Here is a 70363-nt window from a genome sequence, read left to right as displayed (position 1 = left end):
GAATGTGAGTGTGGGGGAGGGGCCGGGGCCAGCGGAGGAAGCCAGTACTGAGTGTGATGGCCGAGTGTCCACCAGACCCGATGGAAGAAGCGAATCTCTGGGCAGGACGAACCTCTGAACACACAGCCGTAGGGACACATTGCGTTAGTGTTTGGTGACTGCAACACAAAGAGAAAAATCTTGGCTGCCGTGGGAAAGAAACACGGGCATTTTCGCACACGGCTGGGGGAGTGTGGGTTGGTGAATCCTTTCTGTGGGAGGTAATTTGCTGGAACAGGTATGAGTTAAAAAAAAATCCACAAACCCACGTAGGAGTCATGTTCGCTTCCAGAAATTTGCTCTAAGAAAATAGTACCTGATATGCACAAGGGTTCGAATTCAGCAAAAACAAGAACCAGAAGAATCTAAATTATTTCTGAACCAACAGATACATATAAAGCATGCTGCTGCCCGTGCAGTGAGATGGGACCCAGCCATAAAAATTATGTTTAAAAGAGTATCTCGTGATGTGGAAGGGTGATTCGTTCGCGTGAGTCGCGTGGTTATTAACCTAAACGGAAAGCAGATGACAAACAGCGCGTTCTTACTTTGGCTCTGCACGTGCTCGCGTGTGCCCGTGCACCCGTGAGTGCATGGAATTGGAGAGATTTCACGATCGCGGCAATCGTCTCCGGGTCGTGGGCACAGCAGGACTTCGTTCTGTGTATCTGTATTTTTACATGCACGTCTTGCCTGTGCCACTGGTAATAGCCGGGTATTAATATGGTTGTCATAGACGTATTACCTCCAAGCCCCTTGGAGGCGCCTCATTGGCCAGACCACCAGCAGCCCAGGGGTGAACGCTCCAGAGCCCCACGGCCTGGCTCGAATCCCCGCTCAGCCACTGGCCCGTTGCAGACTGGGGCAAGTCACTTAGCCAATCCGAAACATCACGTCCATACCTGTGACGAGGGGCTGATGACCCCTGCCCGTGTCTCCAGGCTGGGGAGCATGAAACGCTGTAACCTGTAATGCGCTTACGATGGAACCAGGCACAGTGTGGGTACGAACGAATGAGTTGATTAAATAAACAACACTGTTTCTGAGTATGATACTTCAGCAGCTACGCTTCTATGGCTTATAGTCTTGCCAAGCCTCTGCTGCAGAAAGAAGTCAGACAGGCAAACGGAAGAGGAGAGAAGCCTGATAAGAATGCTAAGAAAGGGGGTGCCCCGGTGGCTCGGTGGGTTGAGCCTCCAACTCTTGGTTTCCACTCAGGTCGCCATCTCATGGTTCGTGGGTTGGAGCCCCACGTCAGGCCCAGCACTGACAGCGCAGAGCCCGCTTCGAATCCTCTCTCTCCCTCTCTCTCTGCCCCTCCCCTGCTCATGTTCTCTGTGTCAAAATAAACTTTGGGAACAAAAAAGGATGCTAAGAAGGGTTCAGCATATACATGGGGAGTAGACACCTGAATTGTGGATGGAGTTCAGGTTTGGTGTGCTCTGGCCATGCTCCTAGAGGACAAATTGGTAAGAGGTCTTGGAGCAGATCATCTTCTGAGGATGTAAGCGTGCATGGCAGTGCTATCACGCATGAGTCCTGCGCCATTCAGTGACTCAGAGTCCTGTCCAGAGCAGCCATGGGAAGTGCAGGTGACTGAGGGCTCCTGACAGCCGGGTGGGCAAGCCTGGGGAGCAGGGGAGGGCTCCCAAGCCTAGGAGGGCTGCTGAAGCTTCTGGAGAAGCACAGTGGCCTCTCTGGAGGACCAGGACGTTCCAGCTCAGGGCTGTGGCGTATGGCACACCACAGGCTAGCCACGGCTGCCCAAACAACGGCCCAGGTCACGGTGAAGGGCGTGGGATTCAAGCAGGTCCTTGCTGAGAAGAGCGGCCCTGGCCCCAGCCACCACTGCTCCCCGACACTCTAGTCCTGATCCCCTTTCCTCCAAGGGCCTGAGTCAGACAGAATGACTTTGGGCTGAAAGTCACAGAAAATCGCGCCGAGCCGTGGATTAAACAGAATAGAGATTTCTTTCTTTCTCCCACAATATAAAATTACTGTCTGATTTAGGCTAGAAGAAGGGAGAAGGACAAAGAACAAAAGGTATTGTCACCTGAGTCGGCCCCCTTTGAAGAACTGTAGTTGGTGAATCAAGGCCCCCAGTTATGGCCCCTAAGGTGTCAGGTCCTCACTCCTGGAACCCATAAATGTTACCTCATGTGGACATAGGACCTTCGCAGATGCTAGGGATCCTGGGATGGCTGATTGACTGGCCTGTCAGGTGGGTCCTGAATCCACCACAAGTGTTTGCATGAGAGCAGGGGAGGGGGGACTCGACTCATACAGAGGGGAAGGGGCTGTGACCACAGAGGCAGAGATGAGAGCATCGCAGCCCCCTGCCCAGGGATGCAGGTGACCACCAGCCGCAGGGAGAGGCAGGGAGCGGATTCCTCCCTGGAGCCTTGAGTGGATCGTGACTGGGAGGGAGAACGCCAGGCTGCCGATCCCCGGTCGGGTCGTCATTCCGCCAGCAGGGAGGGGAAGCGAGACGAGGGTCCAGGGTGAGGATCTTTGAGCTGTGTGGACCTATCGTGCTAAAATCCCACTGGCCTGAGCTTAAGCACGCGGCCACCCTCACCTCCGAGATGGGCCCAGCTCGGGCTGCTAAAACGAAATACCACGGTCCGGGCAGTGTATACAGCAGGCATCTATCGGTCACAGTTCTGGAGGCCGGAGGTCCAAGATCAAGGTGCCGACAGCTTGGGTGTCTGGGGAGGGAACTGCTTCCTTCACGTGGGGCACAGTCAGCGGGGGAATGAGCAGTGGTTTCTTCCTCTTCTTATGAGTGAACGGATCCCACCGCAGATCGCTTGGTGTAGTGTTGAAAGGCGTCTGTGGGCTGTGCCCTCAGTACCAGCTCCCGCACGTGGTCTCCACGGGCACGTGCCTCCCGTCTTGGCACACGCTTGCTCCCCCCGTCCCCCACCGGGGACACCCACCATCCCTGCCTCCTGAGGGACTAGGGTAAGGCCTCCACGTGAACTTCTGGGGGGACGCGACGCAGCCCACGTCAGGTTCCTTCTTTGCAGCTCCTGTGCCCTCGTGCCCGGCACAGAGCCCCCCCACCTCGCGGGCACGCGCCGACCCACGGCCGGGGAAGTGAGCGAGTGTTTAGAACACAAAGGGAGGACCTCACGATGTGCCCGCTCTGGTGCTAACTTGTTGCGCAGCCTCGGGAGCCCAGCGTGGGAGCGCCCTTCCTGGACAGAAGCGCTTCGGAGGTGGGGGCAGACAGCCGGGATCGGGGGGCAGGCCCAGCTCTGGAGGGGCTGCGGACTCCACGTCTGACCACACAGTGTTCGCGGGGAATGACTGGAACCAGCCTGGTGCACCCGAGAGCTGCGGAGAACCCCCCCAGGGTGGGCTTTTCCAGAAGCAGCCGCCGGTAGGTGGGTGCCCGGCTGACGATGTGAGTCTCTCCCAGGAAAGTCACACCAGGCACCCAGTCTGGACGACGCGGGGACACAGATTGCCCAGATTCAATTCCTCGGCGTCCTCAGGACACTGGAAGGGACAGCACAGCCCTTCTCGCTGCTGCCTTTGCTGGGAAGCGGGGAGAGGCCTCGCGGTGCATGTGAGAGCGTCACTCACCATGGCTCCCTTCTTCCTCTCTTGGTGACGAGCCAGGAGCGGACACATGCCGGCAGCCCGGGCTTCTGCCTGAAATATTTAAACCCCGAACTCCACTGGCCCAAAATGTAATCACATGTTAAATTATGGAAGGTCTCTGGGTTTGGCTCAGCCGCTGTCGAAAACGAAAGAGCTGCCGTAATTCATGAAGCAGGCTCATCACTAACTGCCCATCCAGAGAGCGATTTTGCATAACAGGTGAATGGCTTCACCGTCAGAGGGGGACCGAAACTCCGTCTAGCGCTCAGGGAGAAGTCAAGCCTCCAGAGCCGGGCCTTGTCTGTCAGCCCAGGACGGTGATCTCAGCTGGTGGCACAGCCGTGAGCACCGAGAGGTTGGTGTCCATGATGACCAGAACCGGGCCGGTCGGTGTGGAAGGGCCACACACACCTCTTGCCTTGGTCAGTGGGGTGGGGTCGACACCGGCACCGTGGTGAGCCCTCTTGTCTGGGGCCTACCTACTTCCAATGATGTCGAGGGGTGCCTGGGTGGCTCAGTGGGTTGAGCGTCTGACTTTGGCTCAGGTCACGATCTCACGGTTTGTGGGTTTCAGCCCCACGTCAGGCTCTGTGCTGACAACTCAGAGCCTGGAGCCTGTTTCCGATTTTGTGTCTCCCCCCTTCTCTCTGCCCCTCCCCTGCTCACGCTCCCTTTCTCTCTCTCTGTCTCTCAAAAATGAGTAAACATTAAAAACAGTTTAAAAAAATGATGTCGACATTGGACACAACCCCTGCCTTACCCATTGCTAACTCCTTGTTTTAGTCGGCTCAGCCTCCTAACCAAACACTGCAGGCTGAGGATGCTTAAACCACAGATGCTAATTTCTCACAGTTCTGGGGGCTGGACCTCCAAGACCAAGGTGCTGGCTGGGTGCATCTTCCTGGTGAAAACCGTCTTCCTGGCATATAGATGATGCCTCTTGCTGTGTCCTTGCGTGGTGGGAAGGGAAGGGGGTGGTGGTCTTTGTTCCTCATCTCACAAGGGCACCGATGCCATCAGGGGCCCCACCCATGACCTCATCCAACACTAACCACCTCCCCAAGGCCCCATCTCCTGACACCATCACACTGGGGGTCAGGTTTCCGCCCATGAGTTTCGAGGGGACGCAAACATGTAGACACAGGCCTCCCTCTTCCTGGGCATCCCCTGTGAGCGGTCATTCCTCTGAGCCTCCTGGCGGGCACTCATCCTGTAACGCCCCACCCCTCCCCACCCCAGCTGGGAACCAGATGCAGGTGACGGGAAGGTGGGACTAAACATGTCTCCTACTAAGGAAGCTGGGGCCCCAGGGGGCGGTCTGTTCCCTGGTTCCTTCCAGAGGCTGTCTGCATCACTACCAGCCCCGCCGACCCCTCTTTTCCCTTAAGCGCCCCTGTGATGACATGTGATGGCATGGGCCCCCCGGACCATCCAAGACGCTCAAAATCCCTGACGTAACCACGTCTGCAGCGGCCATTTTGCCAGGAAACATCGCAGCTCCATAGGCCCCTTGATACGGACGTGCACGTCTCTGGGGCCCTCATTCTGCCCCTGGGGCAGGTCCTGTCCTGAGACTGGGGTGCAGAGTCGTGGATGGGCGCACACGACTCCGGCCCCCGCGGGCTCACATTTTAGTGCGAAACACATTTCTCTCCACACCATGTTCTCTGCAGCGGTGGGTGTGGAGGGACAGAGCCCAGAGCAGCGCTTTCGCGTGACAACTTCCGTGAGGGTAGAAATGTTCTCTACCCACGTCCCGCACAGTGAGCAGCGGAACCTGGAATGTGGCCGGGCAGACAGAGGACTGGAGGCAAGTTGTCCCTTGTCTTAATGAGTGAGAAGGGCCGTGGCCGCAGCAGGCCGGTGGCCCCCGCACTGGGGGGCGTCCCTGCAGACGTCCTCCCCCGGGGAGGCCCGGGAGTGCCTCCGGTCACATCCGCCCGCTGCCTGGTGCGGTCTGTGTCCCCTCGGACACGGACACGCATGCGGCAGGCTGTGCTCGCTGGCTCGCGGCCCCTCTCCTTTTATTTTCCTTTTGTTTGCTGAACCAGGCATCCGTGTTCTGACATTTTCCTCTGGATTCTTTCCTGTGGTTAGGAATATGAAATCAATAAGTCCTAAGTCTGCCAAAACCACTGTTTAAACAAATCTTTTCCTCATTACCTTCCTGATTCAGAAAATCCCGCTCTGGTGTCTGATCCTGCCAGAAAAACCTGCCCGGGCCTGGCCTCTGTACACGGACGGCCACCTTGCTCACCCCCGTCCCCCAGATACAGGACTGTTTGGTGGCCCTCTTGCATCACGGCACTGTGTGCCAGGCACTTCCTGCACGCTTTGAAGATTCTGGTTCTTAGTTATTTGTTGTAAAACACATTTACTTATTTATTTATTTAGAGAGAGAAAGAGAGAGGGAGGGGCAGAGAGAGAAGGAGACAGAGAATCCCAGGCAGGCTGTCAGCACAGAGCCCGGTGCGGGGCTCGAACTCACGAGCTGCGAGGTCATGACCTGAGCCAAAACCAAGAGTCGGACGCCTAACCGACTGAGCCACGCAGGCGCCCCGCTAATTGTTAATTCTTTTTTTTTTTTTTAATTTTTTTTTTCAACGTTTATTTATTTTTGGGACAGAGAGAGACAGAGCATGAACGGGGGAGGGGCAGAGAGAGAGGGAGACACAGAATCGGAAACAGGCTCCAGGCTCTGAGCCATCAGCCCATAGCCTGACGCGGGGCTCGAACTCACGGACCGCGAGATCGTGACCTGGCTGAAGTCGGACGCTTAACCGACTGCGCCACCCAGGCGCCCCAATTGTTAATTCTTTATCAGTGTTGCGACGTAGGTCACTCGCCCCATTTTTGCGGGTGAAGAAACTGAGTTACAGGGTTCAAACAGCGAGGTCTCCTCCGGAGGAAGGCAGAGACCTTAGGAACCGTGCTGGGCAGATGCGAAGGGGGAGCGGGGGCTTCCTGGGCTCGCTGTTTGCACAGGAGCGAGGAAAGAGAAACTTCCAGCAGGTTAGACCAGCCCAGAAGAGGAAAGAAGCTGTTTCCAGGTGAACGGCTCCTAAGGCGGGGGAGGGGGGTACAGTGTCTCAGCTTCTACCCCAGAGGGTGAGGGATGGGGGTCCCCGGAAGGAGCAGATGAAGGGTAAGGCCAGAGTCACGGGCGTCTCCTCTTTTGAGGGCAATGACAGCCGCAGGAGACAGGACAGGAACGCTGGACAGCTCCCAGGCAGAAATGGGGACCTAACCTTCCGGGGGCGCCCTCGCCATAGGTGCTGACAGAGAAATTTAGGGGGTCAGGACTCGTGGAGAAGCCAGCAATGCAAGCAGTGTGGCAGGGCGGGCCCAAGCACACCTCTGTCATGGCCTCGGGTTGAGTCCTGGCTCTGTCCCCAGTGCATAGGCAACTGACCTGGAATGTCCTGTCCACCACCCACCCTCCCCCAGGCAATTCCAGATTCAGGGATCACCTGGGAGTCACCTCTACCTGGAAGACTGCCCTGATTTCCCTGGGATAGATCCGGTGTCCTTCCTCCATGCTCAGTGGCGCATTTGTTATCACCCCCGCCCACGACTGGGCTCCCACAGGTGCCTCATGAGGGTCTGTATCCTTAGCACCTGGCTCAGCACCTGGCACTTAGGGAATGCTCCTTAGTGAAGCATGAGTGAAGGAATGAATTTCCCCGATGAACTCAGTCTAGGGGAGTAGAGAAGCAGGGGAAGAAACCGAGGTGACAGGCAGAACTGGGGCCCCTGATACTTTTGGGGTTCATTAAGCAGCCCCCAGAAGAGAAGAAGCAGATACCGTCTCTGTTTCATCTCTAGGTTTAAGGGAGAGGCATCAAAGAGATATTGTTTCTTTCTAGTTTGACCTACTTGCTTCCCTAGGGCCAGGCCACACCAGGACTTATCTGGAAATAGGGACCGAATTTTATCCATAATATCTTCTGTGCTGGCTGAGGGGAATCCAAACTTTTCAGGCATCAGAAAACGAACGTGGCATCCTTTAATCCCTCCCAACACTATGAGGAAGGACACTTTCCCTGGCAACCTCCTATTCATCCTTCAAGACCCAACTCAAATTGCCCCTTCCCTCCACCCGATATATAAGACCCTCGGCATTCCCCAGTCCACTCAGGCCAAGTTCAGGGCCTGTGTGCCCACGATCCCCACTATATTGGAAGCCCCTGGAGAACAGACACTACTGGGTCATTTGTCTTGAATCTCTAGGTCTTTCCTAGGGCTTGGCATACAATAATTGCTCAACAAAAAAATGTCGGAATACACGGATGTTACTTTGTGCCTTTCACATTGTACCTGACGGGCACCAAACAAATCCCCTTCTCTTTATGTGGCTTCTGCTGGTTAGATTGTCAAAAGCCCCCAGCCCGTCCCCACACTTTCGGCTCCTGGGGGTGCAGGGCTGGGCCCTTCCAGAACCAGCCCCTGGCGTCGCTCCGATGTGCTCAGGCAAAGAGAGGTTTGGAACTCGTAGTCGGGATTGATTTTCGTCTTTATGATTTAGGCTGCGATTGATTTTCTCAGGTGGAGGCTTTGCACTTAATGAAGTGTGTGCCACCCAGCTCCATCCAGACAGGATTACGTGCATGGACAATTACCCTTCTGGTGACAGCTCCTCTCTTTTTAAAATGTATATAACACAATGAAAATAACTCAGCCGATGAGGCGCGGTGTGATACGAAGCGGGGGGGGGGGTGACATTAGAGTGGTCTGCGTGCCATTTTCCCACCGCTGGGGGAAGACATTGTTAGGAGGATTGTATTACTACAGTGTGTGCGTTTTGTAAACTTGGGAGAAGTGCGTGGTGTTGATTTAGAATAAAGCGATGAACTATTTAGGTTAGCAGGAGGATGTTTTAGATTTGCTTTCCTTTGGCAGAGACCGAGATCCCTCCACAGGGTCTGAGCGAGGCTCCTCGGAAAGGACTCGGCTTCTGCAGGGCTGTGTGCTTCAGAGACAAGAGAGCCAGAGAGCCGGCAGAAGCTCGTCCAAAGCTGTGGTCTGTGCAGCAGCCAGGTGTCCTGAGGAGCTCCCGCCAGGTGTGATCACAGGAGCTGCTGAATCCCGGTCCCGGGGCTCCTGCACGGCTGTCATCCGCGTCCTCCGGAGACGGGAGGCCGTCCCCAGGGCTGCGATGACTGACCCTGGGCCGTGTGCGACCAGCTGTCTCCCCACCCCCACGGTCTTTGTTGTCCTGAAGCGTTAAGCAGACCTACCTGCACGCTAAGTGAGCGGCTTCAAAGATGATCCCAAGTCACGGCGCAAACCCTGCACCAGGAAGCGAGGGGGGAGGTGACCCTTCTGTCCAGTGCTTCCCAGTGTCACACAAGCAGCCCTGGTGTGCCGGGGACCCCGGACATGCAGGGGTCGTTCCTGCCCTGAGCCTCCGTGTGGGAGGAGAGTCGGGGGGGAGGGTGCTGGGAAGGAGGGGCCAGGCGCCCCGTGTTAGGCGCTGGGGGTGGGGGAGAGCAGATAGGAGCATCCTGGGCGAGGAACCTCAGGGGGTCTCAGGGGTCAGCTAGCAGACCAGTTTGGAGGAAGGTGAGTTGGAGGGGTGGGTGGTGTGATGTGCACCCCGACACTTACAGGGTAGATACGGAAATCAGGGTGACCTGCGGCTGGAGAATTCCCAGAAAGTGAACACGATATCGGGGCCAAAGCCATGGTTTCAGGCAAGTGGGGCCATGCTGGTTCACCCCTTGTGTTCATCCTGATGGCTCTTCAGAAAAAGAAACAGACGGTCAGAGAAGTCCTCAGGCACCTGACATCCAAACTTGTGTTCCTTCCAGTGTCTCTCCGTGAAGGCACCGGGCAGTGGTTGTGGGGACACGGACGGGGTTCCCAGGCCGGGTGCGGGCAAGGCCCTGGGCGTGTTGCTGACTGTGCAGGGTGGTCACGGGCCCCTGGTGGGGTTGCCCTTCTCCACCACCCCTCCTGGCTCACGGTCTCCATTCCACCAAAGACATTGGGCGGGGGGGGGGGGGGGGCAACATTCACCTTCTGTGTTTGAGATATTGGCTCTGGCTGTCACCAACTTTCTTAGAATGAGAGTCCCGAGGGTAGGACGGTCGGTGGTATGGTTGAGGGCTTTTAAGGAGATTGCACCGCTTGGAGCCCTAATTAATGTTTGTTTTATGACGTTCCGGGGAATGATCGCTCGATAAGATAATGCAAATGGAATTTAAAAACAGCGTATGTTCAATTTAAACAGTGGGTATAAACAGACGCATTGCAAAGTAGCCTGTTGGAAGATGTTGTTATAAGAAGGGACATACTTCCTTCTGCAATCTGTGCTTGGTAATCATTTCACTAACTGTCAACAGACGCGACTGGGTGCCCGGTCCCCTGCCCACCGCAAGAACAGGGGTCAGAGAGGAGAAAGCCCTTCAGGCACCGATGCTCTGCTGACCTGGCTTCCTGGTATCGGGCGGCCGGAGCGTGGGGTGCGGCGGGTGGGTGGGGAGGCTCTGGGCTCGGGTCTGGGAAGTCAGGGTCTCTGGCTCGGCGGGGATCAGGGCATCCCAGGGGGAGCAGCCCAGGGACCCCCTATCGTGGAGACAGACGTGTTCAAGGCTCCACAGCTGCAGTCACCAATATGCCGCAGAGCCAGTTCTCAGATTAACACACGCCGAGTTGCTGCCTTACCGTTTCGGAGGTCCGAAGTCCCAAACGGGTGTCACTGGGCGGCAGTCAAGGGGCGGGGCGGGGCTGCGTCCCTTCTGAAAGCCCTAGGGGAGAACTATTTCCTTGCCTTCCCAGCTCCTGGAGGCTACCCACATCCTTGGCTCTGGGACCTTCCCCCGGACTGAAAGACGGCAGCGGTTGGTGGGAACCCTCTCAAGCTGCCATCGCTCTGTTCGGACCCCTCAGCACCCCTCTTCTCAGTGAAGGGCCCTCGTGATGACACTGGGCCCTCCCAGGCTTCCCCATCTCACGGTCATCTGACTAGCATCTGCCTCAGCTCCCCCTTACCTGACTGGCATCTTCACAGGTTCTGGGGGACAGGATGTGGACTGATCCATCTCTGTGCCTCCCGCGGGCGGCAGACACATTTTGCTTCAGGTCACACCGAGCGTGCTTTCATTTACTTAGTTTTTTCTTATTAGGAAAAGAGGCACGGAGGGTTCTGGAAGGGGGGCCGTGAGGTTCTGTCTCAGCGATGTCACTAACTCGGTGTTCAGCCCTGGGCTGCAGGTGTCTGTCCTTCTGAGGAGCATGAAGCTACGTGTCCTGACTGTGTCCCCCTGGGGACACACAGAAAAGGAGGTAGACTCAGAAATGCTCCAGAAAAGGTATAAACGCTATAAAATGAACCGTGATTGTACCGCCAGCGTTTCTGGCATTTTCTCCGAAGCCCAGGCTCCAACTGGTCCTCCGCAGGAACACCCCCCATGGGTCTCCAGAATATTCTATCTACCAGGTCCAGTCCCACCCCAGGGCGGACACAGGAGAGCTTAGAATGATGACCCTTTTAGGGAGAGCTCACCCCCGCTTGTGCCTTGGGGTGGATGGTGAGACTTTCATTCATGTTCTCAGCCCTTTGGCCATGGGCTGCTGCCTGAGTGTGGCACCAAAATGTTTATTTATTATTTGTGAGAGAGAGAGAGAGAGAGTGCAAGCAGGGAAGGGGCAGAGAGAGAGGGGAGCAGAAGATCTGAAGCAGACTCTGTGCTGAGAGCAGAGAGTCAGATTTGGGGCTCGAACCCATGGAGTGTGAGATCATGACCTGAGCCCAAGTCCAGTCTTAACAGACTGAGCTCCCCAGGTGCCCTCCGAGTGGGGCGGCTTCTAGGAGCAAGGCCACCGCAGTCCCTGTCCCGTCGGCCTAGTGGCTACGGGAGTCCCCATCTGAGTTTTGGCAAACACACACATGTCACTCTAACCCTACCAAGATACAGAACCACACAATGTCCCTCCCGCCTCTGCCTCGTCTGTCCAATGGGCCCGGCGGCCAGAGCTTTTAAGGTCACTCGTGAGGTTCGCTTGTTCTGGAACATCACCGGACTGGAACCGGCCAGTCTGTGTTCCAGCGTGACGTGGAACATGTTGGCCAGCGTGACGTGTGGTCTCGTGGATCAGCACGTCCTTCCTGTTTGCGGCCAACTAGCATCCCATTGGGATTAGGTCACTGTTTCCACCTGCTCTCCCCCTGATGGGCCCCTGGCCTGTTGCCAGTCTTTTATTTTAATTATTTTATTTATTTATTTTTTTGAGTGAGAGAGAGAGAGTGCCAGCAAGCCCGCGCAGGGGAGGGCCAGAGAGAGAGGGAGAGAGAGAGGATCCCAAGCAGGCTCCACGGCCTCAGCGCAGAGCCCGACGCGGGGCTCCAACTCACGAGCTGTCAGATCACGACCTGAGCCGAGGCCAAGAGTCGGACGCTTAACCGACTGAGCCACCCAGGCGCCCCAAGTCTTCCGTCCTTCCGAGGACACCCGCCAGGCGCCCGCTGGTGGAAAACAGAGCCACGAGCTTGCCACGTTCCCCGTGTTTCAGCCACGTGCTCCCTGGCTTGTGAACAGAGCCCCAGCAGGACCCGTCAGAGTGACAGCGCCCCACGGCCACAGGGTCTGGTGGGAGGTGGCTCGTGCTGGGATGGGAAGGGGGAACAAGGCCTCATCTGTGGGGCCCACGGGTGAGTCCTCTGACTGTCATGTTCCCACACGGGGACTGTCACCACCTGTGCTCCTCCTGTCCTGCCTCCTTCGCTCAGCTCCTGGGCCTCGCTCTGTGTTTGCCCCAATATTTATGAGCCCTGGGATTGTGTCTTCTGGCACACTATTTACTTAACAATATAACAGTAATTGTAGGATAATTGGGCTGCAGTGAAGGAACAGCCAGGGTCTGAACAGTAAGTGGGTGATAAAAACCAGGGTTTATGGGTTCCATTCCGGGGAAGATTTATGGCCTTAGTATTACATTATGTAACCAATCGTTTCCAGTTTGGCCGGGGCTGGGATTGCAGCGAGACCCTCGGCCAGCCGAGGGGTAATCAGGGGGCAGGGAAAAGCAAAAGCCACGTGGCCTCTCCCTTCACGGCTAAGATCCGTGGACTCACATCTCCTTCATCGCGGCCAGGATGAGGCAGGACCTCGCTGCACCGTCCCTGCCTTCTGGCCTCTGCCGCTCCCTTCATAGCAGACAGCAGGGCATCGAGGGCCCTTTCTGGTGACAGCGTGCAGGGGCCCTGGTGCTCCCAGCCCCCACACCACGCCCTGGGCATCTGCGAGGAGGCCAGGCTGCTAAGGCTGAGGAGCTGACTCAACCTCCGGCTGGTTTCCAGGTGCAAAGTGTCGGAGCTGGAAGGCCTGGGAGGCTACCGAGCGCCCCCTGCCCGCCCCCAGCCATGCTAAGCCAGCACTCAGCTCCAGAGGTGGACGGGGCTGCAGCTTCTTTACCAGGAGCTTCCCGAGGGGTCACACGGGGCCCGCCGAGGGCATCCGTCCTCTCTGCTCCCAACCCACCTGGAGGGGAAGGCCAGAGACAGAGGGCGGGCACGGGGGCTGGAGCGCCTGCACCAAGAAAGGACATTGCGGGTGGTGCATGGATGCCAGCCCAGGGGAAGACAAGCCTGCCGGTTCTGAAGGAGAAAGTGCTCAGGTGGGAAGAGGTGGCCTCTGCTCTGGGGGGTGACCAAGGGCTCGGTGGAGAAGCCTTGTCCTGGGAGTCTCCACGACCAGGTTCTTCCTGCCTTTGGAGCTGCCAGGGCTGTGTCCGTCAGCAAAGGGTGAGCAACCCTGGTGAGGCTCAAAGAATCATGCCTTTTACCTCTGTCGCCTCTTGCTTTTCCCAGCGCAGGGGACAGGAAGCCAAGACCCGTGCCCCGTGCACCCCAGGCATTGCCTCAATGCTGGGGAGAAGGGGACCCAGGGGCCCAGGGAGGCCTGGGAGTCGTCTGGGTAGGAAACTCCAGCCCACATTTTGTCCCACAGGCAGAGCTGACCACTGTGGATACTGGTCTGTCCACAGCCTTTGGCTCCTGGTCAGTGACTCGGGCGCGTGCTCTTTTTGAGCGTTATCAGTGTGCACGTTGATTTGAACACGTTCTTTTTTTTTTTCAACGTTTATTTATTTTTGGGACAGAGAGAGACAGAGCATGAACGGGGGAGGGGCAGAGAGAGAGGGAGACACAGAATCGGAAACAGGCTCCAGGCTCTGAGCCATCAGCCCAGAGCCCGACGCGGGGCTCGAACTCACGGACCGCGAGATCGTGACCTGGCTGAAGTCGGACGCTTAACCGACTGCGCCACCCAGGCGCCCCTGAACACGTTCTTAATGGCACATTAGACCGCATTAGCATAGTTTCGAGGCTGGCCACGCTTTTTTGTTACGTGACCACACTGAGTCCTGGTAAAACTCGGGGTGACGGGCAATCCTGACTGACGCACTCCTAGCGGGAGCGTAAAGTTGGCAATTGAAGGTGATTTCTGAAAGTTCATAATTTTTGAGCAATTCACGTTACTTCTGGGAGTCCGCCCTGAGGAGATAGTAAACTCTCAGGCAAAATGTGTGTGCTGGGACGTCCGTCGTTGCGATTTCAAATAAAGGTTTTCAAAGCCTCAACGATGTGTTCTGTATCTTGGAAGGGGGTGCTGCACGGCCACGTGCATTTGCCCAAACGCGTGAAATGGCACAGGTGAGATCTGTGTGACTCATGCTTGTTACAGTGGTGTGGGTTAGCAGCTGTACGAGTATTTTCTCCTTATCCTAATCGTGAGCAAATGAGTAAGCCTCTCAGGGAGAATGAGAGCTCCGGCTCTCGCTGGTGGGAAAGGGAGTCACAAATGCAGACAGGAGGAGGATTAAAAAGTACCTTGTGGATTGGGATTGGAGAAATCAGTGGGCGTCCACTTCTGTGGGTATGTGTGCGCGCGTGTGTTAATAGAAACAAACATACATACATATAAGATATGTACATATGTATATATGCACATGCATAAACATACATATATCTCTACGTACTAATATCATATAGTTTTTATGAGTATATTTACATTCATTCCATTATCTATCTATCTATCTATCTATCTATCATCATCATCTGTCTGTAATCTCTCAGCTCTGTCCCTCACGGGGGCTTTGAGGTAATGACACCCCAATTTCAGTGATCACACCATCCCCAGCACCCAGATCTCGTTTCTAGCACTATTCTCCATCTAAAGGAACCAGGACTCCTTAGAGAAAAGCCTGATTTCGGGTCTGAGGCAGAGAAAGCACAAGGTGAACCGTTGCTCAGAGAGGGGTGGGTTGAGGAAAGGACCCCGGGGCCGGCTCGTGGGGGCTGCCGCTGGACCGATCTGGGGCAACCTGCACATCAGAATAACGGTAGGGATGGATTATCGTCCATTGAACGAAGCAAAACCAAAGAGTCCTTATTGATACAGTAAAAAAAAAAAAAAAAAAAAAAAAAAAAAAAACCGAGGAGAAGAGAAAGGTCTCTGACATCAGAATCCTCCTTGGGAAAGGATTCAGAAAGCCAGTGGTTGGTGTTGAAACTGGGGTTTGAAAATCTGGCAGCAAACAGGTAGTCATGGAACCAAAGTGTCTCCACACAAATTACTTATTAATTGTGGAAAGAAAAGGGAATTTGACAGTGGAGAGACCGGCTGGACACGTCTCACCCGGGAGGTCAAGGATTCCTCCCAACGTGGGACGTCACCAGCCTCCGGCCGCAGGGCGCCTGTGCATCGCTGACGTAAAGGGACTTGATCGTGAGAAGGCACCGACGCAGAGAGGCTTCCAGAAGTAACCAGCCTTCCCTCTCCAGAAACGTCAAGGTCAAGGAGAAGGAAGTGGAAGGAGCCGTGGAGTCTGAAGAAGGCTGAGAGGCTTGGTCCCGGGAAAGGCGGAGGGGGAGGGGCGGTGGCAAAGCAAATCGGGCAAAATGTAGGCATTGGTGAATCCGGTGAAAGTTCCTGACACCCTCTTTGTGACTTTTCCGCAGGGTTGAAATCACAACCACATCAAAGCCTTGGACGGACGAAGCTGGCCGAGTGCATTTCTCCATGTGTCAACCTCGGCACCAGACGAGTGTGCCCCAGGGACCGCTGGTATCAGAAGGACAGAAGCACGTGGGATGCAGCCAAACCAAATGCAGGGGGGATGTGGCTGCGGTGAGCCGAAGAAACCTGTCCAGATGCGCCCGGGTCCCTGCAGGCTGACGGCAGGTGTGGGTCCTGCCTCTGGCACATCAGAGCCATGGAGAAGGCTTTGTGGAGCAGGTGACCTTGAGAACTGTCAGAGACCAGGATGCCAGGAGGGGCTGGCCGAGTGCCAAGGGGCCGGCAGGCTCCTCGAGCGACTGAGCTGTCCTCCCGAGCCCACATTGTCCCTCCTACGTGGAAAAGGAAGCAGGAGAACTGCAGGTCTGTGGGCGCCCCTGGGCAGGCGGCAGCCGGCTGTGCTCTGTGCCATTTCCCTAGTTGTGTTAATGCACATTTGTGGGACATCCCCCTCCCCACGGGCCAGGGGGGCAACTGCAAATGCTCCTCCTTTTCTTGTTTTTTTTTTTCCTTTCTTTTAAGGACACCCTAGGTTACTGTCCTGGCAGAGATTCGAGAGGCTCCTGGGAGGACGGGAAAGAAAATTTCTGGAAGGGAGGTGGCAGATGGGCATAGGTGTGCGAGCAGTGGTGCTGTCCAGCCTGGATGCCATCACGGGTCGGTCGGGGCAGGGAAATACTGGGACAAAACTTAGATGACCTCGTTCATCAGAGAGAGAGCCCACGAAGCTGAAGGGGGACATTGATGTGAGCCCAAGTGGGGGGCGTTCGGCGAGGAAGGAAGCCTGGCTGCCCAGCCTGGACCCCCACCAGCACTGACATCTACCACGTCAGGGCCCATGGGAGCACCCACCCTGCTCAGGCATCCAGAGCACGGCACCACTCACCGGTGCTGTGACTGAGTCCTGAAAGCTCCCAAGCTTGTGGCTGCCACACATGATGTCACAGGGGCCCACGTCCCGTGGTCGTGTGGGGTCCCAGAGCCCCTCAGAGACCGCCCTCTCGCTGCAACGTCTTTTCTTCTGCATCAGTTACTCCCGAAAAGTCTTGGAAGGCCTGGGTCTTGCTGGCCCACCATGCAACCCTGGGGACAGAAGGCTCACCCGTCTCCTGGGCAGAGGGGGTCCCCTTGGACAGGACGCTCAGGCAGGGACCTGCAGAGTTGAGAGGCCTCCTGCTCATAACACTCCCGGCTGCAGCAAGCAAGCGCCCCGTGGGGGCAGAGAAATTCGGGACAGTTTGGTGAGCTGATCACTGGGGGGCTTGAACCCAAGCCGTGCTCCTCTCCTCCAGGCCATTTCTAGCCCCGTCCACCGGAAAACGCTCCCTCCCTATCCCCAGGGAATAGGAAAGCTAACAGTGGTGCCAGCTTCGGAGCCTCTGGCCTAAAGGAATTACCGCAGGGAGGATAAAGCATTCTCCCGGAGGGGACCCCGCAGAGCTGGGGTGTGTGGCTGGCCTTGCAGTGGGGCAGCCTTGCCAAGCAGGTGGGTCTCTGACCTCCCAGTGAATCAGCTGGGGGATGTGGGTCCGCAGGGTGGCCTGCCTGTCTCGAACCCCTCTCTGCCTGATGCCCCAGATGGCCCTGTCCCCTCATGCAAAGTGCTGCCAACTCATGAAGGCAAACCTGCCCAGAGAGGCAGGTGTCGGGATCCAGCTGGGGGCACCTCATCACCGCCACGTTAGCAGAACAGGGAGCAGAGACAGGACATCAGCAGACCCGCTGTTCCCCAGGGGACACCGCTGCCACAGCATAAAGAGCAGCCATCGGTGTGTGTGAGTGTTCTGGGGCCACCCTAACACACGACCGCAGATTGGAGGCTTAAAGTACAGAAATTTGTTCTTTCACAGTCTCGGGGCCAGAAGTCCAGAATCACGGTGTCAGGACCACACTCCCTCTGGAGGCTCTAGGGGAGAACTTCCTGCCTCTTCCAGCTTCTTCTGGGGGCCCCTGGCGTCCCTTGGCTTGAAGACACATCGTTCCAACCTCTGCTCTGTCTTCATATGAACTCTCCCTTGTGTCTCTGTCTCCTCTGTCTCTTATACGGCACTTTCCAGTGAATTTAGAAATTGGAATTCAGAATTTAGAAAATTGAGGGTGATCGCATATGAAGATACTTAATCACATTTGCAAAGACTCTTTTTCTTTCTTTTTTTTTTTTTTAATTTTTTTTCAACGTTTATTTATTTTTGGTACAGAGAGAGACAGAGCATGAACGGGGGAGGGGCAGAGAGAGAGGGAGACACAGAATCGGAAACAGGCTCCAGGCTCTGAGCCATCAGCCCAGAGCCCGACGCGGGGCTCGAACTCACGGACCGCGAGATCGTGACCTGGCTGAAGTCGGACGCTTAACTGACTGCGCCACCCAGGCGCCCCATCAAAGACTCTTTTTCTAAATAAGGTCACGGTAACAGGTTCTGGGGATTAGGACAGGAACATATTTTGGGAACCACCATTTAATGCATTAGAAAGTAGATGTGGTCCTTCAAGGGTGGAACTGGGGTGGTTGATGAAACTGAGGGGGCACTCAGGCAGCAGGTGGGGGCACTCCAAGAGCACGGAAGGAACACTAGGAAAGCAGGTGGGAGCACTCAGGGAGCAGAGAGGGAGCACTAGGAGAGCAGGTGGGAGCATTCAGGGAGCAGGGAGGGAGCATTCAGAGCAAGGAGGGAGCATTAGGAGAGCAGGGCTACCTGCCTATGCTTAACAATGGCCACAGAGCTGAGACACCTGAACATCTTACCTGGTGTCCACTCGCCCAAGGTGGGTGTCCTGCCTGTGTCCAGGCCAGGAAGGAAGGACTTTTTCATGCCCTTGGGATCTGCAAACAGGAAGGTTCTGGGAGTTTGATGGAGGGAGGAGATCTGGGCTGACCGGTCGGGCTCTTCCTGCTGGGATGGGCACAGATCTTGGGCAGGGGATCCACAGCCATCACACTCCATGGGGGAGACGAGGGAGGGAAGGGGAAAACGGTGAAAACTGCAGGGACCTTGACTGTTACTGGAACGTCTTCCATGTTGCACACATACCCAGGTTGCTCTTTCTAAAAGGCAGGGCGCGGACGAATGTCTGCTGGCTCTTTATACAAGATTGAGTTGTTTGTGAGGCAAACAGATTCTTGGGGATCAGGGATGGAGTTAAAGTCTATAAAAGCATGAGCCGTGGGGAAAAGCTGGCTGACTTCCAGTCGGATGTGTCTGTGTCTGCTCGGTTCCACCCGGGGTCTCATTTTCAGGATTTACTGTTGATTGTGACCGAGGTGCGGCAGAAGGGAGAGGATCATTTTCTTTGCAGCAGGAGGCTGGGGCTCGCAGCAACGACCCTGCGCGGCCTCCTCGCTTGGTGAGAACTGCGGTTGCTGAGTCAGACACCTCACTGGTTGGATTTCTGTCCTCTGAGACAGGCGCGCGTTTCCTGGGGATTTTGCTGGGTGACTGTCCCAAAACGGGGACCACGAGATAGGTTGCAGGCATCCAGTATCCACAGGCTGCACCCCTCTGCAGCCTGGTCCTTCCCCTCCTCCTTCTCCCCTGCCACCACTCCCCCACTCCCCCCCGGGATGTGCTCCTGGGGGTGTCTCTTCATCACCTTCTTCGAGGGCTGACACACACCGGAGATCGTCCTTCAGGACGTCCATCCGGCGGCCGGCTCTTTTGGGGTCATGTGGGGAGGGGGAGGATTCAGTAATTGATGCCAAGGGAGGAAGAACACAAGGGTGACCATCACTCTGAGCTGAGGAACAGCACGTTGGCAGCCTCTCTGGGGCTCTGCTTTCTTCTCTGTGGACTGGGGCTGTATGAACGATCTCTGGCCCTTTCAGCAGGAAGTGTCTGCATGGCTCTCGCTCAATGGCCACCTTGCCGAGCCCAGTAGAAGCAGCCTTCCGCAGTAGGCTGCATTATCAATTGCTTTTCTTAGATGTCACCGTTAGGCTGCCGTCTACCTGGGATGCCCTGTCACCTGCCCTCCGCCCAGTCCTGCCTACATGCTCTAAGAGGCCACCGCTTACGTGAAGCCTCCCTTGGTTGTGCAGCCTACAACTCTACCCTCAGCCGTCTGCAACAAGGACACCGTCTAGCCTGCAGCAGGCACTCTGCGAGTCTGGGCTGAATAAGCAAAGGGGTGGATGGGTGGGAGAACAAAGAGATGAATTCACTAAAGGGTTTTCACTCGCCCAAGCTTGATTTATTGAGCGCCTGTCATGTGCCACACAAAAATCCTGTCACATCAGGGATTAAAATCCTAAAATCCCTGCCCTCCTGGAACTTACATTTGGGGACAGAAGACATTCGATCAATAATCTAAGCAAGAAGGCAATGAAGGATGGGCCAGGGGATAAGCCCTTTTTAGAGTCTCGAGAAAAATAAAGCTGGTCCCCGGGAAGACTTAATACAGGAAACTTGTTTCTGCCTCTAGCGATTTGTTTGGCGGATTTAAAATGCTACTTGTTTGAAAGAGAGATGGTGGTTGTTAGAGGAATTTGGGGGGATTAGGGAATGGTTGGGGCAATCTGGGGCGACAGTCTGGAAGAGGTGGGCTTTTAGTCTGGACTCAAGAGAAGGAATGTTGTCCACTCAAGCTGAAAGTCCCTGCACGGACACACGGCTGGACACTGCCCGCTGCTCTGTAGCCCCCGAGCCCTGCGTCCATCTCATTAACCCCCCACGTGCCTTGCAAGGGAGAGAACACCCAGCAATGTGGCAGGACTGTGCCCAGCCCCCCGGGACAGTGGGCGTCCTCGGCGAGCTGCGCTGGGAGAGCGCCAGATTGTTCTGGAAGTTCTCTTCCTGACAGCTGCACGCAACAGACCTGTCGGAAGTCTTCTTAATCTTTTTCTCCAGGTCAGAACGTTCCCAAAGAGTAGTCGATTTTTTAAACCTTCTTTTTTTAATTACCCAGTCACAGACAATGGGGAGCTCTGGAATGTTCTGGCGACACTTACAGTCCCTTGATTAATTGGACGTTTTTAACCACCCCGAGTCTCTGCTGATCGGCAGATAGCGGAGCCTGAGAATTTAACAGGAGAGGAAAATGTAATAGGACTAATTTCATTCCTGGAGAGCAGGGGAGGCAGAAGTCAGTTTTTATTATAGCAGCTATTAAAGGGCCTGTTTTCTTAAGACCGAAGAGCACTGCACACTTTATATAAAAGTGAACTGAAGTCAGGTACACAGAGTTTATGGGCTGGGAGCCGATGGAGACGGGGTCCAGCGGGGCTTACTGTTCAGCTGTGCTGGGTCTCAAAGATGTTACATTTCTTGGTCTCCACTCGAGTTCATTGGAGCCCAGGAGTACAGAGCTCTGGGTTCTCGCTCTGGCCAGCCACCTGGCCCCGAGGGGCACTGTCACCTGAGAGGTGGCCCTGCCAGGAGCACTTTCGAGAAGGATTCCTTATACACCTACACAGACATGCTTATTTGTATACACTCATGCACACTCATGCACACACTCCAGGCACTTTCCTGGCACAAAATCAAGCACTGTGGACAAAAGTCCAACTCTCTATCCACATTGGTGCCTGAATGCAGAGGGTAGTCCTCCGAGGTCGCTCTCCCCACCTTATGACGAGTGTTCTTACTGCCCTGTACCCCATGGCACCCCCTCCCCCTCCATGTCCAGCTTTGCCTCTCCGCTCTTCACCCCTGATGGGGGCCCGGGGAGCAGAGGAGACTCTCACTGTTGGAAATCACGTGTTCTCTACGCTCCCCGCGGATGCACCACTCCTTTTCCTAGGGTCCCCAGAGCTGACGCCCAGTGCAGGTTCTCCTATAACCTGCAGACACCTTGGGAAGAGCATGAACTCAGAGTCTTGAAGCCTGGATTCAGGCCTGGGTTCAAGCCTCTTGCTAAACATGTAGGGTTGCATGAACAAATCAGGAGACTATAGATGCTGGAGAGGATGTGGAGAAACGGGAACCCTCTTGCACTGTTGGTGGGAATGCAAACTGGTGCAGCCGCTCTGGAAAACAGTGTGGAGGTTCCTCAAAAAACTATAGATAGATCTACCCTATGACCCAGCAATAGCACTGCTAGGAATTTATCCAAGGGATACAGGAGTACTGCCGCATAGGGGCACTTGTACCCCAATGTTTATAGCGGCACTTTCAACAATAGCCAAATTCTGGAAAGAGCCTAAATGTCCATCAACTGATGAATGGGTAAAGAAATTGTGGTTTAAATACACAATGGAATACTACGTGGCAATGAGAAAGAATGAAATCTGGCCTTTTGTAGCAACGTGGATGGAACTGGAGAGTGTGATGCTAAGTGAAATATGCCATACAGAGAAAGACAGACACCATATGTTTTCACTCTTATGTGGATCCTGAGAAACTTAACAGAAACCCATGGGGGAGGGGAAGGAAAAAAAAAGAGGTTAGAGTGGGAGAGAGCCAAAACATAAGAGACTGTTAAAAACTGAGAACAAACTGAGGGTTGATGGGGATGGGGGGTGAGAGGGAGGGGAGGGTGGGTGATGGGTATTGAGGAGGGCACCTGTTGGGATGAGCACTGGGTGTTGTATGGAAACCAATTTGACAATAAATTTCATATTAAAAAAAAAATTTAAAAAGGCATTGACTATTAAAAAAATCCTCCCTCAAAAAAAAAAAAAACACAAAACATGTAGGGTTGCTAGATAATAGACAGGAAGCCTAGTTAACCGGTAATTTCAGATAAATAACAGGTAATGTGCTAGTGTAAGTATATCCCATGCAGCATTTGGGACATACTTACACTAACAAAAATATTCATTTGTCTGAAATTCCAATTTAACTGGGCTTCCTGTGTTTTTATCTGTTAAATCTGCCAATCCTATCCCTATGAACCTTCAGCATGTTTCTCTTTTCTTTTTTTCCTTTCCTTTCCTTTCCTTTCCTTTCCTTTCCTTTCCTTTCCTTTCCTTTCCCTTCCCTTCCCTTCCCTTCCCTTCCCTTCCTTTCCCCTCCCTTCCCTTCCCTTCCCTTCCCTTCCTTTCCTTTCCTTTCCTTTCCTTTCCTTTCCTTTCCTTTCCTTTCCTGTTATTTTCTGTTATTTTTCTTTTTCATTTTAGAGAGAGAGAGTAAGCCAGTGTGAGTGGGGGAGGGACAGAGAGAAGGAGAGACAGAATCTTAAGCAGGCTCCTCACTCAGCGTGGAGACTGACTTGGGGCTCGATCCCATGACAGCCATGAGATCATGACCTGAGCTGAAATCAAGAGCCGGATGCTTAACTGACTGAGCTACCCAGGTGCCCCAGGGAATGTTTCTTAATATTTCTGTTCCCTCATCTTTTCAAGGGGGTTGATAACAGAGCTGACCTCATGGGGGTTAGTGTGGGGAGTCAACGGTACAATCTTCGCACAAAACAAACTCAGTGGGGCACCTTGGTTCAATCAGTTAAGCATCCAACTCTTGATTGATTGCGGCTCAGTTCATGATCTCATGGTCTTGAGTTCAAGCCCTGCATCAGGCTCTGCACTGACAGTGTGGAGCCTGCTTGGGATCCTCTCTCCCTCTCTCTCTGCCTCTCCCCAGCTTATGTGCACTCTCTCTCTCTCAAAACAAATAAACATTAAAAAAAAACTCAGCATATGTGTAGTCTGGTGGGTCACTCATTCATTCGGTCAACAGCCCTGATCCCAGCTGGCGGTAGGGAAGAAACATCCCGAGCATCACAGACAGACTCTGCCTTTTGGCCTTTTGTTGCAACATAGAGTCCAAGAAGGGGCCCCTGCAGACAGTGGAAGGGCCATCTGCTCCCCCACGATGGTTTCTTGTTTGTTGGTGTGAGAGAACTGCATTTGGAGGTGCGTTGTCGTGGGAACACTCAGCATCAGGTCCCTGTAGATTGTATCAGCACCCTGGGGCTGATGAGCCAACCCCTTACAGCACAGGACACCTCATCGGAGTGTTCTGCTGAACCCTGGCTGCTGCTGAGACTGTCTGTCCCCAGGAATGGTGGCAGGACTCACGGCTGCCCCGGCTGAGCCCTCCTGGCTAGGGAAGGAGACAGAGGGAAGGCTCCTCTGGGGAAACAGGGCTGCTTGCCTTCCTTCTAGCAGTGAGCAGCTTGACCAAGCCCTGGGCAGCCCTGCCTGTCCTCCTGCTCATCCCATGAATGGGAGCCAGGTTTTAGCTCAGATTCTGGTGTGGGCGGACTGACAGACACATGGCATTTTGGAGGAGGGACTCTGGTTCTGGAGAAATGGCAGACCAAGGCTGTCCGGCCCCCATCTGGGCTTACAGTTGTTGACCGAATGAGTGACCCATCAGACCTCGCGTGAGGAGGGCTTGCAATGTGTACTTACAGTTCACCCGGGGCGTGTGGGTGCCTGGTCAGCTGCCTGCGGGCCAAGAGGGCGGTTTCTGAGTTCATGTACGCAGGGATCCGAGCGAGGGCAGAAGCCAGTGCGGGAGCCAGAGAGAGCTGGGCTGATCTCTGTGGATTTGGTTCTGCCTCCCGGGGCCCCTGGCTCCCTGGGAACCTGGAGGCTCTGACTTCCCTTCCTTGGAGAAGACCAACATGTAGAGGGCTTCATCCAATATCAGGGTTGCATGGACCCCCACGCCCACCCAGGGATCATGGGCCGCTTGGCAGTAATTGAGTGGAGGAAGCCACATCCAGGCAATGTGCCCAGAGTGCAGAAGCAGGGTTGAAACGGTGGAGTGCAATAATAAACAGTGCAAATTGTGGAGGTAGGGCAGAGGTGGACGGGGTGCGGCTTGCTCTCAGGGGACCAGGACCTCAGGCGGTGAGGGTGGGTTAGGAGACCTCACAAGGGCAAGGTGGACAAGTGGAGATGCCCAGGGAGGTGGTGTGGCCTGGGTGTGGGTGGGGGTGGGCTCTTGCCCAGGGCTGGACCAGGCTGTGGGCTGGGTGACCTGGTTTGGTGACTTCCCAGGCAGATGACAGTGACATCATCATGTAGCTGGGAGGGCTGAGGCGTCCACAGTTCATGCCCGCACATCAGTTTGCAAAGATGCCCGTGGGTGGGGGGTTGGGGCTAGACCAGGCTCAGTTTTTCCCGACAGCCACTTTTTGTTCTGTTTTCAAAATATTTTCCTCTCCTCCAGACTCTTTTTTTTTTTTTTTTTTTTTTCAACGTTTATTTATTTTTGGGACAGAGAGAGACAGAGCATGAACGGGGGAGGGGCAGAGAGAGAGGGAGACACAGAATCGGAAGCAGGCTCCAGGCTCTGAGCCATCAGCCCAGAGCCCGACGCGGGGCTCGAACTCACGGACCGCGAGATTGTGACCTGGCTGAAGTCGGACGCTTAACCGACTGCGCCACCCAGGCGCCCCATCCTCCAGACTCTTTAATGAGCTCCCGGGGAGCACTGGCCATTGTGTGGAATCCCAGCCACTCTGGGAGTCCCCCTCTGCCGCTCCAAAGGGATCACAAAAGGGGCTGCGGCCGGTTTGGATGGGCTCGTATTTGACATGTTGCTGTGTTAATGCCGAGAAGCTCTCCTGGGGGGTCCCCGTGGCGCTCACTCAGGAGCCGCGTTGCTGACGGGGACACTGGGGTGTCAGGATCTGCCGTGGAAAACGTGGAAAACGTAATCCCCGAGTTGCATACTGAATTGCAAAATCAGAATGAAAAGTCCCCCTGTAATTGTCTGATGGGAAATGCATTGTGTCAATATCACCTCGGCGATTCTCCTTCCTATTTGTATTACAAATGATGGGCTGACAATAGCCGCGGCCCGCGCAGGCAATGTGGGTCTGGGGGCTGCAGGCGTGTGGGGGGCAGAGGCAAGTGCAGGAGGACTTCTCAGGTGACCCGAGCCTTGTCTCCCTTGGCACAGAACAGCCAGTGACGGCAGCTTTGCAAAAGGGTCACGGCACTGAATTATCACTGAATTATCACAGCATTATCTTCGCGCCTGCTTTCTTTGTGTTGGGTAAACAATGTTCCAGTGTGAGGACAGCCTGTGACCTTGAGCGTGTCAGCAAGATCTCTGCTCGCTGCTGCCTACGTGAGTCTGCACGGTGCTTTGGAGGACGGGTGGGGGTGGGTGGGTGGAGGGGCAAGGACTGGTGCCCCAACACCCCGCGATAACATCTCAACATTGTTGAGAACGCGCCCCAGGCCCGGAAAACCCCCGGTGATGTTTGCTCACGCGGACCCGAAACTCTGCCCAGTATTCCAAACAGCGTTCGCTGGACCCCCCTTGAACTATGACCTCCGACTGGGCACCAAGTTCAGAATGAGGATGCCTTTGCTGCTTCAGAGCCATGCTCGGCAGGAGAGGGGCCCCACTCACTAACCCCTACCCTGAGAGTCGGGACCTCGCCCCCGGTACCCGCATCCTGTGTGCAGCACAATTGGTTTGCATGCCAGTGGCACTTGGCAGAACCTTCTGGAACTTGGTTCTAAAACCCGGTGCTTCTGTCTTGGGTGCCTCTTGCCTCCTGCCTCTTTCTCTCTCTTGGAGCCCAGCAGCCACGTGAAGAGGCCCCACATGGAGGAGCGAGACCCTGGAGGACAAGAGGTCACCCGGAGCAGAACTGAAGCCCCAACTAGGGCTTCCGACCATGGAGCCTGGCAGGGACCGCAGGAGGGAGCCCCGAACCAGAACTGCCCAGGTAAGTTCCTCCAGGCTTCCTCAGATTTGGGAAAAGCATGAGCTAATGAATGCTTGTTCTGAGCGAAGTTTTGGGGCGAGTTTTGCACAGCGACAGGTTAACTGATATCAGTCAGCATGTACGTGCTGGGAGCTGAGGTCAAGAGATGGAATGTTCTGGAGGTGGAAGGGGAGATTCGTGGGGGAGGGGGCTCTGAGACAGCTGGAGCTGGGGCAGAAGGTGAAACGCGGCTCGTGTGAACAGGAAGGAACTGGTGCCATGACAGGAAATGGAAGCTTCCAGAGCAGGCGTGGCAGGGGGAGGAGCCGGCACATCTAGAGATTTTGGATCAGAGCTGGTTGCAGGCATGTTGGGACTGGGTTAGCTGGTCCCTTTTCTCCGTCTTGACCTGCGCGGCCGTCTGCCGTCCCAGGGAGGGGTGGAGGCGTGGGCGAGGCCTGGAGCTGGCCCCCTCCTGTCACCAATGCCGGCTCTGACCCGGTGGGCCCAGAGCCGGGTTCTCCCTTGGCACAGAACAGCCAGTGACGCACAGAGCCTGCGACAGAAAGGACTGTGAAACGTCAGACAGGCTTCTCACCGGCCTGTCTCATATGCAGCCTCGGCTTTCCACCTCCTCCCAGCCACCCCACTGTCCACCCTGCGGACACGCCCACGGTGTGCTTTCCTGTCCCAGCTTCCTGCGTGGGGCTCACAGCTGGCCCTCTCTAGAAAGTTCTCTACCTCACTGGCACCTCCTCTCCTTCCCCGGCTGGCTTTTCCTCCTTCCTTCCCAGGCTCGTCTCTGTATTTGCATTCAGATAATTTAGACACCATCAGGTGAAGGGGACCAAGGCGGGATGCTTATTTTGTGGGAACATTTCAGAGGGAGTTCACCTAAAGGCCGAGGAGTTGGACTACGGCAATTTCATTTGGCTCCCGACCAGGAGGTGACAGGAGGCCAGCTCCTGTCTTTACAGCCCGGCGTGACCAGCCACGGGGACTCAGTTCTGCACGAATCCCTGAGCCTACCACGAGGCAGGTGCCCGTTCAGGGAGGTCGCCCCCAGCATCCGCCGAGGTAGTCACCGTCTGGCCTGATGTCAGCTGCTCCCCAGAATCGCACGCGGTTCCCATGCGCCCCTCGTGGCTCCTGCCTTCCTCCTCTCTGGTTCAAGATCGTTTCCCCCTTTCTCAAACTAGCGCCTCAAGCCACGGACTGAACGTATCAGTATGAGTCAGGTCTTCCCGTGATCAGAGGCCGTCCTGCTCGAGAAGCTGAACTTGCGGACTTGACCACCTATTTGGCTGCCAGGGTCCCTGCTGCATTCCCGGGGATCTCGCTGCTTCTGGAGGCAGCCCTTTCCTACCCCCATCCCCTTTCCAGGCCAGCCCACCTGCTCCCTGCCTCCCCGCCTCCCTCCACTCCTCCCCCGCCCGACTCTGTGTCAATGACAGCTTTGCTCTCTCTCTTTTGCTTTCTCTCTTGCCCTCTCTCCCTCTGCTTTTTTTGTCTGTCCGTCTGTCTCTTTTCCTTCCTCTGTCTCTCTGTTTCTCTCTCTCTCTCCCTCCCTCCTCCTCCTCCTCCGTCTCAGTTAACGAGAGTGATGGGTCTGGCAGACGGAGGCTGATGCTCCCCACGTCGGCCCTCGGGCGCAGAGCAGGGGGGCCGCCCCGTCTCTCCCGGGCCCACCAGGCAGCACACTCCTCCACCCTGTGGACAAGTGCTAAACACGTCTGGTTGTTTCGGAGTCTGTACGGCATTCTATTATGACACACTGGGAACCTGGTTACTTATAAAGCAATTTGCTCCTACAGGCTGGTTTGAGATTAAAATGGTAATTATCTTGCAAATGACTGTAACTGTCTTTCATAAATGTGGCAATGTTTGAGATGTGACTGACTGCGGCCGGCAGCATAATGGGCTTAATAAACGATATCTTCAGTGTATTGTCAGGGAACAGAGCCTATTAGTTTGGGACGGGACAATACTGCAATTTCGAGTGAGAGAGACGCCGTTGTCTCTCCAGCCCCACTGCTTTCAATCACATGTGCCCATCATTTTTTTCTTAATAGGACATTTTTCCTTGGGATAATTTGCAAATTGTTAATCTGTTTTTATTCTCTTCCATTCCCCGCCCCCCCCCCCCCCCCGAAAAGTTTTTCTTTTCCTGCTATCTCTGTGAGGAGCCCAGCAGCCCAGCAGGAATGCGGGGAAACAGCCCCGCTTGTCGGGAAGGGGAGGGGGTGTGCGGGGGCTGGGATGGCCACCCGTTCCGGTGTGTTCCAGTGTGGGCGGGGCCACGCCATCAAGCAGTTCTCAGACACCAGCTGGGGCTCCTACAGCTCAACTCAACCCGGGCACCGTGTCCCTGGAGACAGTGGCAGACCCCACACAGGGACCCGTCCCTGGGCCAGGCTGTTGCTCGCCTGAGCTTCTGGCCCACTGGCCACAAATCAGAAGCCCCACGCCGTCCTCCTTTGCTAGAACAACTCGAAAGACTCAGAAAACCGGTTTACTTGCTAGATTGCTGGTTTACGACAGAGGCTATTACAGGATAGGAACGAACAGACCCACGAAGGGACACTGGGGGCAAAGTCCTGAACAAAGAGGATTGTGTCCGTGTGGACTGTGGGTCCCTGCTTGGTGGCACATGGCAGTGTTCTGTCTCCCCAACCCGGAAGCTCTCGGAACCCCCTCCTTCCGGGTTTGTATGGAGGCCTCGTGACGTCCGCACCATCCATGGTGTTGGGAAGGTGGGCACAGCTGTGGGGGAGGCGGAAGAGACGTGGACAAGGGTGTGGTCTGAAACGTCCACTCAGACTCTCCATCCCGAGGCCGTGGAGGGGGCAGCGCAGAGCACCCAGCTTCCTTCAAAGCGCCCGGCCCTGTTCATTTTGCAAAGCAGAAGCCTACTCTGGTCCAGAAGCTGAGGGCCTCGCCCTTTGCGGGGGGACCCCGGGCAGCTCGGAGCCGTATTTGGGATTCTCCTGGGCCCAGTGTCGTGTGGCCTCGACCGTTCCCGGGCGCGTGGATTCGTGCCTGGCGTGCTTCAAGTGCCGAATTCCAGAGGGCGTCTCCACCTTTGGTGGAAGCAGTTAGGTGTGTCGAAGCCTTTGTGTCTCTTGAATCCTTTGTGGCCCCAAATCAAACAGAAGCTTTTTTACATCCACGCTTGAAACATTCTTGTTCCCGTCTCCTTTCACCTGCAGGATTTCTCCCCCGTGTGATGATCACAAATCACTTCTGAATGGCGCTTTGCCATCCGGCACTCGGGCATTCATTAAAAAGGCAGACGCACACATACCCACTCACCTACAGCCGATTTTAAACGCCAGACGTGTGTCCGTGGATATTTATATATACGCGCACCGTATTCCCTGCCACGGACTCTGTCTCCCGCTTCCATTAATGAAATTATCCTTACAGAATTGTCGTCACTAAACAGTTGCCTCCCCACCACCCTGTGACTCATTGCGATTTTGCCATTTTCCATCACAATGGCTGTGCGCAATTACTCAAGCTTCGTAATTCAATGCCCAGCTTCCTGCCTACGGAGAGTGCTGGAATAAAATACATTTTTTTTTCTAGCCGGGAGAATGTTAATGGATGTCAGTAGGTTGAGCGTGCACGGGAGAGCCAGGGCCCGGGAGAGGCGGCCGTGTGGATCTCTATCTGTCCCTGCAGCACCAGCAGTAAAAGCCTTCTCAACTTTTCTGTTGCTTGAACAGCAATTACTAAAGCATTCTACTTGGGAGAAATGCATTAATTAGATGCTTTCTAGAGATTTCTCAGGTTTACCAACCCGATGTCTGTATACGCCCCTCAGAGGAAGCGTGGAGATGCTGAGGGAGAGCGCGTTTCTGGTGCGGCCTGGACGCCAGCTTCCTCTGGGTCTGCAGCCTGGCCTCAGGGCTTGTCCTGCTCCTGGGCTGCCTGCCGTCCTCCCTTGCGAGGGGCTGTGTGGCCCCTGGGCCCTGGAGCCGAACTGTGGCCAGAGTGACGGCTGCCGGTTACCCCGTAATGCGCCCAAGGTGCCTCTCTGAACACCCGGGACAGGCCACAGGGAGAAAGATGTGACCCCTCCTCTGAACATTACCCGTGGTGCCAGCTGGCCCTAGCTGGCCCTGCGGCACACGACCTTGGGCAGATGTCCTAACCTTTCTGTCAGCGTTCTCACTGGCAGCTCTCACGGCCACCCTAGGGAGGTTAACAGAGCTAACGCACATACGCTACTTACAGAGATGATGCCCAGCGCCTGGTGAAAGGTCCCTAAGTGCCAGCCGCTGTGACTGTGCCTTCCCTACTGCAGCGTCAGCTGCCGTCCACTGCCACATCCCTGGGCTCACGGGGAGCCCTGCGTTAACCAGGCCGGGAGCTGAGATTCGTTGATGAACTGAATATAGTTATTACTGTCATGGTTGTAGTCATCATACTGTTGCCCGGGTCCAATGGTGGAGTTGGAGAAGGGGGGATTGCAGGGCAGATAGAGGTGGGGGCGGGACGAGGAGAGTGGACACTGCAGGCGGCCGGGGGGGTCCGCACTCGGTGGCACTCAGGCTACCAGCAACGTCACGTTGCACTCAGCCGTGTTAGCAGCGCTCTGTGTCCACTTGGCACAATTTTAGTGCTGCCCATGGTTAAACTCATTCGTATTTCCTGATCTTTGGCCCATGTGGGAAGCTGGTTTCACATGGAGGGATTAATGGCCAAGGGCTCGGGACCTCCAGTGACACCTGGTCATCCTGTCCAGACTGTCGTCTCTGAGCAGGACTCTGTCCAACCCTCTTGGAGAAGAGATTCACAGCCTCCGGCCGTGGCTGCCCCGCCCAGCCCTCCAGCTGGGGAACCCCTGCTTCATGCTGTGTCCAAGCCTCATGGCACTGAGGGCCCCCATTTCTTCTCACCCCGACCTCCCCGACCCCCCACTTAGAAACGTGACACTGTGGGTTGGAATGAGGCTCTGCCCTGGAGAGAAGCCCCAGCGGAACGAGATGCTCACATCCAGCAAGGATGAAGCCCGCATCCGTGAGGCAGCAGCCTCGTATGCACCAGGGATGCGGCGGGTGGGAGCAGCTGAGGCCGTTTGCGTGGGAGGTGGGCAAGGTCACAGGAGCCAGCAGCTTGTGTCCGAGGCTCGGGAGGCTGCCCCGTGTCTGTACAACAGAGATAATGTGGACCAATGGAAATGTCCGGGGCCCTGGCACGAATGCCCAGGCAGGACCCCTGGGCAAGCGCTGCCTCCCTGCAGTGGCCAAGCCCCTACCCTGTGGCTCACCTTACTTTAGAGCAGTGCACGAGCCGCTTTGCTGGAGTGGCAGCGGGAGGCACCCAGCGGTGAAGACAGTTTCTGGAGGAGGCAGAGGGTGGGGGAGGGGGCTGCATCATCGACAGCAAGGGACCCTGGCCTCCTCAGGGCCCTGGTGGGACGCATGGGCCGGTCCTGTCTGTGGGCCCGGAGCGGAGGAGCCCCTGGCCCTATGGGGGTCACTGTCTGCTCGAGTCTGACTCTTCTGTGTGTTGGGGACCAATGGGATTCCGCTAGCCTCCTGGGTCTGCCTTACGAAGTGTCACAGCCTGGGGGCCCGGCCAACAGAAGGTTCCGCTCACAGTCTGAGATGAGGGTGTCTGCAATGTTGATTCCCTCTGGGGAAGATTCTGTCCCACACCTGGTGGGTGGCTGGAGATCACCCCATCTCTGCTTTATTTTCACACGGCATTCTCCCTGCCTCTGCATGTCTGTGCCCAAATTTCCTTTTTTTTTTTTTTTTTTTTTCAGAGAGAGAGAGAGAGAATCCCCAAGCAGTCTCCGCTCTGTCAGGATACAGCCCGGCTCGAACCGTGAGATCATGACCTGACCTGAAATCAGGAGTCTGATGCTTAACTGACTGAGCCACCCAGGTGCTCCCCCAAATTTCCTCTTTTTATAAAGACACTAGTCACATTGGGTCAGGGCCCACCCTAGCGACCTCATCTTAACGGGGTACGTCTGCAATGACACTATTTCCAAATAAGGTCACACATTCCGAGGTTCTGGGGCCCAGGCCTCCAACATGTGAATTTTTGAGGGACGTGATTCAGCCATCACCATGGTAAAGTCATTCTGTCAACCCTCGGGCTATCAGGCTTACTACAGGAAGGAAAGCCCGAAACACTTCTGCATCTCTTATGTTTGGGACCCAACAACGTGGTTTACGCTGGCCGTTTCCTGAGGGAAAGCACACAGATTTATTCTTCCTTTCTCATAAATGCTTCCTGGGCAGAGGGCGCTATGTGAGGTCTTGGGAGCCTGGCAGTGAACGGGAGGAACAGAATTCTTGCTCTCGTGGAGCTTATGTCTGGGGTGGACAGAGAAGCAGACAGAGGGACTTAAACAGAAAAGGGGAGAATGAGAATCGCCACGGGTTGGCTTTCGCTCCCCCGTCACTGCCGAACGCCCTTCCCCACTTTCCACGGGGCCTCCTCTGTGAGCAGCTGGGCTCAGCGATGGGGCAACAATCCTCAGTGGGGGCTCATCTCATCCAGGGGACCCCACACGTCCGCGTCCCAGGGGTGAGAGGAGACGTTGCCCCTGGCAGTAGCTGCTGGCAGAAGTGGGGGCAGGTGGCACATGTGAGGTTAGCGGGGCCTTCCCCCCGGAGCCCCCACAAGGCACCTGCCTCTCAGACCGTTCCCCCTTGGCTGCTGCATGAGACACCCCAGCCTTGGTCCCCTGTGTCCAGACCTTCCCACCGGAGGCTTCTCTGGAGGCTTCTCGATGTGGCCGAGCCACAGAGCCCACCGCAGGGAACCCCAGGCGACCATTCGAAAGACAGTGGCCAGAGAGGAGGCAGCTGCCCGCCACGTGCCTACGGCACCACATGATGCAGCAAACGTTACACAATTCTGCCAACGTTGTGACTTCAGGTAAGCTAAAGCCGAGCCTGAGGCGCCCTGGAATCCATCAAAATGTTAACGGCGGGGTGATAGTTAATATTTGCTTCCACGCTGTGACCTACTTCTCTGTCTCTTGGAAAGTTTGATGCACAATTATTGCTCAAGTAATGGAAAAGACACCCTGGTGAATACAAGAAGGACACGAATGCCAGCCTCTTCCTCCCCCGCCCCAACCCCCCACCGCCGACGCTCTTATTTTGAGCACGTGCTTCTCACTCCTGTTCCAGCCAGAATTTTCTGCCGGGAAAACAAGCAGGCATCTGCTCCGAGCAGGGGGGGAGCCTGAGACCCTCCCCCCCCCCCGCCCCCCACCAGCCAGGGAAGCAGCAGCCGGAAGAGTCAAGATTGCTGGGCAGGGACGCTGTCTCGAGGTTTTCCATCTGGTGCTTGATATTTCGGGGAAATGTGTGAGGGGAGGGGGTGGCCAGAAAACAGAGAAGGGCACAGGTGACGAGGAAGCCGAGGAAGACGAGGCCCTGATGACGGGAGGAAGGAGAAGCAGCATCGGGGCGAGTGGGCATTTCCTGGACCCGTGTCATGTCTCCCACTTGGGTCAGGGGACCGAGGGCTTTGCTTCTGCAGAGGTCAGTGGTGCAAGTCAGGAAGACCTTCGAAGGGTGGCATGTCCAGCCTTCCGTGCTGTGCAGGGGGAGCAGGGGAGGGGGAGGATCCCCGCAAAGTCTGCAAACGCTGCTCGCTCCTGGGGGATCCCTGTCCTCACGGGTCCTCCGGTGCTGGGCTGTGCCCCTGTCGGGGAGCTACGTGGGGTGTGTGGTTCGTGGGGTGAGGGTCCCGTGTCCCATCCCTGCCCAGTGTCCCAAGCGGATATGCAGGTAGCTTACTATGCAGAGACCCCGAGAGCGTGCCTCCCCACTCCCCACTGCTGAACTGACCCCGGGGTGGAGCCGTCCCCTCCGAAGACACATTCCGCACAGTGACTTGCAGCCTCGAGGTGGCTGTGGAGCTGGTCCTGTCCAGTTGAACCTGCACGGAGGCCTTGCCTTTTCTGGGCTGGTGTGCCCCCCCCCCCCCAGTTCTCCCAGGCTAAGGGCAGTGCATCCTTAGGGGTGGAGCCACAAGACAGAAGGAGTTTGGGTCTGCCAGTCACCTTGCGGTCCACTCGGACAGGACAAATACGGAGCTTTCACATGGGCCAGAAACCAGCCAGAGAGGAAAGGCAACATCAGTCAGAACTTGGGGTCCACTTGGCCACCAGATCAAGGGACTCGGCTCCTGCTGGCCACACGTGATGAAGATGTAAACGTTCTCCCTGCCGCCCAAACACCCAAGACCCTCTTCGTAGCCAGTTAGCAACCTATCGCCCGTGATACGTCCACACTGTGCAGCATCCGGGGAGGCCCCAAGCCTGGGAGGGCGTGGGAGGGGCAGACCTGGGCTGGCCACGCACCTCAGCTGATGCTCAGGGGTCAGAAACACATTTTCCAGAGCTCCTGTCAAGCCCAGACGCCCAGAACCCTCCCCGTCTCTCCTGCAAAGCTCTGCCAGATCTGTCTTCATAGCCGGGATCATCCTCAGAGCCTGTGCTGGTGGCTTTGAAGGAAGACAGGGCTAGAGGGTGAGCTCAGAGCCAGGCTGGCCTGTAGGGAGAGATGTGTCGGGCGGTTGGCGGTGACGAGAGCTCACTGTGCCAGCTACAAGTGCAGGAGGGAGAGGACAAAAGGGGGGCTTGCCCTTTCCCCAGTGAGCCTGTCACCACGGAGAGGGGCAGCCGGTGAGCGCCAAGGGGAGAGAGAGGGACGCGGGCCAAGGGAGCGGCCAGAGGTGTGCAGGGACGCAGGCACAGACAGAGCTGGCTCCCGGGCCATGAGAGCGCCTGGCCTCCGTCTGATAAGGTGGGTCACGTGCCTGAGCGACTGGCATCCGTTTCCTTATCTGGATGGTTTCACTCTGGTCAGTGAACTGAAACCTGAGTGTCTGCCTCCAAGGATGTGCTGGGCTGCTGGCTGCAGGGTGGGTCCGGGTGCCCACGTACACACACACACACACACACACACACGCACCCACGTGCCCTGGCTTGCACACAGAGCTGTTCCAACAATTGTCCACGAGCACGTGATCTTGTTTGGAATGAACTGAAATCAGGATCCGGAGGAGGAATCTGCACCCCGACACTGCCTGCAGTGCGCAAGCTGAGACACAGAGGTAGCCTGAGCATCCGCTGACAAATGAATGGACAAAGAGGGAGGGACGTGTACACACAGGGGATGTTATTCAGCCCTCAGATGAAGGAAAGTCTGTCATCTGCGACAAGGCGGAGGAACCCGAAAGACATTGCGCTGAGTCCCAGCGACTCGGGTGGGAAATGAGGGTGACCCTGTCCAACAGGCACAAAGTTTCGGTTCTGCCAGATGAGCCGTTCTGGAATCTGCCGGACAACCTTGTGTTCGCATGTAGCTAACAGAGTGGTTTGTGCCCTTCAAAACTGGTCCGAGGGTAGACCCCACGTTACGTGTTCTTATCACACTAATCAATAAGTAAGTTAGTAAGTAAGTAAGTAAATGCTTTGTAGCGAGAGCTGTTTGGAGGACATTATTAGGCGCCTGCTGTGTCCCAGGGGCTCAAGGAGACTCCACATGCTTCAGCCCAGGCCGCAAGCCTATTTCACAGAGGAACGAGGGTGCCTGTGTCACACGGCTGGCGACCCGCGGAGCCTTGATTTCAGACCACGCCCTTGTCTCCTGTACATCCCCCCCTGGCCAAGCCCCCATCAGAGACAGAGTTCTTTGTGAGTGAAGGTACTTTGCAAACCCATCTGTGCTCAAAGACGGGCCAACGTCAACTTCTTGTGATGGTGACAGCCAAGGTAGGCGGTGGTCCTCTACCTCTCGCTGCCGGGATTTTTAACGCCAGCTGGAGAACGTGACCTTGTCGCTGCCCTTAGGACTCTCCCGGCTAACGGCGTAAGTATCTGTTTGTCTGTGTATAATTCGGTGCCGACTCTGGAGCCTATTGGGCAGAGCTGGGACCCAGTGACCCAGAGCACATCTGGCTCCACCCTGACCTGAGCCCAGACCCATCTTGTCTGAGCTGGAGCTGTTGGCCAGGCCCCAGGAGAACTCAGTACCTGTTCTCAGGCTTCCCAAAGGCTGGTCTGGGGTCCTGCCTGAGAACCACCTCCCCGGGCAGTGTTTCCAAACTACAGATTCTGGGGTCCGGCCCCTACAGATTTGACTCCCTAAGTTTGGGCCGTGTCTGGGAAACGGCGTATAGAAACTCTCTGGCTGACTCAGGTATGGAGCCAGACATGGGAACTCTGATGTGACCCCCAAGCTTCTGTGCTGCAGGTGATGGTGGAAAGCTGGGCAAAAAACATTGGACCCAGGACACATGATGCTGCCTCTCTGATCAGGGCCCATTTATCAAGCATCGTGCATTCGTTGTGCACCTTCCATGAAGCGGGCATCATGCCAGGCACTGGCCCTGCAGAGGTGAATTCACGTGGTTTCCCTTGTCAGTGAGCTCTGTCCAGTGGGGAGGCAGAGACAGAAGTCTGTGGGTACACAACAGTGTTACAAGCGCCCCAGATGCTGGGGGCTCCGCTCAGTGTCACAGAGGCCCAGGAGGCTGGGGGCACCACTCAGGGTCACTGATTCCAAGGAGGCTGGGGGCATCGCTCAGGGTCACAGAGGCCCAGGAGGCTGGGGGCACCGCTCAGTGTTGCAGATGCCCAGGGTACTGGGGACACCGCTCAGGGTCACAGATGCCCAGATGCCTGAGGTTCCGCTCAGCATTAGAGATGCGGGGAAGCTGGAGATAATGCTCAGGGTTGCAGGAAGCAGGATTTTTGGTTGGAGGGACCCCACACCCTCCTGAGACGCCTTCCTCCCCATAATCTCTTGGCCTGCATGGCTTGAGCCTGAACCGACCCTGGCAGAGATCTGGCTGTGCAGAGACAAAAGGCCTCTGGGCTGTGTCCTGATCACCCCATGCCAGGCTGATGAGCCTCCGTTCATGGCTCACCTCCAACCTGCCAGTCTGAGTGGGGCAGAGCCTGCGGAGGTGAGCCTCCAGCATCAGCAGAATGAACCAGGTTGGTGCAGGAATGAAAGGTGAGCTCCTGCAGAGCATGGCCAGGGCACCGAGCCATGGGGCCAGCCGGGAAACCACATCCTCGATGTCAGGGGGATGGCAGATCAGCTCTCTCAGCCCAGCAGGGGTGAGGAAGCAGCAGTGGGTCAGAAAACCAGAGACCCAGGTCTAGACAGCCACATACCCTTGGGTGGGTCAGCTTTTTTCTTAAGGCTGCAGTTTCCTCCTCACAGCAAAAGGCAATTGGACAAGGGAAATCTTAAGGCCACTTCTGGCTTTTAGGGTCAGTGCTGAAATCAGTGACCTTGGCATTCTGAGAGGGACAGGTGACATGTCGAAAAGGATGACCCCTAGCAGCTCAGCGCCCATGGGGAGAGGTCTTGGGTCTTCTTGGGTCAAGGGGGTGAAGGAAGGAGGGCTGGTTTCAAGCAGACCATCGGGGGGCAGCGATGGTGACCCAGGGGGTCTCAGGGGTAAGGGGACAGTGCAGGTGACAATAACTGTCAGTGAAGCACACAGGCGCTCCCCATGGTGGTCACAGCCCAAGCGCCACAGGTCTGGACTCTCACGGCACCACGGCTCCAGGCTGTGCATTAGCGGTCCGGAGTGGCCCATGGACCCTGATCACAGAAGGCCATTTTTCGGAATGTTGCCCCCATCAGTGGCCTCCCTGCGTGCAGGCACTTTGCAGTGTGACTTTGCACCCCCTCCCCATCGGCAGGTGGGAGTCTGTGAATCTGGGCTGGTCTTGAGACTTGCTCTGATCAATACCAAGTGGTGAAAGATAGGGCTGTGTGCTGCGTTTGAGCCCAAGCCTCGGGGGGCTTGCACACTTCCGTTGTCCCTCTCAGATCCCTGTCTTCAACGACGAGGGCCAGCCCGGACCAGCCGCCGGAGCATGTGAGGCAAGCAGCCCAGGCACCCCATCACCCCAGCCGACAGCCAGCCGACCCTGAGCAGCACGGCCACCCAGCCGATCTGCGGAAACACGAGAATCCAGGGAAAAACCAGGAGAGCCGCCCAGCAGAGCCCAGCCTAAGCTGCTCGCTAACCTGCGGACTTGTGAGTTTAAGGAAGGGCTGGTGACCTTAACAACTGAGTTCACGGCCGTGTGTTGGGCAGTAGGAACTGGTATTGCTGTGACTCAGCAGGCAGACGTGGGGTCCATCATCAGCGGTGTTGACCATGTCCTGTCTTCCCCTTTGGCCCGGAGACAGGGAACACCACCAGCCTGGCCCCTTGCCGCTTCGTGGGGCTGCACAAACAGTTCTAACCAGTCGCTTCTGAGACAAGGCAGCATACCCTGACAACTGGAGGCATCGTTAGTCCCAACCTTGTGGCCACCTGAGGGCCACCTCAAGATCAAGGTGAGTGTTGGGTCCCAAGGGGGACAGACTGAGGGAAGCAGGCAAGACAAAGTGCTGGGGTGGACAGTAGGTTCTTGCCCCGGGGAAATCCTGGGGTGTCCAGGGGGCACTGCACAACTGAGGGCTCTAGGTATGGATTTGCCCATTTGCCCCCAGGCCTAGGCCTACACTGGTCTACTGTTCTCACACTGCTGTGCTAGGAAGTTACACAAACTGGGTGTTTATTCAGCCTTTCATTGGATGAACCAGGGCAGGGTAAGACTGAATACAGGTTTTACTGGGCAGGGATCATTCAATTATAGACAGCTCAACTCAACTCAACTTAAACGAAAATGGGATCTAGTTGCTATTTAATAATGAAAAACTCAGGTGGAACTCAGGCCTGGCTTGATCCAGGTGTTTATCTATGCTAGTATCACCATTTTCTGGGTCTCTGCCCCTGCTCTGCTCTCCTGCCTGCTGAACTCATTCCCACGTGATGGCCAATAGGCCAGCAGCAATGGACCTTCTACTGGTCTGGCATCCCTGGTGAAAGAGATTGCCTCTTTCCCAAACATTTTATCGGCATCCCTGGGCCTGGCCCTTCCTGGTTCCTGTGGGGTCTCCTGCCACCCCCTTTGTTGATCATTGTGCCCGGAGGAATGCTTCCATTGGATGCGCTTGTCACGCACTCAGACCTGGAGCCAAGGGTCTTTCCCACCCATACTGTGTAGACTGAGAATGGTGGGAGGATGGGGGTGGGGCTATTTCCCCAAAGGACCATCCAGGTACAGGCGGATGGTGGGAAAGTTGGGTCAGGAAGGAAAACCGCCCTGTCTGTGGCTACTTGGGCTCTTCTCCTCAACGTGCTCTAACGTTTGCAATGAACATGGGGTCACAGATGTCTACTTTGAGATCCTAATTTCAATTCTTTTGGGAACATACCCACAATTGGGATTGCTGGGTCATATGATATTTCTGTGTTTAATCTTTGGAGGAGCCTCCATACCGTTTTCCATAGTGGTCACACCAATGTACATTCCCACCGATGGTGGGCACAAGAGATCCAGAGGGTCCACGCCCTCGCCAACGCTTCCCATATTTTGGTGTCTAGGTCACGGCCATCCTAACAGAGGCAGTAAATCCCCGTAGTTCTGATTTACATTTCTCTGATGATTAGTGACCCTGAGCATCCTTTCATCTACCCGTTGGCCATTTGTATGTCTTCTTTGTAGAAATAGCTGTTTAACTCCTTTGCAAAATTTTTAATCAGGTTATTTGTACATTTGTTACTGAGGGGGAGGAGTTATTATACATTTTGGATATTGACTCTCTATCAATATAGGGTTTGCAACATTATTCACAACAGCCAAGACGTGGAAAGGGCCTAATGTCCAACAGTCTAAACGCATAAAGAAGAACCACACACACACACGATGAAGTATTTCTTCAACATTAAAAAAAAAGGAATCCATCCACTTGTGACAGCATGGATGGGCCTGGAGGACATTATGTTAAGTGAAATAAGCCAGGTACAGGAGGACAAAGGCTGAAGTCGTCAAACAGCTACAAGCAGAGAGGAGAAGGGTGGTTGCCTGGGACTTGGTGGAAAGGGCAGTGGGGAGATGTTGCTCAATGGGTACAATGTTTCAATTATGCAGGATTCTTGAGTTCCAGGGATTTTCTGTGCAGTACTGGGTCTGCAGTTAGCAACAGTGTTGTGCACTGAAAAATTTAAGAGGCTAGATCTCGAGATAAGTGTTCCTGCTACAAAAAAAAAAAAAAGATCATAAAGTTAATTAATTTTTTAAAAAAGCTATTTCTAGGATTCTGTGATGATAGTATTTGAAAGGTTTTCAAATTTTTATTTCGTGTGATCCACCCCCCCCCCCCCCTTTTTTTTCATCTTCAATCAATAATCACACAAACTTGCTCTAACTTCCTTCTGGCTTATGTTGCAGTATTTTTACAGTATTCTATACTATTAATACTTGGGTACCTGATCCACTTCTGGCCCTGCCCAGGGCCATCCCCAGCGTCACCAGGACTGTAAGTTATGACACTGATTATGTTTTCAAGTTGAGCCTTCGTGTCTGAGCAGCAGGAGTCACTGCGTTCACGAGCAGCAGAGAGTCTGCCCGAGGGCAGGTGACTGGAGAGACAGCTCCCAGCTTTGTGGGTTTTGTTCGGTTCCTGGAGCGGATGATGTTCTGCCCTCCCTACGGTGGTCCCTGAAAAAGCAGCGCTGGGCAATTTCTTCACCGGCTAGGTCTGACCTGCTGTATATTTTCTCCCACGTCACGCTGCTTTCTTTCAGACCAAGATGCTCAGCTCTGGAGGAGCTCCGCCTCGCTCTCTGGCCCACGTGGAGGTTGACTGAATCCACCTGCGCAAGGGAACACGTGCGGGTCCCTGGGCCGGTGCTGATGTGCTCTACCCCGAAGCTGGGTTTGGTTTCCAGACGATGTCTAGAGCGCTCGTCTTGCTCTGGAAGTGGGATGTCCTGGATATGATGTCTGTGCCCTGTCGCACTGGGGGGCCGTACATGAAGCGTGGTGCCTGCGTCTGCATTCAAAAGGGTTAGAAGCGGAGGCCGGATGCCTTCTAGAGGCTTCTACAGGGAAGGGCAGCCAGTGGGGCAGATTCAGTGGAACCAGCCAGCGGAGGAGCTGGCCTCCTGCCCGCGGGGTCTGACGGCAGTGACTCCAAGAGCAGATATCACTGTCACCACGGCTTGAGAGACCCACACTGCGCCCCAACGTGGGACATTGCACATCCGGCTGACTTGAAATGACCCCTGGGAGCACGGGCGTGGGGAGAGGGGTGTGGAGGGCACCCGGCAGTGGGTGGCCACCCCATCCCATCACACTTGCCCCCCTCCGGCCCCTTCCCGACCCCAAATCTCTCCTGGGCTAGGGTAAAAATTCCTTAATGCCGCTCTCAGACAGGGGCTGCTCTCCTGCCTCAACCCCACACCCCCCTGCTGCCCGCAGTGAACACCTACACTTTCTCCATCGGACAAACTTCTCTGTGACCAGGCAGGTGTAGGGCACATGTGATATGTCCTTCCCTGAGAGTCACTACCTCAATGGCTTTCAAACAACGATTTTGGAAATCTGTTTGACTTGACAGACTGACTTGATAGCTTGGTTTAGGAGAAGGGCAATATTCATTCATTCATTCATTCATTCGTCGGGTTAATAGTAATTGAGCAGCACCTGCTTTGTGGTGGGTGGTGGGTTACGGGCAGGGTGGGGCGGGGGAGCTCTCAAAGAAACAGGTTGTGGACCATCTCTGAAGCTTGGGGACACCTGGGGACACAGCCCGATGCAGTGGCAGGGTCTGGGGCTCTCTGTCCCCCGTTTTGGGACAGAGCCAGATGCCAGGGTGAAGGCAGTGGGCACCCAGCTGCTGCCGGTGCGGCACCCCTCCCGAGCCTTTCCCTGCATTTGGTGGTGGCTCGGGGCTCAGGGTGCTCCCAGCCTGCTTTGCTCCTCTCCCCTCCTAGTGGCCGCGTGTCACCGTCTGGCAGAGACCCTTCGCGAGGACCCCGGATGCTGAACTCCAGAATCCATTTGAATCGCCGTGATGCGTCATCTCTGGTGGGTCCCACGGATTGGATGCCGATTGGCTATGCCCGTAGGTGAGCTTGTTGGAGTCTTTCTTCTGCCTCGCAGCTGTACCAAAGGCAGACTGGCCTGGAGGGCAGGCGAGGAAGCGGTCTGGAGACCCGCAACAGGACACGGTTCCCCAGGTGGCCCAAGGACCCCCAGCCACCCTCCTGCATGACGAGCTGCCACTTGGGGTTTGCAGGATTCTCTTGCACTGGGTCACAGAGCCCTTGAGGGCAGGGGCCTTAGGCTGTTTACCTCATCACTGTTTGTCAGCACAGGGCACAGAGAACAGCCTGTGCAGAAGTTTGACAAATGAAGGAGTGAGTGATTTCTGGAAACACAACGCTAACCTCTGCAGGGGAGACATCTGCCAGGTTTCCCAGCTTCCCGTAAAGTGAGCGTGCTGCCAGGGCGTTTCTTGGCCTCTGCTCCCGGGGCCTCACTAAGTGCTCACCACCCTCCCTAGAGCCTCCTGATAGAAGCTTCCATCCAAGAGGAGAGCAGGTGCAGCGGCCTGGGGGTCAGAGGCCGGCTGGCCAGTGCTGGCTCTGCTCCCACCAGCCCGTGGGTCCAGCCATGGGGTCCCTGGAGGCAGATGAGCGGCTCCCATTGGTGGCTCAAGGCACCAAAGCCCCTCAGCTGCGACGCCCGGGCTGGACCTCTTCCCCAGAGCTGGGCAACGCCCAGGGGCCCGGCCCGCATTGTGGTCCGCTGGTCTACCTTTCCGGGCGGCACCTGCAGAAGGTCCCCAGCATTGAGTTATTGCTCTGGGTTCATCCTTTCCCTTCTCTTCCGTTGTGTGAAGTCCATTATCAGATTCGGGGAAGCCAACCCGCAAGAACCGAGGCTGGTTCCCAGAGCTCATTCCTTCCTATGCCAGGCGGCCTGTTCTCATAGAGGAAAGTGAAAGGGGGTGGCCCCCTGGGGTAGTGGGGGCTGCGCAGTGCTTCTCAGCCTGGGGGAACCCCTTCCCCTGGGGACCTCTGGCCTCATCTGGAGACGTCCTTGGTTGTCACGACTGCTAGGGGGTGGGGAGGGGCGGAGGTACAGGCATCTGCTGAGCGGGGGCCAGGGATGTTGCTAAACTTCGTGCGGTGCACAGGACGGCCCCACTGTGGAGACGATCCAGCCGAGCAGTAGCACCAAGGCCGAGACCTGCTGTGGCTCGTCTGGCCACGCGGTGTGCTCCGTGGCAGCTGTCAGACCCTGTGAGGGTGCTTTTATTACTGTCACCTGGAGAGAGCACGTTGGACAGGCAGCAGGCGCCCCCGTCACGGCCTCCGGTGGCTGTGCAGCTGCGGTGGGACCTTGCAGGTGGGCCGGGAGTTAGAATGGCATCGTCCACACTCTGCCAGGAGGTCCCGCTCAGACGCCGGAGGTAATGGAAATCTTTGCAAAAGTCCAAAGTGCTTTACAAGCACCAAGTAGTTTTTTGTTTTTTTGTTTCTTTGTTTTTTTTTTTTTTTTTTCTGGGTGGTTTTTATCAACTCCTGCCCAAGGCCGTGCAAAAGGACGGCATCTAAGGGACCTCCGGCCTGGAACCCAACCCTTCCCCATCAAAGCAGTTCCCAGCAGAGACAATGCCATTTGCGTGAACCATTTCTGACAGAGGCCGCCCGTGTGGCTTGAAAGCTGTAAGCGTCCGGCCGCGATTCATGAGTGGCTTTGATCACTGGGGCCCCGAAGTGCTTCCCGCTTGGCTGCGGCACTGCCCCGCCATCGTTTTCCCGCGGCAGGTCCACCGTCTGTGCGTCAATCACGACCCCCCTCTGCTCACTTTGAAAAGTTTCCTTTATCTCGCTAGAAGCCTCTGGTTTCCTGGGAGCGGTCCACCTCTGAGATGCTCTGCTGTTTTCGAGATTGTTTGTTGTGTGTGTGTCCCTGGGAAGCTCGGTTCCAGGAGGAGGAGGTCAGAGGATTGGAGGGGATTTGACCGCTTTGCGGATGGCCGTGGGAGCTGTCTGAGGTGCAGCATCCGGGGGCCTGGGGGCCTGGCACCAGAGCTCAGCGCTCAGCGGCTGGTGCGGGTTTGGGGAGGGCACGCGGGCGGGTGGAAGGAACCCAGGCTGGCGTTCTGCAGGCAGGATCTGATGGACACACAAGGGAGCTGAGTTTGGCTGGGAAGGAAGCTGAGGGTCCGCTGGACATAGGCTGGTTGAGCCGGGAACGAAGACGGAGACCAAAGGAGGGAGCGGGTCCAGGAGCCCTACAGGGCTGAGGGGTAGCAGGACCTGGAGAGAAGGGCAGGAGAGGAGGGGAGAGCAGAGGGGAGGTTTGTCACCACCAAGAGGATCCAGCCCAGCCCAAGTCTGGATGAGGCCCCTGGACGGGTGACTGGGAGAGGGGGTTACCAGGCTGGGGGTGCTGGGGTTGAGACTGTGATGGCACCCTCTCTGCTCCCCAGGAGACCAGGGATCAAAGGCGGGTCTGGGAGCTTTAAACACCCGAGGGGGGGTCTCGGTTTAGGGGAGCTGACAACTAAGTCCTCGGGGAGAGTGTGAGTGTGCACCTGAGAGGCGGGGCGCACCCTGGCTGGGGGACAGTCTACTCTTTGCACACAGCCGAGGATGTCACCGTGGACAGGGCTCACCGTGGCAAACTGGGGGCACGGTGCCTGTCACAACAGAGGCTCCAGCCTGATGCCCAGAGGCGTGACAGGCACCGTGGTGATAGCTGAGCCAGGTGACCCCAGAGGAAGCTGCCAGCCCAGGCCTGGCCAGCTGCGTGCTGTGACGGCCGTGTGCCCCACGTGGAGAGGCGGCCAGAGTGATAGCCTTGCTGCTGACTCACAGGCAGTCTGGCTCAGCCCCCTCCCCCCACCTCTGCCCTCCGCCTCCCAGCTCATCTGGGACCCCCCAGCTCATGCCTTAGGGCGTGAAGTCCACGCTTTGGGCTGCGTGCAGCAGACCGCGTCCAGACGGTGACGGGAGACAGGCTGGCACTGCGCGGACGTCGGCCAGAGGGTGAGTCAGGACGAGCCTGAATGTTGCTGCCGCAGCTTCTCCACGGGTTTTGTGGCCCAGCAAAGTCGTGGCCTCCTCTGCCTGGGGCCCCATCTGTCTCCCCGTTTCCCAACCGCCTCCCCGTTGAGGAGGGACGGTGGAGGCAGGGCTTCCGAGGGGAGGTTTGGAGCGACGAAGCAAGGCTCCGCGTCAGACAGACCGGAGTTTGGAGGCTCCTCCTCCTGGGTGAATTTCTGAGGCCCTCACGCCCCGTGCCTGCCCGCGAGGCTGGCCTGGGAGATGGCTGTTGCCAGGACAGCACGGCCACCCGGACCCGCCTCCTTCATGGGTGGGGGTGGGAGGCGCGGTCGTGTCGGTCCTATTTGCAGCCCTGGGGTCTGGTGCGGTTCCTGGTGCAAAGTAGCATCACTACCCGAACTGCATCCCTCTCCAGGGAGCCTTCCTCTTTCCTGCGCTGTCAACCCTTCCGGAAAGTTCTATCAGTATCGCCAGAGCCCTGACATCACTTGGCTACCTCTTCTTGGGCCTCCACCTCTTGTATGGGGTGGGGCTGTCTCTTAGACACCAGAAAGGGTCTCTGAGCCCTAGAAAATAGATATGTGGGGGACCAGAGAGCCCACGTGAGATACAGGTGGCCCCCCAGGAAGGATGGAGTTGAGTCCCCCAAATTCATAGGTTGAAGCTCTAACCCCAGCGTGACTTCCTTTGGGGAGGTGATTAAATTGGGAAGAGGTCATAAGGGTGGGGCCCTAACCCAGTGGGATCCACGGATCTGTGTCTTTCTGAGAAGAGGAAGACACACCAGGACCTGCTCTCTCTCCAGCCACACAAAGGACTGATTGCAGGCTCAGCCAGAAGGCAGCTGTCCACAAGCCAGGGAGAGAGGCTTACAGTCACCAGCCCCGATGGCACCTCAGTCCGCCTTGCAGGCTCCAGAACTCCGAGAGGGCAAATGTCTGTGCATGAGCACCCTGGCCAATGGCAGTCCCAGCTGAGACTGTGAAAGTCCACCCACAGCTTACATTGTCCCCTGTCCTGCAGCCAAGGGACCTCAGACTGGTTTTGTTTGTTTGGGGCTCTCTTGGCAGCTTCCATAGAAGCAAGGTGCTCCTTTCCTGGGATGCTCTGGCTTGACAGCTGTCCGAGGCGGCCCCCAGGGTGGGGACGAGCCAGGCAAGGTGGGTGGAGTTCTCTTCTGCTCTCTGATAGCTTTGGAGAGTGGCCCTAAGGGCCGGTGGGGAGACAGTTGTGGGGGCAGGAGAGTGGTGCCCCCCCCCCTCGCCCCAGGTGCGCTGTGGCCACGGGCAGTGAGTTTGTGTTTCCCTCAGTAATTTATTTTGGTTCTGGCTGCTCCGTCGACGCAGGTAGCTGTGAGCCCAGAGGCCCTGCATACGCCCTGCTGAGCAGTTCAGTTCCTCCGGTGTCCGCCTGCGGGAAGATGTTGGTTTTCGCTGCACCTGCCATCTGGACTCTTTGCCGTTCAGAAAACCGTGTGTTGGCAAACAGAAACTGCAAGGACGCACGGTCCCTCGGAGTCCGTGGTGTGGTCCAGGGGAGAGGGGACTTGTTCTCTTCATGCGGTTCCACTTAACAAATATTCATGGGTGCCTGTCAGGTGCCCAGGTCTTACTCCAGATGCTGGAGAGAAGCAGGTAAACCAGTCAGAGAACATCTGTGCCCACGTAGCTTCTGTTTTAGTCGGGAGAGGGTGCAGAAAATGAACACCTACAAAAATACCTGGGGGTGATACATATTCCGAGGAAGACAAAATGGGGTGTTGTGATGGTAGGGGTAGAAGAGGTCAGGGAGGCCTCTCAGAAGAGGGAGGCAGGAGCCGAGATCAGAACGTCAAGATTGAAGCAGCCAGGTGAGGATCTGGAGAGGGCAGGCCAGGCAGAGGGAGAGCAGTGCTAAGGTCCTGGGGTAGGAATGAGCTTGGTGTGTCGGAGGAACCCGGGGAGGGGGAAGTGAGGGAAGAGGGGGAGCATTAGGTCAAGTGGGAGCCAGGGGTCCCCCGTGGGTTGGCTGAGGAGTTTGGAGGCTCAGGACAGCAGGAAGCCACGAGCAGGCTCAGGCGGGACGGGCGGATGACATTTTCAGAGGCTCCTTGGGGCTGCTATGAGGGGGGAGCTCAGAGGGCAAAAACGGAAGTCCCAAGCCCATCCTTCTCCTCAGCCCCTGCTCCCTGTCTGGTCCCGGCTGCAGCATCTCACTGGGCTTCTCTCCCTCACCCTTTCTGCAGCCTCCTACCTGGTCTCCTTGCTTCCACTCTTGCCTCTCTAGGGACTGGCTCTAACGGGGCAGCCAGATGCCCCCATTCACTCCTCATCTCGAACCCCCCAGAGGCTTCCGCCCCACCTGCAGAAAAGCCAGAGTCCCCACGGGGGCCTGCGGGACCACACGACCTCTTCTCCCTACTCCCCTACCCAACCATCTCCCGAGGTCACCACCCAGACTTCCTTCAGGCCTCTTCCCCACACCCAGCCCTTTCCACCCTCCCTTTCCTCCTGGCCCTTGTAGCCATGGCTCCCGTGGCTGTGTCTCTACTCCCGGGTTAGGGCACAGGTCAGGGGCTTCTGTTTGGTGCCCTGCCACCTCCCAGTATGTAGACCAGCCCTCAGCCCCCCGTGAGGGCTCAGTCAGCACCTGTGTGCTGTTGTCAAAGTCCTGACTTGGAAGGCAAAGGGGGGCTTGTTCCAAGGAGGTCCTTGTGCACGGGGAAGGATCCGGATGGACTTGAAGACAGACCACAGGGCTTGCTGTCCTCTTGGGGGTGAGTGTCGCCAAGGGACCAACATTCTTGCAGGGCTTTGCTTGAGCCGCTGAGGCCATGGTGCATGGAGGCACGGTGTGCATGTAAGGGAGATGGGGAGGGAGCCCATGGGGCAGACAGGGGTCCAGGGTTCTGCCCGGCCCGGAGAGGTTTGAAACCTCACTATCCGCATCAAGTTGCTGTGGAAGGAGGCAGCTGGTTGGAACTCTGAGGCTCAGGAGGGCCATTAAGGCCAGAGGTAACAGCTGCAGGTCAGTGGCCCAGATGTGTTATTTGGATCAGGGCCCAGTGAGATCCCAAGGAAAGATCAGGGATGCCAAGGTCAAGCCAGGGAGGGCAGGTCCACACATGTGCCTGGGGCATGTCAGCATTTCAGGCAAACGAAAAGGTCCTCACCGGTTACGCACGTCTTTGTCCTCTGCCCTGGGGCCTGCCTTTTCAGGCGAGCTACCCGGGTCCGCTCCGCAGCATGTGTCCTGGGAATGACTGTGAGATAAAGTGGGGAACAGTGTGTGAGGGGGGCGCTCCAGCCCCCTGGGGACAGGATGAGTGAATGGCATTGCCCACACTGCACTGGGTCAAGGACCCCAGCGACACATGCCCTGGTCATACTGTCCTCTCTCACACCTGGCCAGGGGTGGCTGGACTTCAAAGTCACCTTCCGAAGACTGCATTGACAAACTGCATTAACAAACTGGGGCTTCGAGGCCGTTCGTCGCTCCTGGGTCTCTTCAGTGAGATCTCCCTGTTCTGAAACACGCCAAAGACTTCCGCTGTCCCACAAGTCCTGCACAGTGCCAGCCGCGGACTCCCCAAAGGTGAGGCCAGGAGGGCTGCAAGCCGGTTTCCTAGGAAACGTTAAATCAGCCCCTTCCTCCCTCCAAATCCCACTCTTTCAATTTTCTTCTGGTGGACTGGTATTTTCGCTGTGATTCCGTCCCAGGCCTTCTGACCTAATTCCAATTTACTTGTCGGAGTTTCTTATTTCCTCTCGACACTGACTCTGATACACGAGGCTGTTTTATCACTGGGTGGTTTTAATTTTCATACAGAGACTTGTGGTTTCCCATTTTCTGTGTTTCCTTTGAGTTTCAGCCAACAGGAGCATAATGCCTATGAAAGGCACACAGATTCCATGGGCTGTTTGTTGAATTATTCAAAGTGCTCCTTTATTATTCCCTTTGTGTCAGTCTATGTGGCTTCTTACCAGAGGCATGACTTACATGGTAGGCTACTGTGTGTCCAGTATGGATGATCTTGAGGGGACAAGCAGAGGGAATGCAGCTTTGCCCCAGGAGAAGGTTGCTATCAGCACAGCCAGAGAACATTCACAGGATCCAAGATGGCAGATGCAAACCCCCTGGCCCAGTAGGTCAGTGGGATGCTGTGAAGGATGACTCTTAGCCAGAGCAGAAGTAGAAGCAAGCTCATGGGATGGGAAATTCTTGGTATTGTTGGATTTTGGATTGGTTCATTCATATAGACAATAAATATGTGCTAGACACATATTTGCATCTGTATATTTGCATTTCTGTGCTAAGAATGTAAGGAGGGGGGCATTCATCCACTTAGACACCATCTATCCATTTATCAATCTTTTCATCCATCCATCCATCCATCCATCTATCCATCCACCATTCATCTACCCATCCAACATCCATCCATCCACCCATTCACTGTCCATCTATCCATCCATCCATCCATCCATCCATCCACAGTCTTTCCACCCATCTACCATGCATCTATCCATCCAACCACTATCTATCTATACTCTATCCACTATCCATCCATCCATCCATCCATCCATCCCTCCATCCATGAGTACCTGTATGCTAAGCATTCTTTGAGGTACCAAGAATTTAGCAGTAGAAAAACAAACAAACCCACAAACCTTCCTTGAGGTTTCATCTTGGTGGTCAAGACAGATGAAGTTAACTTATAAGAGCACAGAGGATAGAGTCCAAAGGACATAAGATCTCCCCCAAATAAACTAGTACCTGTTAGATGGTGATAGCTGCTGTAGAAAATTAAACAGACTGATGGCACAGAAGACGGCTGAGGGGACAAGCAGACCGTTCTCCCAATAACAGGGCCACCTAGAGCCTGAGCCGGTAGGAGACTCAGTCCATACTTCTGCCCAGGAGTGAATGGGGACTTCAAATGGGTGTGTAGGACAGGATTGGCCACAGCCTACCCTCAAGTAATAACCAGGGCCAGCCTGTTGGGGCCCAGTGGCATTGCCTGTCACATGAAGGGGTGGCCAGCCTGTATTTTCAGTGTACCAGGACACAGACTGAATGAATAACACTGCTGGCCAGCAACCAGCCAGCCTGAGGGATGGGGCTAAGCAAGGCTCCCTTTTCCCTTCGGTGGCTGCACAAATCAATAAAGGATTAGACTCAGCTCTTGTCATTGGCATTGATTGATTTGGGAATTTCAAAGGATGTTAATTTTAAGACGGCAGCATTGGGGATATTTCATTATATCCCATTAGGACATTGAGAGCATCAAGTATTTTAATCTGGGGTCCTGAATTATTTAGGGTCCAGCATTGACATGTCTAATGAAATATGCTTCCTCTTCTTTGGGGGGTTCCATATCTGGCTATGGAAATTATTCATTAACAGAGAGAGAAAGAGAGAGAATGCCCTTATATTAGAGCCATTAAAATGTTCTATTCTGATGATCTATAAAGGGAAAAAACACTGATCAGACTCTACCAGGCACACTGGAACATTTGGAATATCATTAATTTTAATGATCTGTTCCAAAATCACAGAGCTATTAAAATAAAACTTCAAGTGTGGGGGGAGAAAAGGAAATGCATTCTAAATTATCGCTAATGAGTGGGAAATATTTAAATCATGCTAAATTGACCTTAAAGTTTTGCCTAATACTCTCATCAGACACAGATTATTTTATTTCATGTCAAGTGTCCTCAGCTCGTCCAAACCTCTGTCCTGTTTGCCAGTGTTACAAGTCTCCTTGCAGCAAGGCTCTGTTTATCTTTATTCTATCCACAGACCCTTAGCTAGCAGGACCTTGCAACCAGAAAGAGGGTGTCTCAGCTTTTATAAGCATTTAAGGATCAACTCTTTGAATGGGTCAATTCTGACCAGCACAGAGGGTTTAATAAGTGCCTTGTGAGCCACAGCTGGTGCATACGGCTCTGAAAGCTTTGGAGTGTCATCAGCTCAGCGACACAGAGGGCATGTCGTTTCTCCCTTTCCCAGAGGACTTTGGCTATGTGGTCAGGTTGGACAGGGGATAGAGAGTGTGTGGGTGTTGAAAACGGTCTTGCTTATGCTGTTGTAGTGACTTCCAAGGAACAGAGGCCAGTATCATTAGACTGTAACCAAATGGGTCAAGCATCATTTCCAGGGTGGAGGGATTGGAAATTGGAAAAGCCTTTATCCCTTTGGTCAATATCACAGCAAGCATCCGCTGGGTGTAGAGTAGCGGTAGAGGGAGTGGGAAATCAGAAACATCAAAGTCTGATGAGAGTCTGGCACCAGCCAGCTGTGTCACCCAGAGCAGGTGGCTTTGCCTCTCTGAATGGTGGTTTGGGCTCCTTCCTCACCCTTCAGGATTGAGACTAAATGCCACCTCCTTAGAGAGGGCTTCTGGGACCACCCACCTGCATAGTGGAGGATGTCTACGTGGTTTTTATCATATCACCCCTCATGCTTCTTTCCTAATACAGGTGGTTCCCCACTTACTACACTTCGACTTAGGATTTTTCCACACTACCATGGTGTGAAAGTGATACACATTCAGTAGATACTGTACTTTGAATTTTGAACTTTGATCTTGTCCCAGGCTAGTGGATATGCTGTCTGACACTCCGTCCTGACGCTGGGTCGCCGCCGGGAGACCCAGCTCCCCGTCAGCCACGCGATCACGGGGGACTTACAGCAACCGGTGAACTTACAACCATCCTGCACCCGTATCACCTTCCTGTTTTCCACTTTCAGTACGGTATTCAATAAACTACACGAGGCATTCAACACTTTATTATAAAGTAGGCTTTGTTATAGGATTAGCCCAACCGCAGATGTAACATAAGCATTCAGAGCATGTTTAAGGCAGGAGGGGCTAAGCTACGATATTCAGTAGGCTAGGTGTATTAAGTGCATTTTCAGTGTAAAGATACTTTTAGCTGATGGTCCGTTTATGGGACGTAGCCCTATCGTGAGAGTATGTACAATAGTTGCTTGCTACCTAGTTTTTGCCTTTTCTGCTTAAATGCAAAGTCCACATGTACAAGGACTCTGTATTTCTTGCAAATGCCAGGATCCCCGGTGTCTGTAACTGTGCTGGGTACCTAGCAGGTGCTTAGTAAAGAGGGTTTGAATGGAGGAAGGTGCACGAATGGCTAAACGCACCCTCTGGTTCACCCACTAGAGTAATGTGGAATGCACCTCTACACACGTCCAAGCTTCCTGGACGTGTGGACCAAGCGTGTTCCCCGCTGGTTTACAGCACAGACAGGAAGAGTGATACTACTACCAATGGCCCATATTGATACAACACGGGGCTCTGTTCACTTATATTTGTATTTCTGCTCTTCTCCGGTCACCATGGCAACCCTGCCAGACGAGCCTGAGAGTTTCCACTTAAAAAGCGTAACTAAGACATGGAAAAGTTAAGGGACTTAGAGCTAAAGCCACCTCGATAGGGCAGCAAGTCCTAAATTTCAGGACTCTTGACATTTAATCCAGTCCTCTTCTCACCCCTGCCCCACAGGCTCCTTCATACGTTGAATTATCTGTGCACTTAGAACAGACTAGCAGTAAATTTAAAAATTCATTGTTTTCACTTACAGCACACAGCGGCTGTAGGTGGGAATTTTTCAGTGTTTGTCTCTAAACGGGTCTGTGCACACGCATGCAGACACAGGTGCACACACACCATAGTTTCTGCCACGTCCTGTAAACGGGGTGTCCTGCTTGGGGCCCGAGGCCTTTAGGGGTGTGTGTGTCACCTACCAGAGAGCCTGGAGCCTCCGAAGGCAGGTCTGGCCATGGCCAGTGGAGCTCGGGGTGATGGACTCCGTTTGTATGACAGAGCCAGCCCTGTGTGCATCCAGCAGGGATCCCCCGTTGGCACTGGCTCTGTGTTCTCTTTCCACAGGGATGGGCATGGGGAGAGCCTGGGGACACCCGGACTACATACACAACAACTGAAAAGTGCCCAGTGTGAGATATTGCAAGGTGGGCCAAGGAAATGAAGTCTGCCATCAGGAGAACAAGTCGGGGCTAACCTTCAAGGCCGCTTGGAGGACAGCCATCCCAAGTGGAGCCATTCTGGATCAGCCAGCCTCTAGTTGATCTGTCAGTGACCAGAAGGGCTATGGGTGAGACCAGGTGAGCTCAGCCGAGTCCTACCCAGAGCAACAAAACTTCCTAGTTGACCTATGGACTTGCCAGCTTAATGAAAGCCTGTTGTTTTAGGCTGGTGAGCTCTGGGGTGGTTTGTCACACGGCATTAGCTAACTGATACATGCCCCTGTCTGAACGCATGCTACAGGCACTGTGTGTGCAGTGCAAGCCCTGTGAACACTAAGTGGAGATCCACTTGGTCAACTGGGAGGGATTTGGAGGAAATGGTGAAGCAAGGGTGGGGTCGTCACGTATGTAGGCTCTGAACATGTGTGCGTGCCTAGAAGCATTCCTGCCGGAGGAAACCGCGAAGCAGAGGTCGAGGGGCTCAGCCACAGGCACGCAGTGGGTCCAGGGAGAGCAGAGGCTGGGGGCACTTTCCCGGCCAGCTGCCTCGCCTGGCTTCAGCCAGGAAGCCCTTCTCGGGTAGGTCGAGGGTGTGCAAACCACAACTCTCCCCAAGTCCCCCTCTGCAATCTGCTGAACAAGATGTAAAATATTCTTTGGGAAGATCATGGTCATTATTTACGGTGACAAGATGAAACCGTCCACGAGATGTAAAAGGAAGCTGTGGAGGGTGGTTAATTAAAAACTAGTACGCCCCACGTTTGATAACTGACACGAAGAGCTATTTGTGTGAGGAAAATCAGTAATTTTCAATTAGCGCGTAAGAAGAAATTGCTCAGTGTCAATTCATATTATGTGATTATGATGGTAGAGAACGCACTCCTCGGACTTGGGGGCAGGAGGAGACCGTCTCCGGTGCCGTCGGGGGGTCCTAACAACTTTGATGGCGTGAGACATCAGTCTCCTATGGGGACCTCCCAGCCGCTCTGGGTAACTGTAGAATATCGTAGAACGTGCTTCAGGGCTCAGACGCTCATCTCTCCTTAAAGTTCATCGCTTATCTATTTAGCAGCAAGTTTGCTTCATTATTTGCAAGGAACTTTCTCTTAACAGAGGGCCGCTGGCAAACACGAAGAGAGTGAGGACATGGGTGTTGTCGGGGGGGCACTCACATGGGATGAACGGTTGTTAGGGTAGAGTCAGGGCCGAGACCTCCTGCCTTGCTCCCTTCCTCCTTTCCTTTAGTCCCCCTCTCCTCCTCCCTTGTCCCCTCTTCCCATCCCCTCCCTGTCTTCTCTCAACCCAGGATCAGTCAGACTCAAGACACTGATAAGTCATGTACTAAACTCGACCCAAACCACACAAATAAAACGACAGCATTCACGGGAACTAATCTAGGAATCTTTGTGTTGAAAAGCTTGACAAACTCACCACGTGGTCGAAATCCATGGGAATCCAGGTCAGAGTCTGTGTCTGCTGAGCAGATTCACTGGTGGTCGTTGTGTCCCCGGGGGCTTGTCCTCAACAGCAGGATCACAGTCTCCCCGCCTCGGCACCCAGCGCTGGCACAGGTGGGTGCCTTCTGGACGCCGGGCAGGAGGGCCATGCCTTCCTTCTGTCCTCTGAAATGGCACTCGAGGGCCTCCTGCCGTGTTCTCCTCCTCCAGATGATGCTGGATGGGAGGCAACCCGGGACCGTATGGGGCCCCTCGGACGGCCTGGCCTGCCACTCTCAGGTCCTGTGTCCACAGGCCACTGGGCTGCCTAGCTCCCTTGTGCTGAGGCTTTGTGGGGGCACCTCGCCACAGCCCCCAGTCCTGGAAGGCTCGAGCAGAGGAGAAATCAATGCAGGACTAACATTCCTTTCACAAACGGACCTTCCGCTGTAACCCCGAGTCTCCCCCTTGGGCTCCCCTGAGGAGCTGCTTGGGGCACGATAACAGAGCTGGGATTTATGGGGGACTCCTATTCCGTCTCACAGAACTCGCCGAGCAGACCGGGGATCTACAGTTAGACAACCGGTCCCCCGTCGGGAGCAAGTGCCCCTGGGAAGCAGGGCTCCATTTGAACCTGGATGTGGGGACCCAGAGTGACAATGTCAAGCCCCGTGATCCTGCAACACGGCGAAGCTTAACCAATCCAACCCTTTGTGTTCCGGGAACGGCTCAGGGCAGACACCCTCCCCACGTGGCTTAGGTGAGCCCCCTCACGCCCCTGCTCACCCGGGACGAGACCAGACACGGAGCCTCCAGACCCCACTTGCCTCATCGGCAATCCCAACCCCTACCTGGCTCTTCCCGCCTTCATACTCCTGTCTACAAAAGAAAAACGGTTTTGCCCAACTCCTGAGCCAGTGGCCGGCCTATGGTCAAAGCGATGTCCCCGTGGCTGCAGCCCCTCCCCCACCTTGCAGTGGGATGTGCTCTGAGGCAGGTGCATTTCCCGTGAAGGGGTGACTCTCACCTGCCTCCTGCTCCCAACGATGACCAGTTAGGAGCCCCCTCCCCCCCGCAGTTCACATCCCTTCGCCCCTGCAGACCTCTTCGTCCATCCAGTGTGACACACACAGACCCCAGAAGATACTCCGTCTGGCCTAACGAAAACGATGAATGAAGCCAGGGACAGTGGTCCACGTGCTGGGGTCCAGGGCTGGGCACCCCTCCCTGAGCGTTGGGTCCTGGCCTCGGATGAGACCAGCACGGAAATCTAGAGGAAGCATCTGGAAACTTGCACAGCGATTTGAAAGACATTTTACTTCCTTGGCATCCAAGAATAATTTTTCAAAATTGGAGGTTTTCTTTTGTGAGCTTCTTTTTATTCAATTTACCCCTTCCCAGGTTCACGGCAGAATCGGCAACGAAAATTGTACTTATTTAAGGTATACGGCGTGATGACTTAATATACGTATACATTGTGAAGTGATTGCCACAATCAGGCATAATTGCCGTTTTGTGTGACGACGCCTAAGACCTGATTTACTTAAAATAACGCATTTTGCAGGAGTATTGGTCTGCTCCACAGCGGTCCTTCCCCTCGGACGGTTTGTGAATCTGGGCTCCGGAGGGCCGCTTTCTGGGGCTCCAGGGCGGCTCCCAGCCTCTCTGCCGTCTGTGTGGACAGAGGGCTTGGTCCTGGAGGCTGAAGGCAGGAATGGGGAACAGACAGACCAGCACCTGCAGGGAGGTGGGCTTGTCCTGTGCGGCTTCGCAGGGGGACAGAGTGTGGGGCGCGAGACCCTCGTCCGAGGATGCTTTTTGCTTCTGAGGGATAATCAGGGGCGGCTGGTGTTGCCGGAGCACCTACTATGTGCCAGGCACGGATTGAGGTCCCCGGTGGCTCAGGGCCGTCCTCTGAGGTTTGGAGCATGATGGCGGCCACTTCACAGGTGAAGACGCGGCAGCACAGGGAAGAGAACAAACTTGCCAGGGATGCACCAGGACAGACTGGGGGCAAACTCAGAGCCGGAACTCGCAGCCCAAGCAAGCGCTCGAACGCCGTGGGGCTGGGGGGGGGGGGGGGGGGGGAGGGTGTGTGTGCACGCACAGGTGACGTGTGTTTGCATTGTGTCTCTGTGTGCGTGTTCGCACACGTGGGTGTGTGTGGGGACAATGAGACTTGCTGGCCGCGACAGGGTGGGCTCGTGCCCCCTTACCCACGATGCCCCTGGGCTCTGGGCCTTTGGTATCAGCCTTCCGCGATGGCAGGGGCGGCTGCCACGGAGATGGTGCCAGAAGCTCCCTCCCACTCCCGGGGCCCAAGAGGAGCCGGTTCTCTTGGCCCTGCCCCCCTCCCCAGTAAGGGGGCTGAGGATGGGCCTCCCCCACATCCCCAAGGGAGGGAAGAGAAGGTGTCTGACCTCCAGGGGGAGGGGTGTCTCTGCAGGAGTTACCATCAGGAGACGCGTGACTTACTAGGGGCTCATTCCCTGTGACCGGCGAGGCAGAAATGATGGCGCTGACGCGTCCACCTGCGTGCTTTGTCCCCACGTCATGGCCCATTGCTAAATAAAGCTCGGAGCGAGGTGTTTCCTCCAAAGAGGCAGGACACTGATTGCAGCCAGATTCAAACAAGGCTGCTCTCCAGAGCCCTGCTTGGGCGTGCCCAGGCTGGCATCCCTGTCCCCTGCTCTCCCAGGAAGGAGGGGTACTTTGGGAACACTCCTCCCCAAACAGAGCCCCGCCCCCTGCTCGTCTGCAGGGCTCTGTCTCTGACCCAGTCTTTCTCCTTCTTAGATCTGAGTCCGTCCAGCCCGGGGGATGCGTCCACAACCAGCTGTCTGTCTGGCTGTCTGCCTTAACGGAGGAGAATTGCCCTAGGACCTAGGCCTGGCCGACCCCTTCCCACCCCCGTTCAGGCCAGATCCACAAACTGCTGTATGTTTCATGCACGGAGGCTTCTGGCTACACATGCCGGAGGCCAGCACAACCACCCTGGACAGAAGAGGCAAATTAGCTTTCTTCTGCTCAGCAAAAAATCATGTCTCCAGGGCCGCTAATGGGGCAGGCTGTGGTTTGGGCTAAGCCGACTCACCCCCACATGTCTGATTACTGCAAATCCAAGGTTCAAGCAGCCGAGATGTGAAGAGGCTGACGCCCCCGGAGAGACGGCTGCCAGGGGGTGTGTCTGGGCGGGGCGGGGGGACAGATGCCCACAGCTTGGGGGCTTCGGACCCCAGGTTCTCGGGGGCAGGGCTCTACCCACTTCTTTTCCCACGGGCATTAGCAGACACTCAGGGATCCACCACTGGGGATCCACGACCCATTTTCCAGAATCACTGATGTACTTGGGCTGCTGAATCAGAGCACTGGTCAGATCATGCTTTTGGGAAATACAGTCCTGGTTTGGCAAAGGTTTGGCCTCTGAAATTTGGGGTTCATTCTTGATTTTAGAAAATTACCCCTCTGCTCTTGGTTAGTAATGACCCAGTGTCCTCCAGGCAGATCGTCAGCTGCCAGCCTCCCTGGACATTTCCTGGTGGTCCCTGTGGAGCGTGATGGCATGGGACTGAGGGGGACGCTACATTTGCTGGGACAGCAGAGCAGGAGCATCGCCTGGGGACGCAGGGCTGCGGCTGTGGACCGTCAGTCTGTTTGGGACAGAATGCCCACCAGCATCTGGGGGTGCAGGAAACAGGGCTCGACCCGCCCCACAGAGGGCGCTACAAGGATGTCAGAATGTAGGGTTGCAGCTGGCCTGGACGGTTCCACCTAGCAGAGGTCGGGGATCGTCACCCCAGAAAGTGAGCCCAGGGCGGCCCCCACATGGGGCAGCTGTGAACACCTAGAGGTCCACATTCTCCTGTCAGTGGCAGGAGCCCAGGACCTCAGCAGAGAGAACCCAGGTCCCACCGAGTAGCTGGGGTCGTCCCCACCGGAGCATCGATCTGCAGGGTGTAGAGGGGAGCCAGCCAGCCCGGCTCAGAACTCGGGGGGGCCTGGCTCGGCCATTCCTGGAATGAACTGTGTGCGTCCTCAGCTCCAGCTTTCCAGGCAGATGGCCTGGAACCAGAGCTGCTCACAATGAGAGGCTTTTTTTTTTTTTTTTTTTTTTGATAAATAGGGACATTTCCTAAAATAGTGGTCTTTATTCAACTGGCAGTGGGTTCAGGAGCTGCTGTCCACGATTAGCGCCCACTGGGTGGCATTTAGGAATGGAGCTCGTCGCGAACATGTGTATGTGGGGGGTGGGCAGGGCTTTCCACCAGCCTCCTGGTCGCAGACACCCCCCGCCCCCCCCCCCTCCCCGCCCGCTGCCTTGCTGCAGGGGACAGCGAGGGGTTCACGCTCATGCTGGCTGGAAATGCCACTGTGTCCTGTCCCTGCAGTGCCGGGGACTCGAGACTACACCCTGCTCTCTGGTCTGCCATTTATTTTAATTTCCTTTTCTTTGGAAACAAGCGCTCTTTGTTCATTTACCCACCTTTTTGGCCACGAGGTATGAGTCATAGGTGAAAGCTGAATTGTGAAAGAGGGGTAAAAAAAACACCCAAACATTTCCTGTCTTTGGGGCAAAGCAGGAGAGAAGGTAAACATATCTGAAATAGCACGTAATAAAGAAATAGCTTCTACCGAGAGACTTTCTGCGTCTGAGATGCATCAGTACTGAAAATAACTAGAAAGTTCTGGGGAGAGAGCTGGGAGGCTAGGTATTGGGGAGGGGGTGTTTTTCCATCAAAATTTTACACTGACCTTTTGGGTTTGTTTTTTTTTTTTTAAATATTGGCCTTTTAAAATTATTTATTTATTTATTTTTTATTTTAACCTGCCCTAGAGGGTCTGCAGTGTGATATTCACGTGACCGGCCAGCCTCGCCCTCCTTTTCACACCCCGTCCTTCCCGCGGCTCAGAGGGGCACTGGGCAGGCCGGCTGACCGTCCGGGGGGTGACCGTGGGAGGAGAGCAATGCCCCTCTCATTCCCTGGAAGTGTCTCCCTGGGGAGCCTGTGAGCCCCCATGAAACCCACCCGGGGAAGATGTGCTGAACAGACGCGCCTCTCTAAGAATCCATCTTGCTAGTTAAATGGGAAATTCTGTGGCTGGTGGTTCTTCCCCTGAGCCTCCAGTAAATCTCAGAGACTCAGGGCCGTGTGGAAGGTGCTGGTGCCTCTAATGCTGTAACATGTCTTCCGAAATGGCCTCCGGGGAGCATTCGCAGATGAGGTCACAGGACAGAAATGACAAATTGCCCAGCTGGTTAAGAAGGTGCTTCAGAAACGTCTGTCCTCCTTCAGTGCGTTGTGGGCTAGTGCCTGGTCATCCAAGTCTTGGTGTGGGGAGAACCGTTTAGCCAGACCAGGGTGGCTGGCTCTGGGTCCGAGCATTTTTCTTAGGGGTTTTCTGGTTTCAACGGAGAGTTGGATTTGCTGGTGAAAATCCCAGAGGGACTGTGGCTGCGTTGGGATCCAGAGCCCTTTTGTTTCAGAGGCTGGGGTGTCTTCTCAGACAAGAACAAGTTCTCCAACACTAGCTGGGGGTCCTATAATTCAATCGAATTCTGACCCCCAACAACTTGGAGTTAGTGTCAGATTTCACAGGGTGAAGGGCTCAGTCCCACAAGACCCTGCATGTCAGACACCAGTTGCAAATTCAGCATCACCCATTTTTCTGACAGTCAGTCTATAAATCAGGGGTTTCCATGGCCCCCCTCTCAGACCCCATACTGTATTAGGATTACTCACAGAACTCAGGAAAGTGCTTCTCTTAGGCTTATCAGGTTACTATAAAGTCTGCAACCCAGGAACAGCCAACAGAGGGACACAGAGGAACTTCCCTGCCTGACCGGACCCACCGGGCTCCACATTTCCCTGTGGTCACTGGCCTGGGAGCACATCGAATCTCCTGGCTCAAGAGTTTTTCTGTCTGTCCCTCTTCACCTCCCTAGAGGTCGGAGGACAGGGTCGGAGACCCTCCAATCACCCGGTCTTTCTGGGGACCAGCCCCATCCTGACACTCTGCAGGGACCTCACCTGGAGTCCTCTCTTGAGCATGGACTCAGGATCCGCATGGATGACAAGGCATGCCCCTATCACTCATTCCAGGGCTTTGGGGAGCTGTGCGCTGGCCCTGGGACAAAGATCACAGAGCCTCTCTGGCAAAGAGAGAGCGTGTGGAAGGACCAGGATGAACGCTTGTCGTCAAGGAGGAGACAGGTGGCCCTCTACACCCCGTGCTCCGACCTCCTCATTCCCTATCTGCTCCTTGTCCCCAGGCGCCCTCCCACCCTCTGGAGACTTCCTCCTCCTCCTCGTTCCCCAGAGTAGCAGCCGCAAACTTTCTCCTGCCATGACAGCCGTGTCACCAACTCTGAGTAATCCGAAAGGATGCCCGCCATCCCGCACAGCCGGTGCCATGGTCCTCTCGCCGGAGTCAGCCAGGGGTGTGGTAGGAAAACGTGCTGGACCATCAGACACGTTTGCGAGTCTTTGGAGCAAACATACCAAGCATGACTGCAGGACTTCTCAGAGCCTCCGAGAGCCGAATCCAGTAGAAGTCATCTGCCAAACCCATGTCTGTTAAGGTTGAATTGTGTCTCCCGCTGTTTGAGTCGCAGGCCCTGACCCTTGTGAACGTGACCTTATTTGGAAATAGGGTTTTGCAGATGGATGTCACCAAGTGAGGATGAGGTCACTAGGGTGGGCCCTGACCCAACATGACTTGTGTCCTTATGGGGGGAGTGAAGTGTTGACACCAGAAACAGGTTGATACGCTGGGGTGACAAGGCACAGATCAGACGCAGAAGCCCAGGAACGCTGAGGACTCCATGGCACCACCAGAGGCCGGAAGAGGTAAGGACAGACCCCCCCCCCCCCCCCCCCCCGCAGAGCCTCTGGAGGGAGCACGGCCCTACAGACCCCTTGACTTTGGATTTCTGGCCTCTGGAGCTGTGACAGATTAAATTCTGTTGTTTTCAGCTGCTGGTTCGGGCACGTTGTTAGGGCAGCCTTGAGAAATCTTAACATCCAGGCAGGATTCTGGCTTTACTGCCTACACTCACCTCTCCCCCAGGCTTCCCTCCACTGCTCACCCAGCCCAGAATCTTGGGGGCAACATTTTTCCTCCTTCTCCCTCTTCCTCTGGCATCCAGCTCACCGGCAGGGCCCGGAGGCTCTGTGCCAGGAACCTGGCGGCTGCCCCTCTCCGTCTCCTCTGCAGCCCCCACAAAGCCCCATCAGCTCCTGCCTGGAGAACCAAGTCCCAGCTGGGCTTCTGCCCTGCCCCCGAGGCCCAGCGGGGACCCTGAACACGGCCCCCAGCCTGACCGTCTCTCAGGCTCCCTCCCCCTCCGTCATCCGTCTCCCACTGACTTAGGACACTCGACTGACTCTGTCTCTTCTGTGTTCCCTGGTGTAAAACATCTTTTAAAGCCTAATGGTTCTACGCAGATGAGAACGGGGCCATCCGGCCGTTGATTCGTCCTCTCCACCCTTCCTGATGCTTCCAGAGCCAACCCTTCCGCTGTTTACACCCTTGTTTCTACTCCAGCCTTGGTTATTTGTGAAAAAAAGAAAAGCAAAGAAAAGAAAATGCTTATCTGACTTTTTCTTTTTAATTTCAGTTGCTTCCCCACGGATTCTGCTCTGGGAGGATCAGGATTTCACTCTAAGCTTTGCTCCCCGAACCCGGCCAAACAACAGAAAACACACACATGGCTCCCCGCCCCCATCCTCCCAATAGCATAATTTGTGGTTCGATCAATATTCAGCATTTACATAATTATGTAATTATTATTCACAGCTGAGCCACAAAGTAGTTCTATGACTGCATTTCCTCTCCTGATCAACTGCATGTTTTCCCTGGAACGAATCACCACCAGTATTTTCATCCGTGGGGTTTGCACGCACCTTTCCAACGTGTCCCCAAACAGTCGGCTGGCGTGATGAAATTATTTGCATTTTGGCCGAAAGTCTCAGGTAGGCTAACAGTTCCGTTTTTAAATCTTAATTTTTTTTAATGTTTATTTTTGAGAGAGAGAGAGACACAGAGCGTGAGCAGGGGAGGGACAGAGAGAGAGAGGGAGACACAGAATCCGAAGCAGGCTCCAGGCTCTGAGCTGTCAGCACAGAGCCCGACACGGGGCTCAAACCCACCAACCACGAGATCATGATCTGAGCCAAAGTCAGACGCTCAGCCGACTGAGCCCCCCAGGCGCCCCTAACAATTCCATTTTTATCTTTTGGGGCAGTAACACTCCCTGAGTTTCCTTGCTCTTCCCCATGGGCGATGGGTCGCTCTCTAGACGTGTTGCACGGATTTGGTCTGGGGACTGACTTCCTTTGCTGTCACCCCCTGCACAAACCCTCACCTCCTGGAACTCATGTCTTCACCCTCACGATTCACTTTCGACTCTGATAGAACCAATCTTCCAATGGCTCCATGGAAAAGGGGGCATGGGAACCCAATGGTTCAAGACCCCTTGACTCTGAAGTGTCTGTATCTCACCCTCACACTCAATCCGCAGTTTAGGTGGGTATAGATGCCTTGGCTGGAGATTCTCCTTCTGAATTTTGCAGGTGTTGAGAGAAATGGAACACCACTTTGGTGCCTGGTGTTCAGGCAGTTGGCTTTTGTCTTCTGGAAGCTTCTACCCCATCTCTTAATGCCCAGTGTTCTGAGATTGTACCACCAAGAGCCTTGGGTGGCTCTTTTTCGTTACTGTGCTCAGAAGGTCCTTTCGGCATAGAAACTGCAATCCTTCCTTCCTGGAAAATGTTTTTCTCTTCTCTTCTGTTTTGTGTGTGTGTGTGTGTGTCCCCTTTCTGGAATTTCTGTCAGCGAGACAGTAAGCAGATGGGTCTTCCAATTTTCTCCTCTCATTTCCACCTCTTTGTACTGCTGTCCTTCTTTCCAGGAAATTCTCTCAACTTTATTTCCCCACCCTTCTATTCAAATTTTAATTTCTACCCGCATATGTTTAATTTCTAAAAGCTTTTCCTGTTCTCCGAATGTGTTCCTCTTTAAAGGGAACATTCTGTTCTCTCTCAGAGGTTACAATAGATTCCCTTATATCTGGTTTGTCATCAATTTTGCATCCGTGGAGCCCTCTCTGGCTTCTTGCATTATTTCTGTCTCCTTTGAGTTCCTTACTGTGTTTGCTTCTTTTGGTCTCTTGACTTTTTTGTTGCAAGCTTTCCTAAAATATTTGTGCGGTTATATTTAAGAGTGAGGTGTGAAACAAAGATAAGGATAAAAATAAAAAGACCCTGCACCTCCGTGAAAGGTCTGCATGTGTGGTAGGGCTGGTTCAGGCAGGGTCCCCATGTGCTGATGCTGGACCCGGCGTCCTTCCCAGGAGAGCACCTGATGTCCGGGAGGATGGGGTTCGTCTCTAGCACGCAGGGAGCACGGTGAGGGAGGATGGGGACCCTCCCTGTTCAGCATGAAGGCTTTACCCATTTCTTTGCTCTGTGTTTCATCCTTATGTTCGTATGTGCAGACCTATATGGAAGAAGGACTGTGCCTTGATTGGGGGGGCGGGAGAGGTTGTCTTGGGGTTGATCTGCTCCTGTGCAAACCTAGCCCCCTGCTTTCAGCTCTATTTTCTGTTTTCATACCTCCCTTAGAATCACTGGCACCTGCTTTTCTGAGGGTCTGTGAGAGAATTTGGTTCACTCATTCCCAGCAGGCTTAGATCTCTGCTTTCTTAGTCGGCTGAACCCAGGCCATTTGAACATCTCGTCTTCTATGTCCAGACTGCTGTCCACTCCTTTCCCTGCCCTATCCTCACCGGATCTCGTTGCTATTGTGTGTCCCTGATTCCTTTGCTCCTTTCTTGTTGCCCGGGTGGGCTTCTGGGAGGAAGCAGGGGTAGATATTTGTGTGCAGTCCATCGTGTTTAACCAGAGCCCCCGCACCGGCTTTCTGTGGTTCTTTGTACAAATTCCGTTCTGCTCGGGGTCTTGTGGCAGGTGGTCTCAGCCTGCAGCCCCCAGGCCCCCTCTGTGGCCGTGTCTGTCTCTTTGCATCCTTCGGCTCTGTGGTGACATCGGTAAAACCTCCCCTTTTAAAAGGAGGCTGTGAAGAGTTCAGCTTTGAGGACGGCCACATGAGGAGTTCCACGGACCTGCTTTTTGGTGAAACAAGCAAAATCCATGACAACTAAAAACAAACAGCCCCTTAAGGTGTCTGGAAATTGCCCCAAGGGCACGACGCAAGTGAAGAAGCATTTGTTCTGGAAAATCTACTGAAACCCGAAAAGAACAGTGAGTCTGTGGCAGAGGCTCAAGAAGATGGGGCCCCCTCGTCCCCCAGTGCCCGGTCAGGGGACCTGCGATGGCATCTCGGCAGGAGGGGCAGGCTGCCCGCGTGTCTCATCCCCTCTAACTCAGCAGGGAGATGCTGATTCCTTGCCTCACTGATAGGCCAGGAGCTTCCTTACCTCCATCAGCCCCACTTGCCAGTGGAGACTCCACAGGCAGAGAGTGTGGGTGCCTCGTTCCTCCTCCCCCTGCTCGCTCACAGGGCAGAGGGTCCACACCTGAGGATGCAGCCTTAGAAAACCAGAGGCTCCCTCTAGCAGCGAAGGAAACAGACGTGTTGGAACAATCAAAACGGAAAAGTCTTGGGCTCCACAACTGGACGCCATCCAGAAAGCAAAAAAGATGACCCACGGGCTAGGAGATATTTCCGCAGATCGCATTTCTCACACCGGGCCTGCGTCTAGAATACATAAAGGACTCTCACAACTCAACAATAAAGGGGCAGTAGTTACCCATTTAAAGATGGCTGAAGGATCTGAATAGACATTTCTCCAGAGAAGATGCATGAACGGCCCAAGAGCGCAGGAGATGCTCATCGTTAGCCATCGGGGAAATGCAGATCAGAACCACCAGGACGGCCGTCAGCGAGAGGATGGCAGTAAGTGTTGAACAGGATGCGAAGTGCCCACAGCCCCTGCGTCCTGCTGGCGGAAATGAGCCAGTGCCCCTAAAATTGTGCAGATCTCGAGTTTCCTCCAATGCTCACATGGACTCACCACGTGACCCTGCAATTCCACTCAGAGGGACGCGCTCAACCGAAATGAAGACACACGTGCACTCAAGACCTCACACGTGGACGTTCGTAGTCTTTGCAACGGTCAAAAAAGTGGAAGAACCCCCCCATGCCAATCAGCATCAAGGGCATAGAAAAGGAACCATATATTACATATATATGTATATAATTTTTTAACATTTTTTTTTCAACGTTTATTTATTTTTGAGACAGAGAGAGACAGAGCATGAACGGGGGAGGGGCAGAGAGAGAGGGAGACACAGAATCGGAAACAGGCTCCAGGCTCTGAGCCATCAGCCCAGAGCCCGACGCGGGGCTCGAACTCACGGACCGCGAGATCGTGACCTGAGCTGAAGTCGGACGCTTAACTGACTGCGCCACCCAGGCGCCCCAATTTTTTAACATTTTTATTCATTTTTGAGAGACAGAGAGAGACAGAGCATGAGCAGGGGAGGGGCAGAGAGACAGGGAGACGCAGAGTCCGAAGCAGCTTCAGGCTCCGAGCTGTCAGCACAGAGCCCGACGCGGGGCTCAAACTTGTGAACCGTGAGATTATGATCTGAGCCGGAGTTGGATGTTTAACCGACTGAGCCGCCCAGGCACCCCTCAACTGTGCACTTTAAATGGGTGAATTGTAAACTGTGCACTTTAAATGAGTGAATTGTACGATGCATGAATTCTATCTCAGTAAAGCTACTATAAAGGAGGTGGTCATCCCCCCCCGGGCTAGTCTTTCTGTGCCTGAACCTGTGCTTTTCCTGTGATAGCACTTTTCCCTTCATGCCGTTTCCTGTGATAGGCAGAGTCTACACTGGCAGCCGCCTAGAGGTAGAGACTCGTCGGTGTTGATGCTGGTCATATCCCTAGTGCTGGGTATCAGCGCCCTTTGGAAAGGACTTCACTAAATCAGTGGTTCCTCACTGGGCATGACTTTGCCCTCTGCTCAGGGACATTGGGAAGTGCCTGGCCATGGTCATTGAGACAGGAGGGAAGGTGCTATCGACACCAGTGGGTGGAGGCCAAGGACGCTGCAGAAAAGGCACAGGCAAAAGGCAAAAGATCCTACAAGGCACAGGACAGATGCTCAGCAAAGAATTATCAGGCCCCAAATGTCAGCGGTGCTGCTGTTGAGAACCCCCGCAGTAAAGTATAAAGATTAGAAAGATTTCCAAAGCCGCACGTGATGGCCTGAATTATGCCCCCTGCCCCCAAATTCATGCCTTGAAGTCTTAAACCCCAGGACATCAGAATGTGTATTCGGAGACTGGGTCTCATTTAAAGAAGTAATTAGAGGGGCGCCTGGGTGGCTCGGTCAGTTGAGCATCCAACTCTTGATTTGGGCTTAGGTCATGATCTCATGGTTCATGAGATCGAGCCCCACATCAGGCTCTGTGCTTACAGCAAAAACCTGCCTGGCATTCTCTCTCTCCTTCTTTCTCTGCCTCTCCCTTGCTTATGTGCTCTCTCTCTCTTTCTCAAAAATAAACAAAATTTAAAAAATAAAGAAGCAACTAAGGTGAAATGAAGTCATTAGGTGTCCTCATAAGAAGAAGAGCCCAGGACACATACACTCACGGAAGGAAGAGTATTTGGGGACATGGGGTGAGGACAGCGGTCGATACACAAGAGAGCAGAGCCTCAGGAGAAAACCCAACCTGCTGACCGCATGATCTCAGACTTCCTTCCTCCAGAACTGCGAGGAAATACATTTTTGTTGCTTTTAGCCCCCCGGCTGTGGTGCTTTGTTATGGCCGCCCTACCTTGTCACTACACCATGGAAGTTTCTGCTGTGTTCTGTGTACTAGTGACTTTCCCCTTGGGGCTCATTGATACAACCTGGGGAGTGTTTGGAAACACCAGCGCTCCCTGAGACCAATGAGATCAGTTGAGGACAACGTAAGCCAACATTAAGAACCACTTCCGCAGACCAAGATCTTGTTAATCAGGACCGTGCCTCACTATGAATAGGGACATGGAGACAGGCGTATTGGACCAGCTGCCCTCGTCCCCTTTCTGGGGTGAGAGGTGGGAAAAGTGTGAGTGGTGATAGCAATGAACTTCTACCTGTGTTCCTGGAAACTTGGAACTCGCCTTTGGGAATCTGCTTTGCGAAATGTGTTTACGCCCCCTGCCCTCCTCTCTGGTGCCACGGCTACTGCCCCCCCCCCTGGGTCTTTGGCACCTGTCAAGCATTTTCAGCTGAGCCCAGGCAAGAAGTGTGGACAGCCCACTGTGTTCAGGTAGAGGTGGCCACTGGGAAAGCAGGGGCCCTGGCCGTGCCTCTCTCCTCCAGGGCGCCTCCTTCCTCCAGCCCTTGCCAGGCAGGGAGTGCATGTCAATGACTGATGTTGTGACGAGGTGTTCTTTCCGAAAATGTTGAGGAGAACTAATTAACCTGCAGTAATTAGAGAAACGCTCAGATTTCCTCTTTCGTGTGCAGAAACTGCTAATGGCCACTCTGGGGAGATGTTCTGACTCACTCTGGTGGCTCTGGCTCTCTCCGCATTTCCCAACCCCCTCCCTCAGGTCCAAGACATTTCAAGTCACGAGTTGGTGTCAGCAGCTGCCCCTCCAAGAGGAGATCCCGTGTCGTAGGCCCTTGGGGGCCATCTGTCCAGCAGGCGTCAGGCTTATGCAATGAGTTATGGGCTGAATTGTGTACCCCCACCCCAAATTCCTATGTGGAAGGTCTAACCCCCACGACCTCAGATTGTGACAGGGAGACGGGGTCTTTACAGAGGTAATTAAGGTAAAATGAGGGCATGTACATGAGTCCTAATCCAATCTGACTGGTGTCCTTATAAGGAGAGGAGGTAGGGACACAGACACCCACAGCAGAGGAAGACCATGCCAGGACTCGGGGAGGAGATGGCCATCTGCACACCAAGGAGAGAGGTTTCAGAAGGACTCAGCCCTGCCAACATGGTGATCTTCAACTTGCAGCCTCCAGGGCCGGGAGATAACAGATTTCCGCTGTTTAAGCCCCTGTCTCGTTACGGCAGCCAAACGGACTAAGACACCCACTGTCTGACAGCTTGGTGACAGAGGAGGACCCTTTCCTGGACTGGATAAGGAGCCCACAGCCCCCTCTACCAGATACGGTATTTCCTACCCCGATGTCCTAACGTGACTCTTCACGGAGACAGTGGGGCCACTGCCAGGCAGAATGCTCACTGCTGAATCTCGCCTTTTGTTTTTAATCGGAGCCATATTGTTACGAAAACAAAAACCCCGGTGACAAATGCTCCAGCAAGATGTCTCCTCTGTGAATTTCCACCTGTTCCCTTTTAGTCCCAGGACACTGATTGGAGGTTCTGGAGCAATCTTTTAGGGGGTTCATAATTTCAGCAGCGCTTCTCACAGTTGCCAGTGTCAGAGAGGGTCTGGGATGTGCCCCCGGGGGCTTCTGGGGTTCGATGAGTCTTTCCTAAATGACGCGTTTTCAGTGACTCATGACCTAGAGCCACAGTGGGTGCTGTGTGCATCCTGGGGATGCCTGCCTCACACCAAACGCACGGTTTCTACGTTCACAATTTGTTCTGCATGGTGGTGGGTCCCAGCAGAGGTGCCTCCCTGTCACTGTGCGGCCCACAAAGAACAAGGGAGAGACAAGACAGTGGGAAGGTTGCGTGCCCCACGGTGCCCCACGGGTGCCCCACAGGGCTGAGAGTCACGCCATTACTCAGCCTGGGATTCCTGACACCAAAACCAGTCTTGCCTGAATCTTCCTGGGGCAGCCAAGCAAAGGATTTCAAGTTTGAACAGTCATTACAGAATTTTTTTCGGTAATAAATTTTGTGTTGCTCTGCTTGACTGTATTGGTCCCTAAAAATAATGAATCAACGGTTAAAAATGAGTTTACCGTTAAAGAAGTTAAAGACCGTGATGCCGATGAATGAATTGGTGGTCCACCATGCTCCAGACCAAAAGACTCAAGCTGATTTGTCAAATCTCGCACAACAACCACATGGCACATTGGGTTTCAGCAAAGAGCGGTGCTAATGTGAGATCTGTTGGTTTTAGAGTTTTGTTTGTGTTTGAACTTACTTTGTTTCTGTAGCTGCATGGAAGCTATGTGCATAAGCAGTTTGCACCTACCTCTATATTTATGCTTATTTAAGTAACTTCATTATAAAAATAATTGTGGAGTTAAATCATTCAAGCTGTCTACACAACAGTATCATTCTGGCGTCTAGACTACATCCCAAGAGGAATAACTCAGTGCACATAACTAAATGAAAAATATGTGTGTATATACATATGTTTCTATGTGTACATGCATTTATTTTATGCGACATGTGTGCATATGCACACACAACGTGTATACACTCTAAGAGATATGCGTGATGCATGTTTAGGCGTCTATCTGCGTTTTATTTAATTTTGGCCAAGTGATCAGGAACATAGCTTTGGGATAACACAGAGCCAGATTCTGTAGCTCACCACGTGGCTTATTTGTTTATTTGGTATCTCTGGGTCTTAGTTTCCTGAAAAGTAGAATAAAAATAGGAATAATGTATATAATATAGTATAGTTTAGTATAATATAATGTAATATAATGTAATATAATATAATATAATATAATATATTTAGTATAGTATAGTTTAGTATAGTATAGTGTAATACAATAAAATAATTACGAATAGTAGAACACCTACCTTGCAGTGTTGCCATGGGGATAAAATAATGCATAAAGTCTGGGCACACAGGAGATACTCAGTAGATACTAGTTGAGTCTTTGTCCTGAATGTG

The 70363-nt window shown here is 54.7% G+C and overlaps 3 long non-coding RNA genes across 3 annotated transcripts; all 3 read left to right on the top strand.

Annotated features, from left to right (window-relative positions):
- Nucleotides 1-25463: 25463 nt before the first annotated feature.
- Nucleotides 25464-28066, top strand: LOC123599923. Its single transcript, XR_006713356.1, has 2 exons — nt 25464-26237; nt 26834-28066. It is a non-coding gene; the product is annotated as an uncharacterized LOC123599923 (long non-coding RNA).
- Nucleotides 28067-31996: 3930 nt separating this feature from the next.
- On the top strand, nt 31997-43581 carry LOC123597092. Its single transcript, XR_006711955.1, has 3 exons — nt 31997-36070; nt 38051-38566; nt 40863-43581. It is a non-coding gene; the product is annotated as an uncharacterized LOC123597092 (long non-coding RNA).
- Nucleotides 43582-43623: 42 nt separating this feature from the next.
- On the top strand, nt 43624-49374 carry LOC123597091. Its single transcript, XR_006711953.1, has 3 exons — nt 43624-45122; nt 45946-46300; nt 46487-49374. It is a non-coding gene; the product is annotated as an uncharacterized LOC123597091 (long non-coding RNA).
- The last annotated feature ends 20989 nt before the right edge of the window (nt 49375-70363 follow it).

Source organism: Leopardus geoffroyi, chromosome C1 (assembly GCF_018350155.1).
Source record: "Leopardus geoffroyi isolate Oge1 chromosome C1, O.geoffroyi_Oge1_pat1.0, whole genome shotgun sequence".
NCBI classification, from domain to species: domain Eukaryota; kingdom Metazoa; phylum Chordata; class Mammalia; order Carnivora; family Felidae; genus Leopardus; species Leopardus geoffroyi.
This window is presented reverse-complemented; position numbering and strand designations above follow the sequence as displayed.